Source organism: Gallinula chloropus (assembly GCF_964237585.1).
Source record: "Gallinula chloropus genome assembly, chromosome: 4".
In the NCBI taxonomy this organism is placed as follows: Eukaryota; Metazoa; Chordata; class Aves; order Gruiformes; family Rallidae; genus Gallinula; species Gallinula chloropus.
In genome coordinates, this window is record NC_140088.1 from 69,501,518 (window position 1) to 69,572,747 (window position 71,230).

General features: G+C 44.4%; 4 protein-coding genes across 5 annotated transcripts; 1 reads left to right on the forward strand and 3 right to left on the reverse strand.

Moving 5' to 3' along the window:
* Window positions 1-5,941: 5,941 nt before the first annotated feature.
* On the forward strand, window positions 5,942-26,686 carry DAPP1 (dual adaptor of phosphotyrosine and 3-phosphoinositides 1; the record flags this gene model as incomplete). Of its 2 annotated transcripts, XM_084264041.1 has the most annotated exons (9): window positions 5,942-6,003; window positions 12,180-12,302; window positions 15,824-15,957; window positions 20,146-20,276; window positions 22,232-22,279; window positions 22,519-22,581; window positions 24,417-24,502; window positions 24,954-25,041; window positions 25,415-26,686. In XM_084264041.1, 9 exons carry the CDS (start codon window positions 5,942-5,944, stop codon window positions 25,463-25,465), a joined length of 786 nt encoding a protein of 261 aa, XP_084120167.1. In that variant the 3' UTR covers window positions 25,466-26,686. The 2 variants fall into 2 exon arrangements, with proteins under 2 accessions (XP_084120167.1, XP_084120168.1); XM_084264042.1 differs by lacking the exon at window positions 22,519-22,581.
* A 154-nt stretch (window positions 26,687-26,840) lies between these two features.
* LAMTOR3 (late endosomal/lysosomal adaptor, MAPK and MTOR activator 3) lies at window positions 26,841-33,096 on the reverse strand. Its single transcript, XM_084264046.1, has 7 exons — window positions 33,025-33,096; window positions 32,721-32,768; window positions 32,439-32,473; window positions 31,626-31,684; window positions 30,753-30,886; window positions 29,138-29,201; window positions 26,841-28,702 (listed from the first exon to the last, which is right to left on the reverse strand). Exons 2-7 carry the CDS (start codon window positions 32,727-32,729, stop codon window positions 28,629-28,631), a joined length of 375 nt encoding a protein of 124 aa, XP_084120172.1. The 5' UTR covers window positions 32,730-32,768; window positions 33,025-33,096; the 3' UTR covers window positions 26,841-28,628.
* A 5,734-nt stretch (window positions 33,097-38,830) lies between these two features.
* On the reverse strand, window positions 38,831-63,939 carry DNAJB14 (DnaJ heat shock protein family (Hsp40) member B14; the record flags this gene model as incomplete). The annotated part of the gene is made up of 8 exons (XM_084262689.1): window positions 38,831-39,397; window positions 41,239-41,411; window positions 42,585-42,694; window positions 43,524-43,618; window positions 44,008-44,193; window positions 47,363-47,508; window positions 57,668-57,842; window positions 63,807-63,939. 8 exons carry the CDS (start codon window positions 63,937-63,939, stop codon window positions 39,273-39,275), a joined length of 1,143 nt encoding a protein of 380 aa, XP_084118815.1. The 3' UTR covers window positions 38,831-39,272.
* A 1,475-nt stretch (window positions 63,940-65,414) lies between these two features.
* H2AZ1 (H2A.Z variant histone 1) lies at window positions 65,415-67,669 on the reverse strand. The gene is made up of 5 exons (XM_084262711.1): window positions 67,537-67,669; window positions 67,024-67,101; window positions 66,514-66,627; window positions 65,950-66,079; window positions 65,415-65,807 (listed from the first exon to the last, which is right to left on the reverse strand). The coding sequence occupies exons 1-5, from the start codon at window positions 67,537-67,539 to the stop codon at window positions 65,746-65,748; spliced, it is 387 nt and encodes a 128-aa protein (XP_084118837.1). The 5' UTR covers window positions 67,540-67,669; the 3' UTR covers window positions 65,415-65,745.
* Between the last annotated feature and the right edge of the window lie 3,561 nt (window positions 67,670-71,230).

The following is a 71,230-nucleotide window of genomic DNA, read 5'->3' on the forward strand; positions in this document are numbered from 1 at the left end:
CTCCAGCAGGGAAAAGGCTATACAATTGCAATCGTTGTCCTCAGAAAGCAATTTACATGCCCTTTTGGACTCAGATTCTCAGTATCCTGCTTATGGAGCAGCACTGCCATAAAACACAAAATGATGCAACATTCAAATGTTTTCAGACCTACTGAGGTAAATTTTATTTGGGTAAAATAACCCTTCTCTCTAGATCCTTTCTACTCAGCTCTCAGCATTACTCAGAGTTTGTCCCTGTAGCCATAAATAGTTGTATAAAGTGACAGGGCTATCGAGTTTGATAGCACACGGATGCATTTCGTATGTTATTTGAACCTACACTTTGAAGCAGCAACAAGCCAAACTGGCAAATTTTGAAAGGGAAAAAGGGGAAAGAAAAAGAGGAAAGGATTTAAGTAAATGAGCTGTAGAAAGACCACACAAGAACCAGTTTCATAAAATGGCAAGTAAAACTATTCCCAGCATTCTTTCTCTACCCTCCTTTCTAGTTTAAACAGTTTCATTCTGTATTTGAAGACACTTTGGCCTAAACCTAAAAGCATATGAAGTACCCCAACAATTTTGTTGTATACCATTGGACACCAGCATTTGTGTTCAGTTTCTCTCTGGATGCAGTAGCAGTCTCTAGTTGAAGCACACAGACAGGTACTATAATCCTAAGCATGGTCTGAACCGGAGCCTGTAGTCAGGTAGAAGCTGTAACTCACTACACATGTGGAGCTGAGACCCTGGGCTCTGCTGCAGGACAGAAGCAAGTGGGACAAGAGCAGGAATCCTTGGTGGGACTCCAGGTGTGAGGACATTCAGGTGTCCAACCCTGACACTGCTCCCTACCCCAGATTACCGCATCACAGACCCAGATTTGAGGGAGTGCAGAGAGCCTCCTCCTCTGTCAATAATTACTGGGTAGTCACAGTGCACAGACTTTCCAGCCAGGCATGATGCCTTTTGGACAGGGACCTGAATGCTGGCAGGTCACTTGGCTCAAGGCACCACATGGGCCACGAGAACAGCTGCCTGGCTCTGTCCACACCCCTCACCCTGGCCTTTGGCAACAAGACGCGCTCTCCTCCCCCTCCACGTGTGCTGCCACTAACAGACACCAAAGCTGATGCTTTGTCATTTAAAGGTAATTCCTAGGCATTCAGGTTTATTTCTTGAGATTATCGTGGGGTTTCTCTGCGCAGGAAAAGCATTTGCAACACATGCTGCTGTTTAGAGAGAATGGCGTTGCTCTAAGGTGGGAATTTTTAAAGAGACTTTGGTTGTATCTGAGGAGACCTGAAAAACTCATTGAAGGCTTCCAGCACATGCGTGTGTTAAACAGTGGACTGGGAAAGTTCTTAGAGAGCTTTCCTTGTAGAACTGGAACTGGGAATGTGTAACCTTCACATCGTTATCCACATTACTGAATCTGTGAAAACCGAACCACGTGCACTAGCAGAGCTGTTCTGACTAGAGACGCCTAATCTCCCACTGGCATCTCAAAATATACGTGCTCCAGCCCTTGGTCACGTGCATGGCAAGCAAGGGCTAGAAAAAATTAACAAGCATCGGGGGGAACTTCCTGCACTGATTTCCTGGTTAAGTTCACAAATCAGAAAAATATCCTCTTTTACTTACCCCTAAAGGGGTAGTTGCCCTTCTTAGAGCTGAACAAACACGAGAAGAAAGTGTTACATGGTTAGAAATGCTAACTATATTTGGTCCCCAAAATCGTATCTGTAAGAGTATGAGGAATATGAGGCTTTTTTTTTTTTTTTACACTAAGGGCAGATTCAAGAGGCTGAAAAAGCTGAATTATTAAATAAAACCTTCTGTGAACCCATATGTAATGATATTCACATGCAACATGGCTGTGCTTATCCTACTTAGCTGGGAACTCTACAAAGGGTTGGAAGGACATGGCTGTTGCCATCGTATGGCTCCCGCCATACCTAGGCAGAGAAGCAGTCCTAAACAAAGTCTGGGGGAAGAACCTTCACAGCAGCACAACTACAGCTACCTTCAGGTACAGAGGCCCTGCCCAGCCCAAAACATAGGAAAAAATGGGGGAGGAACAACCATTCCTTTGCCCAACTTGTCTTAAAGCCCCTTTTCTGTAAAAGCCTGGTACTTTCACATCCCCATTCTCACCTCTGTTCTGTGTTTCCTGTGTGAATAGATTGCGGACAGTGCAGGGCTAGCTGGCATGTTTTGAAGATGTGTTGACCATGGAAATTTAGAACACATTAAATAAACATGCCTCAGGCCCCTCAAAACCTGAGGAGAAAACACTATACTGATACCCAGTATGTCAAGTGTTTCCAATTTAAAAAAAACAAAACAAAACAAAACAATGGTTTTTTCAATAAACACTCCAAGAATCTGTGACACAACCCCATTGTTCCCCTCTGAATAACTGCAGAAGACATTCGAGTGTATCGGATGTGTGAACACAGTGGAAGGATTTCTACAGTTGTTTTTGCGGGTTTCACAGTGTCCCCTGGGATCTTACCCAAGTGCAATAGCAATTAGATCACTTTGGACCCTGCAAAATTGTCAGATGCAATTACCTTAAAAGGGACAAACTAACTGGTAGCTTTGTGTTGCACAGGGTAACTGTGCTCTGCGGGTGATGACACTGCTCCAGGGGAGATGGGAGACGTGCCTCTGCTCTGACTTCAAAGCAAAGCTGCAGGAGCTGCTGAGGACTCTCCATCCCAGTGTGCCTGCAGTCAGCTCATGCCCACTGCTGCTCAACACAGTGACAAACCCTGTCCCACAGCTCCAAACCCACAATGAGCTACAGCTCCATCCCAATCCGGCTCTCATCCCGGTACTGTTAATGATAGCTTTATGGTATTTCCGCTCCTGTGATTTCATCTGGATGAAACCACTCCCTTTAGGGTGTGTTTGGGTGGTTCACTGCTATTTACAATCCATTCAGATTATTAGAAGGTGAGGTGAAATGGTAAAAGGAAAGAAATTAAAGTTTCAATTCTTCCCTTCCAAGTTCTGTCAAGCAACTGGAGTAATTTAATTACACTTTTGCAGCAATCATGTCTCTAACAGGTTTATTAGTCACACAGCTACCTAAGCCAAATCACGTTATTTATTACATTACCAAGGTACAAAGTTACAGTTTCTGGCAGGAGGGGGATATCAAATATTTTTAAGTAATTGCACTGTAAAATCTTGAAAACCTGCAATAACCATGGTGATCCAGGGACCTGACCACTTGCAGGACACACACAATATAACCTCTCCCAGCGACCCCACAATTTCTGCCCAAACATGGGCACATCACCACCAGATGCACTGTCCTAAAAGAAAGCACCTGCTACTCAGAGACCTGGTTCCTACTTTGGACAGCATTTAGGGGAGGTTAAAGTCTGCTGCTGATGATGGCATTCTCTAATAACCTAGCATGATATAGATGATGGGATAATTACATATGAATCAATTATTATTGGCCTCCCCCTCCCCATTTTGTTTGCCATAGTTTTCCTTCTGTTTATTTATGACCTGAAGTCAAAATAATAGGGTTTGGTTTTTGGGGGTTTTGTTGGGTTTGGGGTTTTCTTTTTTCCCATGAGATAGGGCCATTATTCAAAGAAGACTTTAGAACATTTTTATTAAATCATGCCTTGGTTTCTGGCAGCTGAAAGGCATGCAGAGATGAGAAGAAAACAAAACTATCCCAGTAGGCATAGTATAACAGAAGGCGGCACCTTTCAGGGGTGCTTCGTGCCCAGCAGCACTCCGGGCTGAGCAGCAAGCTCTGGAACACTGCTGCTATCTACAGGTCTGTGCTGCACAGTGCTCAAACTGGACACAGAACCACGTCCTCCAAGCAGAGTGCTCACACTTCGGAAAGGGACAAAACCCTGACACTAAAGTACGTTGGATTTTAGGAAACGCCAACTGGCAATCTGTGGACTTTCTGCCCTGTGGCTAATGAATGTTAAAAAAACCAACCAAATCAAGCTGACTTCATTAAAAGGAAGGCGGATCCGTGCTGCACAGGAGTCACAGGAGTGCCATTTCTGCTTTTTTTTCTTTTCTGTGAGCCAAGAGGAAACGCTGCACTCTCAGGTGCAGGGTAAGAGGAAGCATCTGCTCCCAGATGGGAACCCTCTCCCACCACAAGGCACTGGGGCAGAAAACACGATGGGGGACAGGAGGGCTGGAAACCACCCTCCAGCCTGCAATGCTGAGCTTTTAAGACAATTTGTGATGTAATTAGAATTCACAGAAATTTAGTGGTGGCTCTTCACCATTTGGAATTTACTTAGTTTTTCTTTCTCTGCTTTTCCCTCTGTAACCCTAGAAATTTTGATAGCTGCTTTCCTGCATCTTTTAATAACACAGACAAGATAAGCCGGAATGGGTTCATTACTGCTGAAAACAAAGCAGCTTTCCAAACGGAAGAACAATAATAAGCAAATCTATCCAGAAACACACAAACAGTGGAGTTGTCAAAAGCACCTATTTAACCAAAGGTGGTGGGTTTCAGTATCAGGTTACCAAAGACATTATGAGATCACAATCCTTCAATAAGTGGTAGAGGAAGGGACAAATTCAGGAAGAAGATGAAAAAAATATTCCCTAATAAAAACTGAAAATTGAAAAGTCCTAATAAGGAAAACCACAGTTTGCACAATCTGTATCTGAATGACTGTTCATCTCAGCTGCTGGACAAGTACAGGAGCAGAGCCCCTTGCAGCCAGGGAAAACACAATCAACAGCTCAAACAGCAGGACAGTCTTACACAACACATGAAAACTCTGCTAAGTTTTCCCATCTGGGAGGCTAGGAATGCTCATCCAAAACTGATTCCCTGAGACCAGCAGGCTTTTAATGAGAGTGTTCCAAATGACACTCAGCTTCATGCTGTGTATGCTGTTCATATAATTTCTAATAAACAATAACTCTTCTGGCCTCTTTTGATATATTTTTTTCTGGAAATAACTTACTTCCAGTACTAGATACCCAGTGAAAACTTCAGTGTGTGACTGGAAAACAGCATTCTGCCCTCTCTTTCTTTCTGACATTAGAACCCTGTGTTTTTGGCAAAGTAGTTTATCAAGGAATTTGCCAGACCTATAATAATTACTTCCCATTAAGCACTATGGAATAGAAATAACCTCTAGTATGCAGCAGATCATTTAAGCGCTTGGAAGGACAGGCACCAGGTAACGCTCAGGAGTTTCTCATCCACAGAGCTGGGTGCTTGTCTGATACAACTCCCCTCCCTGTTTGGTAGCTGCTTTTCTGCAACCTTCTACATTACATTCCTATTGCTGTTTCTGAGAGGCAGCACAGTCTCTTTCAAGTTCACCCTGGGGTGAGGTGAGGGTCACCATCAAAATCGGTTCATCACGGTGAGACAGGCCCCAGGCAAGCAGCGTCCCGCTTCCCAGACACCACCCCGGAGAGCAGCGCTCGGAGGGGCAGGCGACAAACACCTTGGGGCCGGCCGGGTACGGTGTTTACCGCACGGCACTTACAGAAGAAATACAGATTTCACCTGAACCCAGAAACACCCACAGGGTTCCTGACGGAGTACTTTAGCAGTACTGCCGCAGGGGCAATCTGCGTCGGAGAAATAGGCACGCACATGAGACACTTCGGAATATGAACTTCTGGGGGGTACGGGGTTAAATGGAAATATTAATTATGCTGGGAATTAGGCACGATATTTGCAATCTGGGAGAGATGCTGTGCCGGGGGCTCCGGCCGCCTCTGCCGGCGGGGCCGAAGGGACCCGGGGCCGGGGGGATGGGGCGGTTAGGGGGAGGGTATCGTTTCCTCGCCGTCGGGGCGGGCCTCCCGGCGGCTGGGCACTCGGCGGCGGCGAGGCGGGACTACACCCGCCCGGGGAAGCGCCGCGCCGCCGCCCCGTCCGCGCACTTCCGAGGCGGCCCGCCGAGGCCAGCCGTCGTCCCCCGGCGGGACGATGACCCAGAGCTGGGAGCCGCGTCCCTCCGCGTCGCTGGACGAGGACCTGGAGGCGCTCGGGTAAGCGGCGGGCGCGATGGGTATCTCGTTCGTTAGCTTCTCCCCTAAACGTATCGAAACATTTAAAAGGGAGCATTGAAGTTTGTCAGAAAGGCCATAAACATCTGGGCTTAAAGGAAACTGACATCATGGTGGTTCTTTGAAGGTGTCTCTGGCAGCTCCCGGACCCAGCCTTTCTCCAGTTGTGCTTATTTATCACTGTTGGGCTACGGCCCCAACACACGCTGCGCGTGGAACTCCTGGAGCTGGTCGGGTACAACGCGAGTTTGGGGAATTCCATGCTGCAGCTCACCTTATTTGCTCAAGAGATGAGAGAGAATGTAGAATGTCTCGTTGTCGCAGTAATTACAGGCTGGTCTGGTAACACACCTTCCATCCCAACATGGGACAGCTTGGGCGACACTGCCTTTTGGAGGCTAAAGGAACGGGGCAAAAGGAAACAAGTTCTTGTGGCCTTTTTCAGTCCGAGTGTTCCTGCTCATCCCTTGCAGCAGCAGCTCTTACGTTCCTCCAGCTCCAGGCTCAACAGTACCGTGAACAGAGAGTATTTGTTGAGACCAAACAGTACTAAGCCAAAGCATGGAGCACAGCAGAAGGGGAATTAGGCCACTGGTCTAGGTCAGATGATAAGGTCAGGGAATTGAGGAACTTGAAAGGCTGGGATGGGGCGAGTGGTGCTAAGAATTTTTTTTCCTTCATCTATATTTCCAATGTAAGCAAGGGCAAAATTACAACGGACAGAAAGTGGGCAAAAGAAATGGGGGGAAATCAGAACAATGGCAGTTGAGAGGAGGGGGAGAGAAAATGGAAGTGAAAAGGAGAAGCTGAACTAGTGAAAGCCTGCAGTTAGAAGACATGAACTTTAAGGCTCGATACACTGATGCTACTTCCTCATATTTCTATTTTAAAATTATTTTTCCTATGAAATGGAACCTTTGTATTTCAACAAAGTACCTTACAGAGATGTGTGATTAAGTCTTTCAGTGTGACATGTTGAAGGATGTTTAGTAAAATACGTTTTTGTTGTACACCACCTGTAATTTATGCCTTAGTGTTCTCATGCTTTTGTAGGCTCTCTAGAGTTCTGTCAACACATGCACCACTAAAAACATTGCCAAAACCTCACTTTCACTGGCACAAGATACAGAGAACTCTATCATTTCCAGATGGTAGGTAACACTTCTAGGGTTTGATATTAGGGGAAAAAAAGTTAAAATAACTAAACAGCTTGTCAGATATGATCTGGAAGTTGCTGAAATCCAGCATGCAGAGAATAGAGAACTAGTGAGGCTATTTGGAGGAGTCAGTCATGGAGTACAGGTAGGTGAAGAGCATTGCATCCAGCAAAGGAGTTAATTCAGTGCTTGCCCACTCATGCCATCAAGCAGTACAGGGTACCTACTCCTTTAACCTAAGAATGACAATATGTCTTCAAGGCTAGTGCATAGTTTCAAAGTGTGAGAAAGTTCAACTCATCATGGTAGAAGGTATATTTTTAATATGAAAAAGAGTGCAAATCCTGCCAACATCTACCACCAGGAAAAAAAAAACTGACCCAGGGTAAATAACTGCTCTAAATAATATCAGAGTGCTACTGAGAGCATATCTGGACCATCTGTCCCCTAATGTGGATCTCCGTTCCCTTTCAGAGGTTGATGAAAGAGAAATTAGACTGTTTGTGCTTGGCTCCTGCAGTTCAGTCAGTCAAGGTGCTTTCCATGGGGACAGTCACCCACTGAGGAGCACAAGCAGTATTTCCACCTTCTGTATTAGGGGAGGGAGCTTCTGGGAAGGGAGCAGAGATCACCCAGCTGAATACTGAGAATCTTCTTCCTGCTTCTGAGAAGGAACTCTGAACTGCCTGACTCTTTACCAAAGTAAGCCAAACCTGCACACAGTTTTTAACTCGATCCAGGCTTTAGCTATCTGACAGCACAATCTGATAAGGACACAAAAAAATCATAGAATGGTTAGGGCTGGAGGGGAATCTTAAAGATCATCAAGTTCCAACCCCCTGCCATGAGCAGGGACACCTCTCACTTAGAGCAGGCTGCTCTGTGCCCCATCCAACCTGGCCTTGAACACTGCCAGGAAGGGGGCATCCACCACCTCCCTGGGCAACCTGTTCCAGTGCCTCACCACACTCATAGTGAAGAATATTATCCTAATATCCAATCTAAATCTACCCCCTTTTAATTTAAAACCATTCCCCCTTGTCCTATCACTGCATACCCTTCTAAAAAGTCCCTCCCCAATAAACATGACCTCTGCCTCCTGCATTTATCTGACAAATGGGCACACCTCTAGAGGTACCTCACCAGATACTAAAGCCATATGGCAGTCAGATCTTACAGCTGTGCTCTGTTCTGGCACTATCTTTCATTTTTTGAGGAAGAAAAGCAAGTGTTTCCACAGTGTTACACAGTTTTCAAGTAGCAATGGCTGAGAATTGTCCAAGTGACTCAACATTCATCTTTGGATGAGTGTTTGCATTCCTCGTGTATTCCAGTGCTGTTAAAAAGTGTATCCATCTGATGCCAAGCTACAGGTTTATTCACCAGTCCCTATTTGCACAGGTAGAAATGTTTTACAAAATATCCATGTGGTTTCCTTGCCAATAGCATTATCAGAAATGACAAATGCCTTACTTGAATGCTGATTGGTCTGCAGTAGACATAGAAAAGAAGTTTTGTTAACACTTTTCTTTGAAACAGCATGGGTCGTTAAGGAAAAGAGCAAATGAACATTCTGAGGATGATGTTCTTGCCAAAAAAAGGGGCTTCCTACCCCAAACATTGTAGTAGCATACTCCTGATTACCACCACTGTATAGGGAGGTCTAGTCACCCCATTAACTGTGCGGAAATCTTAATGAAATAAGAGATTTTAATGCTATGGTGTCCTGTTCTGGAGCTGCGATGGTTAGCACAGCTGCAGTGGTATGGCCAGCCAGCACAGACACAGCTTGTACTGTGACAGCCACCAGCTTACCCCACGGGGGAACCCCACTGGTGTAGCAGATGCTCAGGACAAGGCTATGTGGTCTGATGAGTTTTGGTTCTCTGGGACACTGTGTGTCTCATTTCCTTATCCTTCTCAACAGCAACATCAGTAAAACTCTTCCTACTCTGTCACCGGTGCAATCTGACCTCTCAAGATTAGGCTGATTTCTGGACATGCTTATTTTCCAAGGAGAAACAAAGGCAATCTCACTGGGACTGCATGCCCATCTTAAGACATGCTTTCATGGGCCCAGGAGGCACTTTACTCCAAAGAGCAGGAAAAGCATGGTATGTCAACAACACAAGCATGCTTACATTTATGGGATAGAGATTTAAGGCAATTTAGGACAAAGTTAAAGTAACAAGAATGGATAAATTACAGCAATTATAAACTCTGAAACTGAGATCACTAGTCAAATCAGCGATAAGAAGCCCAAAAAGGGGAATATCAAGGATTTTATAGAAGAAATGAAAAAAACTAGAAAAATCTTCTAGAAGTACCTATCTATTTGAGACAGGAGGGTATGCAAGGACAAGGGCACCCAGCAGAAGTAGCTGTGAAGCTGGGAAGAACTTCTGTCTTTCTTAGAGAAATCAGAGTCAGGATCCCCAGGCAGTTTCTACACCGCTGGGGATTTTCAGCCTGACAAGCATCAAAGTAGAGGGTATATTTCTGGATTATTTATTTTTAGTGACTACAAGGACCCATAGAAACACTGCAGTATGCAAGGTATGCATCACGGTTCAAGAGGGAAGAGTTAAGACAACTCAGCTTTTTGAAGCGCTTACTAGGGGCTTCAAACAGATGGGTGTTTGTAAAGCCCTTTGCTTTCATTAAGTTTTTTAAACTTAAGCAATTTAGCAAAAGGCTTTTTGGAAATAGCATCGCAGTGCACTTATGAGCAACCTCAAGCTGAATACCCCTCCTATGAAAATGACCACTTAGATGTTCTTAATGTATGTTTCCTTTGCACGGAAATGAGAGAAAACGTATAGTGGAATTCCAGGCAAAAGAGCGTTGTCTTCTCAGCCATAGGTCTGGCCAAGTGTGCATGCCGATATGATCCTCGTCGCAGCAGGACAGATCTGACCTTTGACTGTTACTTACTTGGGCAGTTAATCCCAAAGCAGATTTCAGCTAACAGGTGTTTCAGAGGGTGACACTTTGATCTTTACATATTCATTATTTTATTCTACTGTGTAGATGGTCCACAGAGCACGTTCTAAACCTGAAGCAGCAATACCCTGCCTGTATTTGGTTTCACATGGATCTTGCCTTCCACAGGGTTAACAGTCTAGAGTCCCTCACAAAGCAATTTATCACCCAGCTGGCCTTTCAGATAGGCAGCCATCTAAATTCAGAGTTAAAACTTTGTGGGAGATGTTAAGTTTAGTAGCAGCTCGCGATGGACAGATAAGAAGGAAGAGTATACAATTACACCTCATCTGGGTTTGAAGACTGCCATGATACAAATGCCGGAAGGTGCTGCGATCACACTTCTGCTTTCAGTCAAACTGTATTTTTCTGGCTGGAACAGTAATAGCCTTTCACACCAACGCTGAGTTTAAAGGAAGGGGAAAGAGACTGGGCACCACTCCGTATACAGACAAGGGGAGAAGCTTGCTGCCTGCAGAGCTGTGCCCTGGGCACTCCTGCTCCAGAGGTTTTGGGTATGTGTGTGCATGTCTACAGTTAATACCTGCACACAACACAGCTTACAGGATTGGCACTCCAGCCTTTTATAGCCACAGCTCTTTTTTGTGTTTGGTCTCAGGATCATTTCTAATGAAATCCTTTTCTCTTGAAAGAAATCAGGTGTTTCTATTGTGAGTCATTCTGTGTGGAAACAAAGCCCTAAACAGCATTTCACAATCATCTTGGGACAATTTTTTTCCTGTGGATTCCTTGTGGAATTTTTCATATTAAAAAAATAATTAATGAAGTTCCTTTAACTGCAGTAAAGTGAAGCAGGCGCTTAGATGCTTTCCTGCACTACTGAGACCACACATGGCCAAGCAGCAACAACGGCGAGATCTCCTAAATCTTCACTTCAAATTCTGTCTGTTAATTTTGATCCTTTCCTCTGTTCCTTCTTCCAACAACATTATGCTTCAAATTAAAATTTCCAGCTTATGTGGATGTGTTTAATTGCAGATGAACTCAGTTGCAGGAAAACCAGTTTGGGAGGTGTTTTACGTGTTGCCTGTTTGCCCCAAAAGAGGAAGCGTACCAAAGCATGTAGATATGTCAGGAAGTACAGATTCTGAAAATAGACAAAGGATCCTGCATCCCTCCCGCAAAAAAAAAAATTGCTTTCACCTTATCAGTGTAGGCCCAGGTAATTCGTTGCTGGTGCAGGCAGGATTTGCAGGGCTGCTTCGATTCTCAAACTGTTAGCTGTTTGCACACAGATTTGTGGTTAAAAAATGAAGTTTTCTGAGTACATGGATAGTTGGCAATTTTCTCTGTTAACCTGTGTGCGCCCATGAGAAGGATGGTAAATGGAAATTGTAGCAGTGTTAGTTGCACTCCTTTCTCTCTCAGCTCCATAATGCAACAGAAGCTGTCATGGTTAAGAATCATGGGTTGGAAGGGACCCCAAGGATCATAAAGTTCCAACCCCCCTGCCACAGGCAGGGACACCAACCTCCAGGTCTGGATCCACACAACGTTGCCCAGGGCCCCATCCAACCTGGCCTTGAACACTTCCAGGGACAGGGCATTCGCCACCTTACCACTCACTCTGTAAAGAACTTCCCCCTAATATCTTATCTAAACCTTCCTCCTTTAGCTTTAATCCATTCTCCCTTGTCCTGCTATTGTCTATCCTTTTAAAAAGTTGATTCCCCTCCTGTTTGTATGTTCCCTTCAGGTACTGGAAGGCTGCAATGAGGTCCCCCCGCAGCCTTCTCTTCTCCAGGCTGAACAAGCCCAGCTCCCCCAGCCTCTCTTCATAGGGGAGGTGCTCCAGCCCTCTAATCATCCTTGTGGCCTCCTCTGAACCCTCTCCAACAGTTCTACATCTTTCTTGTATTGTGGGCCCCAGACCTGGACACAGAAATGGGGCCTTACAAGGGCAGAGTAGAGGGGGACAGTCACCTCCCTGTCCCTGCTGGCCATCCCTCTTGTGATGGAGCTGAGCAAATGATGCTTTAACCCCTTGTGTCTTCCCAGGTGGTATCACGATAATCTTACCCGACATGCAGCAGAAGCGCTGCTGCTTTCCAATGGGCAGGACGGAAGCTATCTCTTGAGGAAGAGTAATGAAGGGGAAAATTTGTACTCCCTCTCTGTAAGGTAGAGTATGGACAAAAGTGAATTTATCTGACGCCATAGAGCTAGCAGTTTTTAAGTCTTCATTTACTCCCATGTCTGTTTCCAGGCCTCGTGTCCAGATGAGCTGCAGGTTGTTTCCTGGGACTCAGACCATTTTAATATATATAGTCCTAATGGTGTAATCCAGCTGGATGACTTATAGGTGAAAAAATAATTGGATTGGATTTGAAAATTGTTTGTATTTTTCCAAGCTATGAATTAATCTTACTGGCAAAAACCAATTTCATGGATCAGCTGTAGATTTTCCAGTCTGCATGATAAAAATCTGTATGGCAGCCACAAGAGTGTAAGAAACAGCTGATGGGAGTAGAAAAGTTTTATCATGAGGAGAGTAATAAATACACCAGTTAACAGGCAATAACTTTACCAATTTCTGGATCTCTGTATAGGAACTGTTATTTCTGAGGGAGGAGGCAGTGCTTGACTGGATGGTTTTACTCCTCTGTTTTGGGCTGACTCAGCCAGTCAAGACTATTTCACAGTTGACAGGCGTCAAGCCCTTGAAGTCAATTGCTGCAACGTACATTGGTTCAGGACACAGCCAGTATAGAGCACAGGTAGCCAGGCCCAGCTACTTCCCTACTCACATTTAAACAGTCTCCAAGGAGGAGAGAAGCCATGCTATTTTGGAAAGGCAACATGAAAGACCTAGGCATTAGACATAGAAGGTAGTCCCTGCATGTCAGCTGAGTGGGGCTAACCAACCCTAAACACACTCTTAGCCTTTTCCAACTTATATTAAACCTCTATGGTGAAATTTTAAGCTACGGCGTTCAGCCTCATTTCTGCCTCAGACTGCGCCTCTGAGCAAAGAGTGACCACAGCTTAGCTGAATCACAGCAGCTTTTTAAGCTGAAGTCACTCTGATGGTATAGCGATGCTGGTTACTCACAACCCCCATGGACAGGAACACAGCACACACCCTTGACGTTGTGACTTTCTGCACGTGGAGTGCCAGGCGCTGCTACAGTTTGGGAGCACAGCTGCTTGGGATCTGAGGAGAGCACAATTTGCACATACCCTGTTCCCCAGAGGTGTGAAAGGCAAACGTGAATTGCTTTACTCATCTCTGACAGGATACCCAGGAAGAGGTGCCCCTATACATAGGCTGCTGAAATCACTACTGCTACAGCCAGACATCTGTACAGCGAGCTGGGGGGTGCCCAACAGGTCTGAAAGTGGTGTTACAAAATTAGTGTAACGAGTATTCAGAGTAGCAATGACTGAATTAAGTGCAAGTCCCGGGAGAAAAGAATCGTAGCATTTACAGGTAATAAGCTTTCCTTTAAAAAAACCCCACCAAATTGTCTTGTTGGCTAATTTTTATTTTTTTACTTTAAAACATAACTGAACATTATTTGAGGTATGCTACCTCAGACAAAAACAGTATCTTGAGGCTAGTTTTAAAGGGCACTCAAGAAACCACTTAGTGCAAAGGAAAGGCTGTAAATAGTTGCTCTTCTAATAGGAAAAGTTAAAGTGTTAGTTAATGAAAGAAAACTTGCTGCTTTAATAAATTTGAGCTTTCAAAGACCTAGAGAAGTCTACCTTGGGCCAATTCCAACCTCTTGCTCAGCTCTCCATGAAGGAACAAGAATTACCACATTATCACGTGAACTGAATATCCCAGTCTGCAGTTTGATCTTTGATTATTATATGAGGTTTTTGGTGGTACAACTCCCTTGAAATACTAATTTTTATTTTAAAATATTTTGATACTTTTCAAACATTTAACACTTAGGCTTTCCTTTCCACTTTTGACTCATATTAAAATTTAATTTTAGGATAAGTAATTTTGTTCTGATACTTTTTTGTAGAAAGGGTAACTTCAACAGTTGTAGCTGTCATTCTCTTTCTCTCCTAAAATGCCTTCTAGAGTTTTTTCTGTACTTTCTGCCCCGCATAGAGCCTAAGTCATTGTTACAACTGAAGCTCTGCAGGGGGAAATGGCCAGCCCCTTTTCAGTGGTCTGTGGGGACAGGACAAGGGGCAGTGGCTGCAAGTTGGAGCACAGGACATTCCGCACCAACATGTGGAAGAACTTTTTCACAGTGAGGGTGACGGAGCCCTGGGACAGGCTGCCCAGGGAGGTGGTGGAGTCTCCTTCTCTGGAGATATTCAACACCCGCCTAGACGCCTATCTGAGTGATATGTCCCTAGGGAGCTGCTTTGGCAGGGGGGTTGGACCCGATGATCTCTCGAGGTCCTTTCCAACCCCTGTGATTCTGTTATAATTTGTTTTGGAAGGAAACAATGCTTAGACATCCCTGAACTTTTTATTGACAGCCGTGAGAAGAAAGATGATATATTGCCTGAAGTCCCCTCCCCCAGCTAAATTAGCCAACTTTAAAAAGGAACTAGGAAATAGAGTGGAAGTTGCTGTCCTTGCAACATCATGTTTCTTGTGAAATTAAATGAAAAGATGAAAGCTGTCATTGCATCCAAGTCCCAGCAGCTCCATGCTGTTGCAAGGCATCCATGCTTGGCTTGCGCATAGTGCCCAGCTGACCGTGGCACAAAACACGTGGGAGGTGAGGAGAGGCATGTTGTACAATACCAAAAGTATTCTAAGTGTTCAAAGATAAATGTTTGCTTAAAGACCTGTATGAAATACAATCTCCTGTGGAAGCTGCAATGAACAGTGGAAAAGCCACTATAAGTCCCTTTCTCCACCATATTTTCAGTGCATTTGCTCCATGCATTTTTCCCCAGACATTTTCCCTATTTTGGATGCTAGTAGCATTAACAAAAGTAACTTTTTGACAGGAGAGAGACTTGCAGTCAGTGCTTTGCTGTCTTCTGAAGTCAAAATTATGACCTGTCCAAGAAGTGAGGCCTTACATATTTCTCTAAATACCATCAGTTTTCATAAATAAGTGCTGTTACTTCCCTGACATACAAAGGCAGGAGTCAGTGGGACATGTGCCCACCATAGAGGAACCCTTCACCTGAGCCCAGACAAAGCAGACAAACTGTAAAGCTTTTGATACCTAAAGTTAGGCTATCGAACCCCTGTTTGGGTGCAGAAAAGGAGGCAGCCTATTTTTGAAAGAGAAGAATACATTTTCAATGAGTTGGGGATGTTACCTGTAATATAAGGCACACAGCAAATAGTATAGGTACACCATCATCACTAAAGCCCAATAAGTAAAGAAATATCATCCTGCCTAGAGAGAGGGCTGGAAGCCTTATTAGGGAGTCTTTTTAGTGATTGCCATGAGAGTTGATTTAACTTACTTGGCTTGGCTCATCTGGAATCTAATTGAGAAGCAGCAGTTACATTTTCCTCAATAAATCTGAGTCTCAGATATGCTGAGTATTAGCGAGGGACAGTAATGGCAGTGGCATTACTGCTGGAACAGTCATTGCCAGCCTGTGATCTGGGCCAGATTTCCTGTCATGGAAGCTGCTATTTAAGGGCCATACATGCCAGTGCCTTGGGCATTTATGCCTTAACAATTTTTCCTTTTCTCTTACTTTAGGGGAAAAGATTCTGTGAAACACTTCCATGTTGAACATATAGGAACTTCATTCAAATTTGGATTTAATGAATTTTCTAGCTTGAAGGAATTAGTCATGCATTTTGCAAATCAGCCTTTAATTGGAAGCGAAACAGGTAAGGAGAGCCCTATGCTTACATGAACTCATTTGTAGTCATGCATCACACAGATGTAAGAGGCTTCCCATGTGTTAGCAAATTGATCTACTGCTAAAGTGTTTCTTTTCAGAATTTCATACTTGCTTTAACCTCAGGTGTCCAAGATGTTTCTCTTAAGCTCTTTCAAGTACTCAGAAGACAAACTGCATGTAGGCTTACTGTGTTTTTGCTGACCAGGGTCATGAGCTCCTTCCGATTTCTCAGAGAAGAGAAGGGCTTCAAAATGTGTCTGTACTGGAAAGAACAGAACGTTCTTGGAAAGGGCAAAACCTAAGCATGGTGTTTAGAGAGGAAATAAAAGTCTATGAAGTTGAAACCCCCCAGTAAGAATAAACGGGAAAAGGGATTTGAAATTGTTTAGTTCCACTATTCTTTACCTAAGGAAGAAGCCTACAGTGATATGTTTCTCTCTTCTGTAGGGAATGTAGCCTGCATTACCTCTCCCTTTATGTCTACAGTGGATTAATCAGCTTGCTGATGCCATCTGCCATCACTGCCACCACAGTGATTTGTCTTGACTTTAAGAAAAAGAGAGAGTAAAGCACAGGCTTCTTTAGCAGCCAATGTGCTGCCTGCATTGAGTCAGAGAGATTAAACTTGTAGGAATCAAGTGAGCTGAACACCACCAGATCAGAATCCCTGGAGAAACAGAGGCATGTTTTCACTATAATGCCAGTTTTCAGTTTTACTTCAAGTCTGAGAGTTGAAAATGTGTCAGTACAAGTTAGTGCCAAGAACTTCAGTATCCTGTGTAGAAAGTGTATGCAAATAACTCAGAGTAGTACTACTTATATATGCAAGAGCCCACTTAAATGACAGTTGGCACACGCAATAACCACTACGTCACATTCTAAGTTTGCACCAGTGCTCTTAAGCATTAAATTCAAGTGTTGCTTTGCAATTATTTCCTCCCCACCCCCAAGAAAAATGCAGCGGTACACTCAGTGTGGCATGTTTGTCTTTCAATGTGTTCTCTTTTTTTAAGTGCAGTTCAAACACAGAGTTTCTACATGTATTTTTGTGCCAGTAAGCTAGTTTTCTTGTAAAATCAGACATGCATCCACAGGCCTAACACTGAAAAGACTTCAGATGACACAACAAACTTGTATTTCCCCATTCCTTCACTGCATGCATTGCAGACACTTGTAAGGAAGGCACTGGTGTTACGTGATCTCTGTGGACAGGATTAACACTGCTGAATGACGAGCTCACTTGTCACCTTAAAGCTCCCTAATCAGATTCTGCTGGCTCTGTGAAAACTCTTTGAGTTGGATGCTCTACAGAATACAAAAAGCTGTTTGAACATCACATCAAGAAACCTTCCACCTTAGCTTGCTATGGATAGCAGTAGGGAGAGTTAGCGCCCGGGCAATGTTCCTTCATATACAGGTGTCAAAGGTCTCCTGGGTGGTAACGAATTTATACCAAGAAGGGGTTAGGGGCTCATCAGAGCCCACTTTAAGCCAACTGTCAGTGTGCCAGAATGATGGGCCCAAGACAGGGTCACGTAGTGGGTTGGCAGAAGGGCCAGCAGTAAAGTCTGATCTCCTAGGCTTCCTATCAGTGAAAAGCAGCAAGTGACATTGAGCTCAGACATTCGTAGAAAGTAGCTGGACCAGTTTTTCTTATTCCTTGTCATACTGACAGTTTTCTTCAGAAACACTGCGAGATCAGGAATGAAGGAGTGGAGCAAGATAGCATTTTTCATCCCCTCCTTGCTTATGGACAGAATTTTATAAGAGACAGGCCCACAGGATAGTGGAAACAATTACATACTCTATCTTCCATTTAAGTTTGTCTTGCTGGAGCTAGTCTTGTGTCCAAAGAGGCACACCAGACTCTTTTTGATCAGTACTTGATCACACAGGCCTACACCCCTGCCAGCTAGTCCATGGAGCACAGTGGTCCTTTTGTATAGGGACAACTGCAGGCTCGTGCTTCAAGCCCAACAAACCTTCTCTTACTACAGCTTCATTTGCCACTCCACATAGTTACATGGACTTGCTTGGTATTTTTGTCAGTGTAACGTGTACATTTCCTTCTGAACTACAGATCAGGGCTACTGTGTTGTGTGAGATGGTGTATTGAACAGGCGAGCTGAATCTCTTCAGTAACAAGGTTAAAGCAATACACTGTCATAGTTCTGTATTTTTATCTTTATTCAAAGTGGCGAGGTCAAGGAGTTATTCTTACCTGTTTGCTTTATCAGATTTTTACCTGAAAGTTTTTATACGTTTTCAAAATAATTATGTAATTTCCCAGACAAAAGCTAAAGTCACTTGAAGTCAACATTTCCAACAATGGGACCAATTCTCATTCTTTCTTAGAAATAGGTATCATGCATAAACATGCAAGAAGAATCTTGCCACAGTGCAGCTTTTACTAGTTCTATTGTACAGTTACCCAACGATTCAGTACACATATCTATTGTGGAAAAAAGCATGGAGAACTTACTAGAAAACAAATACTCCTCCCAGTTCTGCAGCAGGGCTCTTTATCCCTGGTGTAGAGATGATGTTACTCTGATTCTTTGTGTCAGCTTACAAGTAGTTTCTGTAGACTGGTGATAGTCATGTTCTCAATTTCATTTTAAATGAGAAAGCACTATTTTTCTGTAAGGCTGGAGAGAATCAAACTGATTTTGACTTTTCACCTACTGCAAGTTGAATGTATTGCATTTGCATACACCCCTCATGTCTGTGAACAGATTTCAGTTGCTTACTTCAAATATAATTTTTCACTTCCCTTTGTAGCCCTTCCCATTACAAAATATACTTTAAACTTTAATTCACTTTTAAATTACTCAGTCATTTGTAGGTATCAAGTCCAAGGCCTTACCAGTTCCAGTGTCCCTCCTTTTTAAAAGCTGACAACATCAGCACAGAATGCAAGCAGAGCAGCAGTCAGTATGCTGTCACATTATTTTTAAAGAAAGAGATTAGATGAGGTCACAGTTAATATTTTGAAGAGGTTCTTCACAATTATGAGAAGTTTAACAGGTTCATTATAGGGAAGGCAGGGGTTTGCAGGGAATATGCACTAAACACACCCTTTTTCAGAGAACGAAGAAGGGCAGTCAAAGTGTTACTGGCTGGGAAGAGCTGTGGTAAAGCAGTTGAAGGCAACATGGGCTTGCTGTTAGGAAGTCTGTGTCCGAAGCTCTGGCAGACTAAGTGGCTATGCAGCAAGCAGTGGGGCTGTTGGCATAACCAGACTGACTGCTATGGCCTCATATCTAGTCTCACATCCTGCCTACCCAGCCAGCCAGTCTCCTGTGTAGGAAGGGAGCTTGATGCGTCAAGTGATTCCCCGCAAGCACTAGTAAGCTTAAAGGCTTTAAAAAGGCACTGTATATTTACAGTTTACACAGCTGTATGTAAACAGGCACGATAATGTCCGTAGTCACATCTTCATGAATCCAGTGAAAGTGTAGGTCAACATTTCAGTCATCACTGTAAAATCTGTGTTTCAATTTGTTCTGTATTCCCTAGTTACTCCCTGACTGGAAAGAAGGTTCAAGCAGAACAGGAGACACCTGCTTGAGGCTTGTCTGGAAGTCCTGTTCTGTTGGCACCTTGATTTTTCACTGCTTAACCATGCATTGCAGAAAGGGTTTGATTACCTACCACTTAGAAGTGAAGAGGGCTATGGCTCTTATTTTCAGAGATACAAGAACAAACTGACTCCCGCTGTACAGGGATGAGGGAGTAGATTTAGGCAAGGTCCATGTGCCCAGGGTACTGGGGACTCTAAGCAACACAGTAGAGCCAAGGAAGTGAGACTGGGCAAGTGAATCCACAGCAAGTGCCCCTCTGGAGTCTGCATGGGGGGATTTTTCTAGAAAATACCATTCACAATCTAAGCTATTCAAATGATGCATGTCAGAAATATTTGTCTAGTTTTATCAGTATGGGAGTCATTTATAGCATGTGACTGTTTTTTCATGTAGGTGTGACCCAAGTCCTGCCCCCTTCCAAGGATAACTCCTTACAGGGAGGGTAACAACGATCTTGGGGAGGTTATGCACCTTCATGCGTTTTTAACTTCACCATTCCCTGAAGTTAACCATTCCACAAACAGGCATCTACTGCCAGTTATTTTCTGAGACTTGTCAGAGGACTTACTCCTGCTCTTTTTTCTCCCCAGGAACCTTAATTGTATTGAAGCATCCCTACCCACGGAAGGTGGAAGAACCTTCCATTTATGAGTCCGTACGAGTTCACACGGCGATGCAGACAGGAAGGACAGAAAGCGATCTTGTTCCAAATGCTCCCTCAGTAAGTTGTGTTCTGGTGGGAGGGGTGCTACTCCTGGCCCAAGTTCAGTACCATCACTGGAGTGAACAATGGAATAACACCCCTAATTCATCCCTTTATGGGTTCATAAATACAGGAAGTCTTTGCCAACCAAAGCAAAGCAGACAGAGGCTTGCTAAGGTCAGTCCTGTGACAAATAAAGCCTTTCACAATTGTCACTGAGACTTTCAGACCTGTCGCTGGGAAAACATTGTCTGCAGCTGACCTAGGTGAGCCTGACCATCCAGACAAAAGAATATATGGGAAGTTTCCATTTTGCTGTTATTCTCCTTTTAGAATGCCAGCATAGCAGTAACATTATCAGGAGGTTTTGTGGTGGTGTTGGTTTGGGAGCAGCCCAAGCAACACTTCACACAGCTTTCTGGCAACACTCACTGAGCTGTGTGCAGCAATAGGGATGTCAGGCTGCACTGTCAGCCCTCACTTTGCCGAACACCCTTTACAGCCAGTGAGAAGTCTCTCTCTTTTCCCTGACAGGCACGGAGGGGAGCACACGAAATAACAAACCCAAGTAGGGGCTACAGGGTTTACCACAGTCTTGTCCCACTCAGTGAATATAAGGATTAGGTGACAGGCAGCAGGCAGTAGTACTGACAGACACGAGATCATTTCGACTTACTAGTTTGCAGTCTTGTTTGTTAGAATTATTTTGCCTGGTTAACAACGTACGGCCTCCTTCTTGACTGGGAGAAAGAAAGAGCATCTTTGACTTTATAAGTCAATTAAAAAGAGACTTTTTGAAAAAGATATTCCAAAATATGCAAGGCAGGCAAGGGCATGTTTGGAAAAGGAAGCCCCAAACACAGCGCAGTACAACCTAGTTCATCGGTGCATGTATATCCTGGTAGGTACATTGCTCAAAAGGGCTTCTTGGCAGACTCACACTTGGGCTTTATTATTTTGGAATCACCTTGTCTTAGAGCAGGAAGACAGTTTGCTGTATTCTGACACAGGCTTAGACCCAAAATGAGCGATTTGACAGAACAGCCTCCACCCTTCAGGCCATAGCAATTTTGCAGACAGTAAAAAGCTGTGTCGAGTTAAAAGCTATGCCTTGCTGGTGTGAGAAACAAGAGAACATCTTCATACCCCTTTGGGCCACCTGCTCGGACATCTGTGACTCACTTGGACAGTAATTAGAGACTTTAAATCCCTGGTAACTCATTTCCAAGTGAGACAGGTGGTTTCCCCAGAACAGTATTGCTCAGAACAGAGAGGGAAGTATTTAAGAACATACTATATTTTTTGAAAGAGGAAGAGTTACATTGATACAGGTTAATGAAGTTGATAAAAGAAACATGTCTGATGGGTCTCACACCCCACCCTTCCTGGCTCAGTTCCACTTTAACCTCCAAAGAAACTTGATTACACTTACAACCAATAAAAAGGCAATGTTTTTTCAAGAGCAAGTAGTAATTAACTTGATAAGAATTTTGTTTTCAGGGCTCTGCAGTCTCACAACTATGTCCCTACCCAAAGACTTGCAGTACCTGAGAAGGTATAAGGTCCCAGGTGTCACTAATGGGGGTGGGGAAACAGTTCAAAACCAATTTTTCACATTTAATGGAACATGTTTTCCCTCTCAAACACTTGGCTGGCTGGGAGAAGAGAATGCTGAAGTAGAACAGCACTTTCCCCACCACCACTTGCATTTCAGGAGTCATTTCTGTGGATAATTTCCCTGTCAGCTACTGAAGGACTGTAACTGCTCTTCTGGTTACAACATGTACTGAGGCAGCCATTTAACTTTACTAATGAGGGGAGGACAGAAGTGAGGATAGGGCAAGAGGCCATGGGAGGTTTCTTCAAGAAGAGGCTGCTTTTCCATCTTCCCAATATAGGCAAAGAGGGGGGGCGGGGGGAACAGAAGCAGAGCTCAGCCTCTAACCCCGATCCCTTTCCTTTTTACTTCACAGCTTGGTACAAAAGAAGGATATTTGATAAAACAAGGCAAAATAGTCAAGGTAAGGAAAAGTCTTACTCCTTACTTCCACTCTGCAGTCATGCACAGAAGCTAGAGACAATGCAGAGGTGGAGTAGTTCTGCCGGCATTCCCCTGGAGAGAGGGACAATTTGCTTTTTGAGCAACAGCAAAGCAGGACTGTAAACCAGAGCAAGTCAACAGCTTCAAAGGTGTTTCTTTCCTAAGAAGCATTACGCTAAATCCTCACAAGGCAATTACCATCCATTCTCAATCTTTCAGAATTGGAAGACAAGGTGGTTTACACTGCATAGGAACGAACTTAAGTATTTCAAAGACCAGACAGTAAGTAGCAAACACCGATTCTACTCTTTAAACCTCTACAGAGGCAGCTTCAGCCCCCTCAATTCTCTGGCTTCTTGCATCTGTATCACAGCTTCCCATGCTAAAGCTTCCCACACTGTCAGAGGGATCAGACCTTTCAGATAAAGTCAGAGTTTTGCTGATGACTTTCACAACATTCCGAGGTTTCACAGCAGAAGAATGCTTTCCGTGCTCTGTCACCCTTACCTACTAGACAGAGTTGTTGGTTGCAGTGCATTTCCAGTTGCTTTGTGCAGTGAAGTTTAAGCACAACGCAGCTTCTGTTGGTAGCTTTGACACACAGCCTAACAGACAGTCATGTATTAAAATGTATCTGCAAACACACAAACTTTGTATGCAAAGGTACAAGTAGTATATTTTGCATTCCTTGATTTCATCTTTTTATGTCAAGTGGTCGCACGGTGTGCGTAGAAAACCATCCAATTCAAAATGTCTTCCTTCCCAGCACTCTGCCATAGAGTATCCCGCTGCATCTGAGCAAGACAGCATGTCCTCACAGCGGCTGCTCCACTGCTATCTTAAACTTGAGCAAAAACAAGAAACACCTCTAGAGTTTCACCACCCTTGCAGTACCTCCAGTTCAGGTCCCTTCACAAACAGCCAAAGCATTTACTTCTGCGCCTCCACCAAGCCCTATTTCAAGCACCTAACAGATGCTAACACAGCCACAACTGCCCTCACCAAACATTGCCATTCATCCACAGCTCATCTATTTAAACAGACCTCCATCAGTTTTCATTTCAGTTCAAGCCAACTTGAGTTAAGTTTCCAGGATAACACGTCAAAGAGAGCACTCTAAACATTTGAGCGGCATTTGTGACTTACTGTGCAAGAAGGTATCCTTGTCAGGAATACAGCCTTCCCCTGCACAGCAGCTCTGGTGGCTCCTGGCACTCCCTTTGTCGTTGCTGTGAGGTTGCAGATACCTACAGGCAAGCAGCTTGCTGCCAGCCCTGTGCCTGCATTTGTTAGCACGCTAAACCACCAGTGGCTTTCTTCTGGTATGAGGGATAACTAACTGAGCCAGAGGAAGATGTAAGGAAAGGTGAGAAAACACCAGATGCCTCCATACACCTGATGAAAGGCCAAGGGAACAGCTAAGGGTGCTTGAGCTGAGAGCAAGCTGTTCTACTTCAGCTGCCTCTTGCAAGGTGCCTAAGAGTGCAAGGCTGAGAGAAACAAATCAAAGGACTCACATACTTTAGGGAGAAAGAAACATCTTAAGGGAGACATGTTGTAACTGTGCACACTGTACGTCTTTGTACCCAAGTACTCCAGGGCCTGTCCCAAGAGCTAGACACAGTCATACAGTCCAACTCACCACTCCTACTGCAAACACTACCCTAACTCAGCTTCTACACTTTCTTTCTGTCCAGCCTCATCCTTTTAAAGTACTTAAGACTTAATTAAATCCACAGCAGCTGGTAAGGCCTGATAAGACCTATAACCATCCCTCTGTCTCTGTGAACTGTAGCTGGAAATGAGAGCAGGTTTGTTGCTGTGTCAGTTATGTTGTAATGCATCAACCTCAGGCTGTATCTAGCTCAAGCTTTCCTGCAGCAGAGATCTCTTCTGTTGTCTTGATCTGAGATGCCTGTCTTGGGCCTTTTTATATTTAGCTCAATTCATCTCATGTTAGCACCAACGTTACGTTTGCTAGTTTGGGTTTAGCTACTGTACCCATACCTGCAAAAATCTAATGTGCCTGTAAAGGTTGAGATGCATTGAAGATGAACTGAGCTAGCTTTATCTTCTGTTTTCACATGTTCCCATTTTAAAACCGTTTTATTTTCAAGGCCACAGAACCAATTCGAGCCCTTGACTTAACTGAATGCTCAGCTGTGCAATTTGACTATTCCCAGGAAAGAGTCAATTGTTTCTGGTAAGTTGCTGTGCTTACTGGGACCCTGCTGGGAAGGTCAGAATAGCCAGAGCGGTTGGAAGCGTAACCAGCGGGTGCTTCTGAATGGTCTCTTGCCAGTTGTGACCCTGATCTTTAACTCAGTGGGTCTGTTTCTGTCAATCCACCTGTCAGTCCCACACAGCTTTGCCAAATTGCCACTGGCAAAAGGGTGTTTTCTTGGCAAGGAGGAAGGGTGTAGGCCTAGTGCAGCAGGCATTTCTTTCCCTAATTCTATTAGTATGTATAATCATCCCCTAGACCCATGGAGCTTAGGTATGGTCTGGCTGTAAGGCTGCTGACTGACAGGAGCACACTCCCTGCCCTCCTCTGCCTAAACAGCTGCTGGTGCTGACCAGCTGGGCCCAGTTGCAGGAAGAACCACAGGTAGTTCTAGCAATTTAAGTCTTTAATTTGAATTGTTTACTTACAGTTTAGTGTTCCCACTAAGGACATACTACCTGTGTGCAAAAACTGGAGTAGAAGCTGACGAGTGGATTAAAATACTGCGATGGAAACTGGTAAGATGATGCACGGTGTTACGTAACCCCCCTGAGCGCTGTGAGAAGGGAGCATTTGCTCTGGCTGCCAGGCCAAGTAGGCCAGAAGACCTTGGGTCTGTGTAATGTGTACACCCACAAACCCGCTTTAGCATTTTCAGGCTGCACTTCTAACACATACTCGGTAGGAAGAAGAAATGGTTTCCATCTTTAAGGATGTCATCGTGTCGATGGTAAACAATAGGAAGTGCCAGCACAGACTGCCTGTGTGTGGTCATGAGGGAAGCAGTAAGAAGACAGTAGGAAGGCTTGAAAGCTTTACTTCCTTACAAACACCAGCGTTCGCCCACATCCACGTGTAGGCAAACAGTGACCAAGTGTCTTTCTGTTCTAGTCACAAATACGGAAGCAGCTGGAGCAGCGTGCCGCCACCCTCAGTTCCTAGCTGCGCCTCCAAAGCCTCTGCGCCATCGGTGGGGATTGCCTCTTTGTCAAGGGGAAGGCATCGCTTACAAGAGGACAGTTTCTGATGACTCCATTGCTCACAGATGGCATGTGTGTGTGCATGCATGCCCACCCATGGATGCTCACTTCCAGCTCCCCACACAAAGGATTCCTACAGCTGAGCGCTCTTGGGTTCCTGAGTTGCATGTGGAGATGGTTGCAGAATCAGAGTGTCGGCTTGATACACGTGGTGTGTGTGTGTGTGACACACCTAATTCAGACACCTCTGAACCATAGAAGTAGTCGCTGTTTACAACTTTTGTGGTTATTCAGAGCACTCTTGATAATTTATTGCACGCTCCATCACAACTAACCCTTAGCAGCATATTCCATAACCTTGAGCCCATTACGTAAAACCAGTCCTTTCTGGAAACATGCAGTAGTTATTTTTCATCACCCGTTTAGGCTCTACACCAAAAAAAATGACAGAGGTAATTATGTTTGTGTAAATAGTGTGTTACAATCCAGAGCCTAGTTCAAGGCCCTTCTCATGGTCATAGGTGAGAAACACTCAGTTCGGGCCAAGAACATTTTTGTATGGTTCGAACTGCGACAAGGGGATGCTTGTTTCAGACAGCATCTGTAAGTGCAGCAGCAGGTGAGCAGGGCTCTTACAAACCACTTGGCAACGGACAGCGGGTTCTCAGCACATCTAGGACAGAGCTGCCATAAGGAAGGGTGATGCCAGTTAGGCACCCTACAGCTCCCATTGAAAGCGGGCCAGATTTTGTACTTTGTACAGGGTGAGCTCAAAGCAGCGTTTTGTCCAGAGCTCTGCTGTAGGATTGAGCACTGCTCACTTTTACATTGAACAAAATCAGTAACAGAAAAGCACCACAGACACTAAAAATCTGAACTTAAAACAATACATCACCTACATAACCTGATGCAAATGTCTGCCTGTATTCGGTAAGACTCATACGCATGTAGCAGCGCTCTGCCTCGCTGCACAGAGAAGTGGAAGCCCCGTACTTTGGTGCTGTAGTCAAAATATATCTTAGAGTTTGGGACCAAAGTTTGACACACTGGAGCTGTCAAGAGCAGCTCAGCCTGACCTCATGGCTGACCCAGCTGCAAGACCCCCCTCCCCCAAGCGATCCTGGTCCTCCTGGAGGGGTAGGGAGAACAGGGAGCCCACATCTTCCCACACAACAGTCAGTTCTGCTGAAACAGCACCCACAAAGCTCTCCCACTACACAAGTGCTGTGGCACAGGGCTTGGTGTTGCTCGCACCACTGATTGGTTCTCAGGAGATGCCTTTGCTGTGAGAAGGCTGAGGAGGGGAAAACATACTGTAGGAAAAAAGAAAACCTAGATGTGGACATAGGAATAGCATTTTATTTCAACTTAATTAAAAATATTTGTAAATATTTTTATACAGATTTTTCTGAATAAAATGTCATTATAAAACTATCCAAGTCCTCTATTCCTGTACTGTATGGTTAAAGCTTTGCCTTCCTTTCTCCCTTAAAGAAGTGGTTTAACAGACAGGCATCTCCCATTTAGTTAAAAAGCTTCCATGAGTTTGTGAGACAGAGGCAACATAAGAGGAAAGAATATTCTCTAGCAGCATCACTGTTCTGTGTAAGTGGCTGGAAAACGGAGCCTGAAGTGTCACACAAAAGCAACTATCCCTTTCTCACATGAACAGCCTGTGCTACAAAACATTACAGGCAAGTTCAGCACCCGGTGTCACAAACTGAAGCCAGCCTAGGAAGCGGAGCCACAGCCAGACCAGTTGAACAGCAGCTAACAGCAAGGTGGGACAGGAATGCTTTTTGCCAGAAATGCTGATGCCTTGGGGCTTTGCTTCCAGCTGCTTCTGTAATGCCCAGCAACAGAAAGCTCAAGTTGGGAGCTCAGTTTGAACAGAAGAGGGTTGAGCGACAATTTTTCATTTCTGAGAGTGCTTTTAAGCCAAGAATTCCCTCTCCTCGGTTCCAGCACCAGCACTTCCCCCCACCCTGCCTGATGCTGTTGGTGAACAAGGTATCAGTGAGGGGGCAGAGGCCTGCCAAGAGCTCTACCTTCGACTAGCAGCACTTGGCTTTAGCACTGGAAGTCTACACTGGGCTCATCATAAGGGGAACAGCACAGAGGGGCGGGGCAGCCAAGAGCAAAGGATGGATCAGGAAGTCAGTCAGCACTAAACTCTGCATCTCCAAATGGACACAGGACTCCATGCCACCCCATCCAGACACACACTGGTTAATTATTTGTAAATGTAATAGATCCAGCTGAAAACTAAGAAACCTGTTCTCTCCACAAAGAAAGCTGATGTACTGTAGAGTATTACGGTGCAACAGAAGAGTGGACCAGGCTCTGTCATTTAAAAATACTGCATTTTATTTGTATTTACTTAGGAAAACCTATGGGAAAATGAGCTGAGAGTGTCACCAGTGATGAACCCACACAAAGACTATGAGACATGAGATCTTCACAACCATATTACGCAACCCCCCCGTGAAGAAGTGAGATGCTGTTGGGGTGCTTTTATCTGGGCATCAGGAAAATCCCTAAAGCAAGAGCTTTCATAGAAATAGCTTTCTTAGTGGAAGCTGGATGCAGCTAGCATCCAGATGAGTAGCGTTCCCTTGCCAAAGTATCACCCACCTAAGAAAGCTGGGATATTTATTGATTGTACTGACACATCACTGCTAGTAAACTTCCTCTCACAATACTCTTTCAACCACATCTCTGATAACACTACACAACTGATCTGCTTTCCAACACATAGCAGTAGCTGGCCTGAGGATAAACCCCACAGCGTGCCCGGTTCCCTGTAAAGCAAGAGATCTGCGGGTTACTCGTTTGTGCCAAGAGCATCATGCCGCCCTGGCTCAGCTGGCTGAGCTAAACTCCATGGGAGCTATTCTGGTGGTCTCTCCAGTACTGCACAATACAAGAAGCATGGCCTAAAGTAACATCCATCTACAACACACTAGTAGATCATTTCAGATTCAGTACTATGTACAATTTACTCTTACTTAGTATTCTAAGGAGCCCTGGTATTTCTTCCGAGACATGTTATTTGACTGAGGATTATTGAATCTTTTTGTCCACTGGGCTGCAGAGGGATGCTGCACTCCGGCTGTACCATCAGGTTAAGAAACTTCAACCACCTGCCTCAGTTCTTCAAACAGGGGTGTGAGCTCCTTCTCTAAACTTACGATCAACCCTGGAAAGAGAGAAGACACAAAACATCCCATCAAATGACATAACTGAAAAGCTCTCCCCGACCCCGCACTCCCTCCCACTTCCAAGTCCCATGCTACATTTTCCAAAACACGGAACTCTTCATTTGAGCTGCTGAGTCCCCACAGGAACAGCAGGCAGCCCCCCAGGCAGGGGGCCAGCAGCTGTATCGCACAGCTCTCCCTGCTGCCACTGCTTGCCTCCAGCACTGCACCACTGCTGAGGCCCAAACAGCTGTGCAAGAATTAAATCTCCTTTGCTGCCAACACATCCATGAGCAAGGCCAGGTGCCCTGCTGAAGGACTTCCCCACCCCACAGAGCTGGGGTAATGTAACTGAAATAGAGTAATTTATGTTCAGTTATTTAAGACACTTGGGCCTTGAGACACTTCAATATTTAAAATACACAAAGACCTACCGGTATTGGCATTGCTGCTTGCAATGAAACTTACTACCAAAGGTAAGCGATTGAACTGCACCACCTGCAAGGAGGGAGAGAACAGTGTTCAGCCAGCAGCTCTGCCACATCATCTTCCTGAAACAAGCAGCCTCCTCAGTTTAAAGGACAAGCAGGAGAAAGATACACTGAAGTCTTGAGGCTCTATTGCTTAAGGTTCATAGTTTAAAATGACCACAGAACTGACGTGACAGTGCAAGGAGCTGCAAGTGGAAAGTCTGGTGTTTCCCTCCCTCCAGTGTGCCACACCATTATCCACCTGAAAACTAACTCTGCTGCCAGCCCCGTGGAGCACCTGCAGACCATATTCCAACAGTAACATGAGAGTAGGCAGGTTTATTACTGCTATACATTGGACAGTATTTTACAGTTTCTCCTCTGTTAACACGGAACTGGAATCTCAAGCACAAGCTACTAGCATCAAGAGAATCAAAGCAATTTACTCCATGTGCATAAACTACCCTATTCACACATTTATTTTTCCAAACAAAGCTAGATACTGTAGGCTAAACAGTTGGCCAGTTTACTGCCGCTCACAATAAACAGCTGCTGAGACCACCAGAACTTGAGGAGCAGAAACTCAGTAGCTGATGGATTTCAGGACACAAGTAACTAGGTTTATAAAAAAACCCCACACAACCTCATGAGCAGTATTTCAAAGCTTTCTAAGCTCCCTCAGAGTCATACTGGCAGCAAGACTAGCTATGAAGTAGACTGCATGTGCCTTTTTAAATCTGGGTGGCATGATTATAAACAAATGCTGCTTGTAAAAGAGCACAAAAGCCCTTTTCAACAGATTCCGAAGCTCACGTGAGCAGCACCTGCTGCAAATTCCTGATTACTACCTGTTCAGGGAAAGAAACATCAACCAGTGAATCTCACTTTTGAGAAATATAAGAGAAGCTTAACAGACAGTGCAAGAGTTCGGTTTGGCTCACTGTCCTGGTTTCGGCTGGGATAGAGTTAATTTTCATCCTAGCAGCTGGTGCTGTAGCTTGGATTTAGGGGGAGAGTAACATTGATAACAGCACGATGTTTTAGGTGTTGCTAGGCTGTGTTTACTCTAGGTCAAGGATTTTTCAGCTTCTCACCCCAACCTACCAGCAAGGAGGTGGAGGTTGCACAAGAAGCTGGGAGACCACAGCCAGGACAGCTGATTCAACCTGGCCAAAGAGGCGTTTCATACCATATGACATCATGTTCAGCATGCAGCGTAGGAGAAGCTGGCCAGAGGCATGATAGCTGCTTGAAAACTGGTTGGGCATTGGTCTGCAGGGGTGAGAAATCATGCTGTGCAATCACCTGTTCTGTATATTCTACTATTATTCTCTTCCCTAGTATCTCAATCCTTCTGATTCTCTCCCCCATCCCACTGGAGTGGGAACTGAGCAAGTAGCTGTGCAGTTGTTTTAGCTGCCTGAGGGGTTAAACTATGACAGCCATTTAACCAGTATGAGAAATAAACCAGAAATACTTCAATAGCAGCCAAGTGGAAATCTAGCAGAGTTTAAATCCCATCTCTCTGGCTCAGGAACAGCTCTGGTCACAGAGAACAGGCCACACCGAGGTTACTCACCTGGTATGTATTGTAGTAGCAGATGATACTTTTGTTTTTAGAAAGTCCTAGTTTGCTGCCCTGATCTGTGGCAAGGGCAAAGGTGGACAGAAAGCCAGGTCGCAGTGCATGTTCTGGAGCATTATCATTGGCAACTGGAACAAAACAAGGAAATCCTTATTTTGACATGGCACCTTTGACTGCATCACAGCTCCTCATCTACGGTGGGGAACACGTGACACACCTGCAACAAGTACAGGAGCACTACATCATTTAATATGCTGTACATGACCAGTGCTCATTATAGCAGTGTCCTCCCCAGCACGCCTAAGAAACAGTCTTTTCCTTTTACAGTGCACAGCCTCTCCTGACATCACTTTGGGTCTATGTCCCTCACCATCTGTACCAATTCCAGCCTTCGAACTAGTCACTGGCACTCTTCAGTACTCTTAAATTAGCTTACCCACAACATAAAAACATCTTAGACTGCAGAGACAGGATTTAAAAAGCACAGGGCCAAAAAGCAAGAAAAAAATAAGTAATGTGTGTAAAAGTCGGATGAAATTTCTTCTAAGCACAGACCAGCCAAGTCAACAAACCACCAATACACTCTCTAGTACTTCATATCATCCTGGTTGAAGATACATACACCTTACACCACCTTAACCCCCTTCACCAAGTAAAGCTCCTGTGACCTACAATTACTGAGGGCACTGCACACACACACACACAAAGGGGTAACTTTCAAGAGGTACATAACCAACTCTTGAACGTGACACGCAAATCTAATGCAATTCTTCAGTTTTGCCTATTCAGGTACCAGGTGTAACAGGAGAAGATTCTGCTTTACTTTTCCATTCCTGTCTGTTCAATCAGGATTCCAGTTGCAGTTACCTTTGATAACCGGCACGCCATCTCTGTCTGAGACTACAATAGCATGAAGACCTTCAACACTGGAAAACAAACCAAGAAGAGACAGCCTTTTACAAACACAGCCATTACAGGCAGAGATCTTTTTTCCTGAAGAGATGCTCAAGGACGAGGAGAACATGTAAAGCCCAGTGTCCCCACGAACCCAACACGCCACTGAGACAGACTCGCTCCGGTTTGTGCGGGTGGACTCCTGGAGCGGCAGGATTGGAAAGACAAAAGGAAACCACAGAAAACTGCGGGGGGGGTGGGGTGGGGAAGGGGGGAGAGGGCCGACACCACTAACCACGTCCTGGCAGCCCAGCCAGAGCTCGCTGCGTGCTTGTCCCTGCTGGAGCGGTGCCCGTTTCGCCGTGCCGCACGTTACCTCGGGCGGCAGCTGCTCGACGCTGCCAGCAACCGGCAGCTACCGGCCGGGGAGCCACACGGACGGAGCAGCCGAGTCACGAGGAATGGTTCGTCCCGCTCCTCGTGACGGCACGATGGGCTCGCCGCTTTCGGGGCGCGCGAACCAAGGGTTAAGGTGCCTTCGCCCTACGGCACCTCCCGCCCGTTTAACAGCGCGACGGCAGCACCGGGCTGGCTGCGGGCCTCTCGCGGGGAAAGGAGCCGGCGACCGGCGGCTCCCCGCACCCAGGCAGGCTTCGCGGAGCCGCCCTCCGATCCGAAAGCGACTCCGCAACCAGCCCCGCCGCCCGCACACCCCGCCCGCCCGGGCACCGCTCCGGCTACCGCGGAGCCCGCACCCAGCGCCCGCCCGCCCGCCGCGGCAGTTACCTCGGCAGCTTCTTGTACAGAAACCTCTTCAGGTCCTGGGGGCAGAGACGGGCGGCACGTTACTTTCTTCCCCAGAACTGGGCGGAAGAGCCGCCCTGCACCCCGCTCCCCCCACGGGCCCAAGCGCAGCCCCGCCGCCCGCTCCGGGGTGGCTCTTCCTTCCCGCAAGGTCCCGGCCCCCTCCCCGCCCTCGCCGGCCAGGGCGTACCCGGCCCGACGCCCCCACCAGGCCCCAGCCGAGCCGCCGCCCGCACCCCACCCGCCCCGCGGAGCCGCACTTACGTCGGCCATGGCTGGGGACCCGCCGGCGCTGCCGCCACCTCCGCGGGCCTGCGAGATGAGAGGGCGTCTGGTCATCCGCGGCGCGGCGGGAGCGACCCCCGCTTTGACGGAGGGCAGCGACGGGCAGGCCGCTGCCTCCCCGAGGCCCAGCCACCTCCCCCCACCCCGCTGCCATGACAGAGGCCGCCCGCCACCCCCCGCCGAAGGGAGACCGGTTGGGCCGAGAGCACCGTCGCACCGGGGGAGGGGGGGAGAGGGTGGGGGGCGGCGCCGCGCTGCCCCGCCCTGCCCTGCCCTATCCTACCTGTCCGCGCGGCCGGCGCTGCCGCTGCCGCTGCCGCTGCCCCCGGCACCCACCCGCACTCTCCGCCGGGGCCGCCGCTTCCCCTTTAAGCCTCTATCACATGACAGCGCAAACACCCTCCGGAACCCGGAAGCTTTTCCCCGCCCCGGCGGCACCGGATTGGCCCCGCTGGCGGCCCCCGAGCTTGTGCAGCTACGGCTGGGGGCTCTGGCCAAGAAACGGCGGCAGCGCTCAGAGCGGGGTGGTTGGGTCCAGTGGGGGGGTCACAGCGTTTCCCGCCGGCGCTCCCGCACTCGTGGTTCGGGCCCGTGGAGCCGCCGGCCCACCAGCTGGCGATTAAGATGAAGAGACAAGAGAGATCCCCTCACCCAGCGGGTGCCCCCAGTGTGAGGACGGGGATTCCGGTTTTCACGTCGGGTCCCGCAACGCTGGGCACTGGCCGGGGGGGCGGGTCTAAGCCGCCCCGGCCCAACCATGCCCAGCCTGCTCTGGCACGGAGCCGCCACACGCTGAGCTCTCACGGGACCTGAAGGCTTTGCTTAGATGCCAGTACTGGACTTTATATGGGGAAAACCAAAACCAACCCAAAAGCCCCTCACACACACGCAAAAGGCAGCAAAGATGCTGAGCTGCAAGTGGGGCACGTCTCAGCGCGTAGGGCTGGTGGGGTTTTAACAAGGCCCAACGCAACCAGAGATGAGCCACGTTTTCCGCAAACAGCAGAGGGAATAAATGCTCATCCAACAGGGCAAGTCTGTTTGAGCGTCCAGAGCCCTCAGCTCCTCCCCAGTCCAAGCCACGCCAGTGCAGCCATGGGGTGAGGAGCTGACCCATAAAACTCTCGTGTGCGCTTGTGAGACCGTTTTGAAAACACTACCTGAGACAAGCCAGGTCCACTCGTTCATTACAATATTCCCTAACAAGCAGTAAAACCATTTTAAAATGCAGCTTGCTTTTATCAGTGTGCAGGTGTGATGCCCAACAATGGATTTTACTTGTTCCCCTGTTGTGTTGAATGTGGCTGACAGCTGAGCGAGATGGCTCCTCTACTGTAATAGTTAACGTCCAGTTCCAACAACAGCCTTTCCACACAGGGAGCAAAGCAGCACCGATGGGAAAAGTATGTTCTGCATGAAGGATAACAACATAACTAAACACTGCAGTCTAATATTATTCCTAACAAACTGGAGAACCCTGATGCTTGGACATAGTTCCTGCCAGACTGAGAAGTCTCACAATTATCCAGGAGAAGTATAGGGAGGAGGGTTTATCGTGGCATATTTCTTTCCTATATATATATTTATTATGTTTGCACTCTTTGCTCCCCAAAGTACTGCCATCACATTGCAAATATGGGACAAAACATACTCTTGCCCTCTTGCTTTAATTCTTTTCCAGCATTCCCTACAAAATTATATTTAAAAAGTATATAAAGTTGACTCTGCTGTCTACTTAATGCATCTGTTACATTTCACGGACTATAATGTTCTACCTTTTCTTGGAAACTTGTGAAAGAATCAAGAGGGCTTTAAAAAAAAAGTTTAAAAATTCAAATTTAATCTTGTTTTACATCAATAGAGAACTTGTAGGAAAATGTTCATCAGATACGAACGCTGAACTGGCTTGTGACTCAGGATGCTCCATAAATAGAACACGTACTGATGCTGTATTTCAGCAGATGCAAATCATCTCCCTTTTCATTACGCTGTCACTGCCATGCCAAGATTTCTCAATTTTTGTAGGACTTTCCTGCTCGCTCTTTTAAAGGAGAAGTCAAGAATCAAAGAATCATGGAATTGTAGGGGTTGGAAGGGACCTCGAGAGATCATCGGGTCCAACCCCCCCTGCCAAAGCAGCTCCCTAGGACATATCACTCAGATAGGCGTCCAGACGGATCTTGAATATCTCCAGAGAAGGAGACTCCACCACCTCCCTGGGCAGCCTGTCCCAGGGCTCTGTCACCCTCACTGGGAAAAAGTTCTTCCGCATGTTGGTGCAGAACTTCCTGTGCCCCAACTTGCAGCCATTGCCCCTTGTCCTATCCCCACAGACCACTGAAAAGGGGCTGGCTGATTCCCCCTGCATCCCCTGCTTCAGATAATTATAAACTTGAATTAGGTCCCCACTTAGTCTTCTCTTCTCAAGGCTGAACAGTTCCAACTTACTCAGCCTTTCCTCATAGAGGAGATGCTCCAGGCCCTTAATCATCTTCATAGCCCTTCTTTGGACTCTCTCCAGGAAATCCCTGTCTTTTTTATACCAAGGAGCCCAGAACTGGACACAACACTCCAGGTGGGACCTGACCAGGGCAGAGTAGAGGGGGAGGATCACCTCCTTTGACCTGCTGGCTACACTCCTCCAGATGCACCCCAGGATCCCATTGCCTCTCTTAGCCACCGAGGCACACTGCTGGCTCATGGCCAACCTGTCATCAACCAGGACCCCCAGGTCCTTCTCCACTGAGCTCTTCTCCAGCAGGTCATCCCCCAGCCTGTACTGATACAAACAGTTATTCCTTCCCAGGTGCAAGACTCTACACTTGCTTTTGTTGAACTTACCCGGTTTCTCCCTGCCCAGCTCTCCAGCCTGTTCAGGTCTCTCTGGATGGCAGCGCAGTGTTCCTGCGTGTCAGCCACTCCTCCCAGCTTTGTATCATGGGCACTTGCTGAGGGTGGATGCTATTCCCCCATCAAGGTCGTCAGTGGACCCAACACCGAGCCCTGGGGAACACTGCTAGTCACAGGCCTCCAGTCAGATTCTGCTCCTTGAATCACAACCCTCTGGGCTTGGTCCGACAGCCATTTCTCAACCCACCTCACTGTCCACTCATCTATCCCATGCTCTCTCAGCTTTGCTATCAGGATGTCACGAGAGACAGTATCAAAGGCCTTGCTGAAGTCAAGGTAGATGACATCCACTGCTCTCCCTCCATCTACTCAGCCTGTCATGAGATCGTAGAAGGCTAAGAGATTGGTCGAGCACGATTTCCCGTTGATGAATCCATGTTGACTACTCCTCATGACCTTCTTCTTTTCCAATTGCTTGGAGATGGCATCCAGAACAAGCTGTTCCATTACCTTCATGGGGACAGCGGTGAGGCTGACTGGCCTATAGTTACTAGGTTCCTCCTTCTTGCCCTTTTTAAAGACTGGAGTGACATTGGCTATCCTCCAGTCTTCAGGCACTTCTCCTGTCCTCAAAGACCTGTTGAAGATGATAGAGAGCGGCTCAGCAATCACCTTCGCCAGCTCCCTCAGCACACGTGGATGTAACCCATCTGGGCCCATGGATTTGTGTGCATTAATCCCTTTGAGCCGCTCCTGGACCTCCCCTACCTCAACCAGAAGGAAATTCTTAATTTCCCATGCTTGTGCTATCTTTAGTTATGAATATGTCTTAGATCTAGAATTAAATGGAAAGAATAAGGAATTAACTCTATCTAGCTAGGAAAATGGAGGGATTTTTAGTCAGGCTGCTCAAACCCGGTTTGTTTGGGTTGGGCTTTTTTTTAAATTTTATTTTAATGAGAACTTCACCTTTTGAAGGAAGGTCATCTGAACAGATTCAAGTACTCCACCCTCTTTGATTAGCATCTTGCTCATAAGAAAAATTATTCTGAACTTTCCAGCAGATTATCTTCTCTGGTTTTGTTGAAGGAATGACATTTCTGAAGGGGGAAAACCCCTTCAGACTTGAGAAAAAAGTAACAGTCACGAGGAGAGAAACACCCACTTGGACTATTAAAAGAATGTTTGCAGACCATATTTAGAGCAGTTTAATCTTTATGTTACAGGAAATAAGAGTATCCTTCTGCATGCTACTGCGCATTTCAAAATGTGCAACTATTTAATCTGTTCAATGCTATGCAGCATTTTCCCACCAGTATAAGCAAGTTGTTTCCTTCTTGGAAAACAGCAAATGCAAAAGATAATTTGATGAAACAAGCCTAGATCTCACTTGAACTGCTGGAAAGTGTGCGTTACACAGCCACTGCATTAATCCAGTTTGTTGAGGTACTGATAGCAATCTAGCTCAGCACCCACCCATTCACCTGCTGCTTAGCTGCAGCAGGAATAACTGCAGACAAACCCCATCCCATTATTATGAGGAGCTTTGCTAAAACCATCTCTTCACTCTTCTGGTATTTGACGGGTGCATTATAGATCCTTTTCCCTCTTACTGAAAAGGTGCCTGCAAGCTCAGACTTGTTTGTGAACAAGAAGGGCCGAGTACTTGTTGAAGCCTTTGGAACAATTTTCTTCCATTAAGAAGACACAGGAGTACCAATATGTACTTTGATAATTTGTTTTCATTAGAATAATTACAATACATTCTGGACAGTTACAAAATCTGGGGAATCACGTTTTCTCCATAAATTTCTATTGCAAACTTCAAATATTTGGGTGCCTTTCCATTACTTCTGCACACTTTTCCTATAATCTTAGTAAGGACGTGCTGTACAGCAACCCTTTTTTTTGCGGGGGGGGAGGGTGGAAGGGGAGTGGGGTGGTTTGTTTTAGCAGCTCTTCATTCCACTTTGTACCTCAGGCTTTCATGTCCACCTTGAATGCTGATTTAGCTGCTCAATTAAAAGCTAGCAAGCTAGGCTCTCTCAAGTTATACCAGTTCAATAGAAGACATTTCCAGTGGGACAGTTTAGAAAAGGCATATATGCAAAATGATTTCTGAGTCACTCTAAGCAATAGCATTTACAGCATTTCTTAAAGTCAAAACCCGCTCTAGATCAGAAGGAATTCTAATGAAGTCAGTCAAGTATTTAAACTTTCAAGTCAGGAGGAGAACTTGGGTCCACATAAACTGAAAAGCATTGTTCAAAGATAGCAGGTTTCTCAAACAAAAAATAGTGCCCTTACTACGAGCCACCTGGCATTCTCAAATACAAGAAGCATTCTCCTGCATAGTGCTGGTAAAACGTAAAAGCATCCACTACAGAACCTAAAAACATTTCAACCCACTTTTGATAAACTTTAAGTACATTGTACTTAGCTGCTTCAAAACACCTCTTTGAATCAGCAGGTGTGGCTACATATAGTTTCCACATCCAGGCCACTGAGTTACATGATATTGTATGTAGGAGCCGGACAGTATGTTTGCTCATTTCTCAGAAGTCTGTGCAGCAACATTCTGGTCCAGAAAATGCATACCCTCTACCTATCCCCCCTGGGACAAGGGATATGGCTCTGACCACGGCAGCACACTGCAAACTAGCAAAGCATTGAAAGAGTTGGCAAAAGTGTTGAAAGGCACATAGCTTGTCCTTAGCAGTACTTCCCTGTTCCACTTGTGGTGCCCACTGAGGGATCAGTGTTGGGACTTAGCCTGAAATAAAAAAAGTAAGAAAATGGAAGCCTCCCAGGAAAAAAAAAAGTTTGGGTTGTTTTCTTTTTTCTAGCTTTTAAGATTTTACTATTCCATGTTTTCCTCTACCTTTTCAGTGAAAATTAAGGAAGCTATGGATGCATGTTAACCATACGTATGCTGTAAACTGTTGCAAGTACTAAAAGCAATGCTTATAATGGTCTGTACAGCATCTGCAAATACTTATTTTGAAAAGAGATTAGTGTAGTTCTTAGCTTTCTCAGCATTGCTTAGAAAAGCTAAACTACTACAACAGCTAACTGCTACTCTACACCAGATCAATATACCCCAACAGATAAATAGGAATATATGCCATTGTATTTAAAAATACCAAGTTCCTCTAAGCTGGTAAACCTAGAAGATTTTACATAGTTAGAGATAAAATATTAAAAATTCTTGTTTTAACTCCACACACTTGACATCTGAATAGGAGGGATGTAATTATACTATTTATTCCATCAGTGAGACAAAATGTTGTATGGAACTAAATTTCTGAGGTTTTAAATAGAAAGTCATTTAACTCGTATATACACAAAGTGTTCTTTCCACAGATATTTACATGGCAAATATGTTAGAGGAGAACCACTATGACTAAGTCTCTACAAGTATAGCATCCTTTCCGAGCTATTCTCTCTGCTGAAAGAATTCACAGAAGCTTTGAAGTAAATCTAGACAATTAAAGTTACCTATATTTCACAGTAGGTAAAGAAGCCATTAAATGATATTTCAGCATAAGGTTTCTGGAAACAGCTACACAGTAGAGTTTTACATCCACCCCTCTTTTCCAGCATTCATGGTGAAACTAAATCTCTTCTTAATTTACAAGAGAGATAACAGCATACATAAAGATGTACGTGTTTAACTGTAGTTCATCCTCCTCGATAGAGGCTGGTCAGCCGTTCTAGTTCTTTGCAGTTGTCCATGGACATGGAATCTGCCTTCTTTCGGAGACGATCATCTCGATATACTTTTGCTGCATAAATTAAGTCTGTTTCTTCAAGGGGGAAAAGAGAAAAAAGACTTTTCAGGTTAAAAATCAAATACTTTGTACATGATACATTCCTTCTCAAAACACCTCAAGTTTAATCCTCACCCTTTTTTCCTTCTGCCTATTCTAACCACCCGCAGACACTACCTGAACAGCACTGCTACAGCTTCCCTTTGCTGCCTCTTCACAAGCATTTCATCTTTTCGAGCAGCAAACACAGTAACAGCCTTCCAGCACCCTCATGTTTCATACAGCAGTACCAGGTCAAAAAACCCCAAGAAAACACCACACCCTCCCCTACTTCTGTCAGACCTCATTAAACAATGCAAATATAGGCCACACTCAGTGATCCTGCATATTATTGACAGCTCTAGCATCTTGCCTGTGCCCAAAAGTGATGCCGCTTCAGACCGCCAGTGTTCAGCGGTATTAATAAAAGAGCTCCCTGTATTACACTGGTGATCAATAGCTCGACATTGCTGAGCATTTTAATTCTGTAAAATCTTTTTCATCTCTTCAACTCAAAACGGATTAGCAAAGCATTCTTAAATGTCAATCAATGCTGGAAAGATTTTAACTGTCAAGGAGATCCAACATACAACAGGTATTTTAAATCTAAACCCACACAGTCAGCTGTTTCCATAAATAGTGAAAAATCTATTGGGGCCGCTTTCTCAAGATCAGTTTGGGTAGTTTTCACAACCTGATAAACTGAAAATAGCCAACAACATGACAGTCACCGACCTCAGGTTATTTATCTTCTTTATACTAGGGTCAGATGTTTCTCTAGTCATCAAATTTTCCCCAGTAAACGCGTACACACTGAATCATGGGCCTCCCTGCAGTGTTCATGCTTAAAAGAGTAGGCATGTCAAGAATAAATGCTGAAAAATGGGAAAGGCATTCTTTCTCCTCTTTCCCTCCCCAGGTGGAAACTGTGTATCAACTAAACTTTTTTCAAAGATGTTTAGACAGTAAATATACTACAGGAGACACAAATATAACATGCTAGTATATCTAAGTGTAATGACTGATTCAGTAAAAGCAAACTATCCTTCCAGACCTACAACCCACTGAAAAAATGAACAAATATAATATGTCCTTTTTTTTATTGTGCTGGATTATATCCTGTATTTAATATTTAATATTTTGTTAACAACCATGTATCATATTTGTAAACTATTTTATTACAAGATTCCAACATTGAGTTCTGGGTGCCTGCAAGAAAATAGCTCCTCGTATAATATTAAATTAGATTGGAAAAACAGACAGTAGACTAAAAAACCCTGTTTTTAAGGTCCAGTATAGACAAGCCACCAAGACCAGGGAGAAAAATTACTCATCACTCACTGGTAAAAGACTAACCGCTGGTTTACAACTTTCAATGTTTTTGTCGTTGGTCACCTGGAAGAGCAGTGTTTTTATGTACTCAGACCTTAGTATAATTTTTTTTCTTCTCCAGAAACACCTATGCAAGCTTTTATTTATTTATATAAAAGCACACAGGGAAACAAGCTATTGCTGTGATAAAATAATGTGGAAGAGATTAGCATTTTTAGCTTTTGACCTTATCTTTACACTTTAATTCTCTGAGAAAGTGTCACAGATAATAGAGTAGCAGGTTAAAATTGCTGATGATGTGCAGATTGTGGTTAGCTCCTGAGCAAAACACAGAAATTATGTGACACTAGCTGGGACATTTTAGAAGTGAGATGCAGCAGGGAACCTTAGAGTTGCTTTCTCATTCAGGTATTTTAATAATGTAAGCACTTCTTTCTTGCCTGAGGCAGTATTTTCCTTTATAGTAATGCATGCTTCCATGAAATTACACATATTCCCAAACTTACTTTGTTGCCTCTCCTTCCAACAGTTATTCCGGATGTTGGACACATAATCCTCTTCCACACTCTTTTCCACTTTCTGTAACGACACTCCTTTGTATTCATTTCTGAAGTCCTTGTTGACATAATAAACAACACCCAGGTTTTCTGTCTGCATTTTTATGGTCTGCCCTGTACTTCTGCAAAAAAGGGGAGAAAAAGACTGAGTATTTATTTGATTATTTTTACACCACAAATACATTTTTAAAAATAATTCTATTACAGAAGTACAGCACATCACTGAATTTGCCATTGCAAGACTAGTTATGAAACAAATGGCGGTATCATCTGCCAGAGAAAAAAATACTACACTTGCCTACACATTAAACTGCTGCTGCTTAAACACTTGATCTTGAAAAAAAATTTAAAAAAAACCCCAACACTTTACTAGACACTTGTTTCATACCTCTTAGCCAAAAATAAGCTTTGGTAACAGAAAATTACATTCAAGCTCAACAGAAGGAAAAGCAGGTCACTATTCTGTAGCAACCCAGTATAGACATCTTCATTCTAAAGTGTTTACTCCCAACCCTGATGAATCTATTTTCCTGCTGGCATTCTGTGGATTAAAAATAAAAGACTGTGCATAACACTTTGGCAGAGAAGTGTTTACAAGCACCACAACAGTTTAGCAGCAGAAGGGAAAAACCACCACACTCCAGAAATAAAGAACACTAAAAAATAAGATAAGCCTTTCTGTTGTGTGGCTGAGACTTCTCCAAGGAACTAAGGACCTTTTAAAACAGTTCTGGTGAGTAGGCTAAATCTACTATCTAGTTGCATGCTTGAATAAAGTAATTTATTTCTCTCAAGGAAAAAGACCTATATATCCTACTGTACAAAATTAGTAAGCTTCACTGTTATAATCCTTTGCAAGGAAACAGAGATAAAGCACAGAATAGACAATTTCCCCAGCCCTCATCTAGTTTAAGACATAAAGATGAGAAAGTTGCTGTCAAGCACTTCACTTGCCACAAGCACAGATGACTCCTAAAAGAATAATGAACCTTGGCAGGCCTCGGGATTTGATTAATTATGTTGCAAACACCTTTGCAACATGCTAGGTTGCCTTGTATTAGATATCCTGAGCTCCAAGTATTGTTAAACACTTTTATCCATTACCTTCTCAGAGCACGTTCTTAGTACCTCTCTTTCAAGCTTTGTTTTGCTTAATTTTTGCCTCCTCTATATCTTCCCTCCCTTTCCTTACTGTGAGAGTTCAAGGACCAACTAATAGAAGCATTTTAGAGTGACTTCCAAGTCTACAGTATCCTCCCCTCTGTTTTAAGCTCGTGTAATTAAGCATTACTTACGATCTTGGGTATAAGGCGTAAGGAGGGTTAGATACCATCAACTGGCTCAACAAGGAGACGAGGATCAACACGATAATAGGCATCAGCTGAATGAACATAGAGAAACCTCCCTAAGAAACAAAACAGATTGGGGCATTTCATATATAGCATCAAGTAAACAGGGAAATTTGACGTGGTTTCATGCTAAGTGTGACTTACTGCTTTAAGTATCGAAAGCAGTTACAAAAACTCTAACTACAAAGGCGATATTATCTTAATCTTCCAACGCATAAACAACATCCTGGTGTGCCCAGACTGCAAGAGTTCGTGGGTTAGCATGTAGCCACAAGCAATTACCAAACCTGCCTGGAGGGTTGCGGAGTCTACTTCTCTGGAGATATTCAAGACCCATTTTGGTGCCTACCTGTGTGACCTGTTCTAGGAAACCTGCTTTGGCAGGAGGGTTGGACAGGATGATCTCATCTCAGGAGGTCCCTTCCAACGCCTAGGCTTCTCTGAAATGAATGGCTGGATTCTGTTAAATTTTATGCCATGTTTTAGTCTCATCTATACAGCAATATATAATTATCCAGGACTGTATGTAATTAATCTAAATGAATATTGAGCCTAAGTACAATTTTTACTTCAGCCCAAATAATTTCTGAAATGCAGACAAGGATTAATGACCAGAATTAGTGACATATTTAGGCTAATACCACAAGTCACTAGTAAGATCACAGCAGACAAGAAGAGATTTACAAAGCCACACTATCATCTTGTCAAAATCACATGTCTATTTACCGATCAGTAAGACTAACACATGCCAAAGTTTTAAAATATGTAACTGGCAAGTATAAATCCTCCTCTGCAGTACAGAGCTCCTGTACAATCAGGTCACTGAAAGTGACTACCAGCAAGTTTCACAATCCGCAGATTAAAGTCTATAATGCTTAAACATACATCACCCCTCTCTTCCTCCCTTTCATGTCCACTCTGACGGTGCTGATTAGGATGACTGTAGCCAGCACGACCATTTGAAAATGAATGTACACCACCTAAGGAAAAAATACCCAGATTTAAATTGCATAAACCAGCATATTGAGAGGTCACTACAGAAGTAATAACGTAGAGCATTTAACATTACTGCACAATGACACATTACTATAGTTTATTTTACAGTTTCAAAGTTGTTTAAAAGGAATACTTTAAGACAGCTGGTTTGTTGTTTCAGGTACCACAGAATCACCATAGAAACCCCAAAGAACTATGCTAACATTTTGGGGATTTAGCAACACTTTGAGGAAAACTGAACTGTGACGCAGATTAAAGAGCTGGGGTCGGAGACAGGTTGGAGTAATTTTACTGTTTTATAATGTCACAAGCTCTAATGCCACTCTAGGCAGTACCACTATATTCTGATGACTATACTGATGTATACAAGTACCTGTTGGAAAGGCCCCTCCAAAAAACATGTTGAACAGATCCTCTGGAGTAATATCTGCCTCACAACCTCTATGGAAGTTGAATCTACCATTGCTAGGATGATTGCATGTTTGCTCTTCACTGCCTGTAAGGTCATACTGCTTTCGTTTCTCTGGATTACTCAGCACAGCATATGCATTTCCGATTTCTGAAGCAAGGAATAAAAGACAACAATAAATGAAAGGTAAGAGCTATTCCAGCACGAACATTGCAATTTCAAAGTCTAGAATAAGCAGCGGAGGATGTCCGTATGTTACAAATCAGCTATAGTAGAGCAGGGCCCAGAAACATCTCTTTTTCTTAGCACAGCTTCCACAGTTTCCCACCAACGCTATTCAAAGGCCTTTTATCCTTTGAACTAGGCAGAAGGCAGGAGAGCTTTGTTCCTTCTTCCAGGGGAACACCTACACCTGTGGCAACATTCTCTCTCACTGCAATTACGAAAAAAGCATCAGCCATTACAATGAAAGCTTTGATGGGGGGGTAATTGCAACCTGACTTAAAAACATCATTGAGTCTATGGTTTCACTTAAGCAGGGACTTCTTCAAATGTGTCAACTTTATTGTCTACAAGAATGTGAATGCTTTTTTTTATATATGCTTAGGATATTTTTTTTGGATTAGATTAATAATGCAGTTTTGCTTGATGTAACATGGAGAATACACCACGCATGTATGACAGGAACATGAGTGTTCCCCAGGTTGTCAAGGTGATCTCAATGTTTGGAGTGCCTGACCGGGATGCTTGTCCCCATTCACGCTGCATCATCACAAATGAACAACTTCAATTTTGGCAGCAGAAAGCGAAAACCAAGTTATATGAGCACAGAAAGAATCAGCGTGAAGAGACCATAAGCTCTGCTGACTTTACAAGCTCTGACCCTAGCTGCTGTGCACAGACCTACAGCTCTCTCAGACTGATGGAAAACTTCTGTTGGCGCTCGATGAACAATCTGTACTTGGTCATATCTTCATTAATCCGTTTCTGCTTTTCGTTCTTCCCTCTCCTCCAGACCTCTCCAACAAAAGGTGTCTTTTTGCAGGCAGCCAGCACAAAGCACAGGGATTATGTTTTTCAGTGCTGAAAAGCCATCAGTCATCAAAAGTTCGTGAAAGGTGCAACATTATAACCTCAACACAGGCAAATAAGACTATGGCTTTGCATAATTAATGTTTTCAACATTATCCAATCTAAGAAAAAGTTAGTAAGTCTTAGCTATGTGCCTTTTAAGATGCCCTTAGAAATAATCATTAGTAGCTCCCTGAAGTGGAAGAGAAAACCCAAAGAGATGAAGCCTGGTAATTTGCACTGAGAGCAGGACATACACTGCCGGCACCAAGTGTTGCTACAAGGTTCCTCTGTGCTCTGCAGGAAGCAAAAATTGGTAGTAAAAATTTAGATTTTCTCAACAATTCACAGCATGGTCAGCTATCTTTTTTGACTATTTGATGCTAATTCACAACAGATTTGATTCAAACATAATTTTAACTAAAGGTTATAAAAAATTTTAAAAACTGATCAAAGATGTAGTTGGTAAAAGAGATTCTAAGAGACTAAAAGTGATTATATTTGCACCAATGTTTTAATTATTTATGAATATGGATATATTAATTATTATAATAGAAAGCATTAGATTTATGGTTTATATTATTTTAATATAAAAATGGCTACTTATATAATTTCAGGGAGACTGGTTAATATAATGCAAGAGTAGTATTCAGTACTTCGAGATCTAAGTCAATACCTTGCCTAACATCAAACTCGATTCTGTTTTCTAATGTGACCTTTCCTTAAAATAAAGCATTATTATGAAATAATAGCTATTATGAAACTCCTTTTCTCAGCTGGATATTAGGAACTAATCGGACACCTTTAAAGGCAAAATCATATGTTTACTCAGCCATACAAAAAGATTACAATAATTTGAATGCAAGCAAAAAGCTATATTTCATTAAGTAATTTTTAGTCAATGAGATTCCCTTGTAAAATTTTCTGTTCATTTACTCATCTAGTTAAGAACCAGAAAGTGAAATTAAACCAAATAAATCAAACCTGTACAAAGTGCTAATGTTAAATAAAAGATTAAGTAAGAAACTTATTTCTATCATTTCCAAGATTATTTGAAATGCTGTTAACAAGGAAGAAATATTTTATGCATAGGACTGAAGACAATTTTTAAGTATATAATCTTTTCTGTATAAAGCCATCACATAACTATATTAAAATAATAATTAGCAATCATTTTTCCTGCTCTGCTGTATCTACTTTTCATCTGGAATTGTTAATGCATTATTATAATCACCCCTAAAGTCTGTATCAAAAGTCTTGCTCAGAACTCTTTTTCCTTCCCCTAATTTAAAAATTTTATTGAATTTTTTTTTCAAGTGTCTGCATTTCTTCACACAAGAAAATAAAAAGATACAGCACAATCAGATTGTTTACTTACGCATAATAATGTCTTAACAGATCCACATTTTTCTTCATCTGTGTCTGAGATGAAAGTGTCATTTTCTTTAAAAAGCTTTTCCCCAGCAAGAACTAAAGGAGGCCTACAAGAAAGCAAGCTGGAGAGAGACTGGCACAGGGTGCCCAGGGGAGCTGTGGCTGCCCCCTCTCTGGCAGCCTGGACTAGTGGAGGGTTTCCCTGCCCCTGGCAGAGGGTTGGAACAAGATGGGCATTGAGGGTCTTTCCAACCCAAACCATTTAATGAACTGATGATGGTACAAACAATTTTCCCTGTGCAGGGCTAGGGCTGGCTGCTTAGCTTAGATCAGATCAAGTCAGACTATAAATGCTATTTGAGATGTGGTCAAAGGCAACAATGAATAAGGCCACGTTTGAACCCAAATGTTCTTTTGTGGAAAAAGTAGTAAAACTACACACATACAAGGAATTCTAAGGAAAAAGTAACTTAACGGGGCATGTGATTCAGTAAAAACTGCGTTTTGCTATCAAGTATTACTTTGGGGTTTTTAAAGCTCAATTATAGTAAAGATTCAAAATAGTAAGATTCAATTGGCCACATTCAGCCAACAGCAGTAAAAAAGTGCAAGCTAGGTTCCCACGCCAAGTGTTTGCTCCCTGTACAGTCAATCCTCTAAAACCCAAATGCTACAGCAAATTTCCACATTATTTATCTATAGTTCTAGGTATATGTTAAGATAATAAAGGTTAAATATTTTATTGGATAAAAGTAGATATTAGCTGCAAAACACATTGATAATTTTTACTTGCAAAAAGACAAGTAACCAATTCAGATTAATTTCTTCTAAACTTTAATCATAAAAGAAATTTTAAGTAAAAATGGTATTTTACTTTTAAAAGCCTCTGTTGCTCCAGGTGCATGGTTTTTGTCTGGGTGGAATTTCAAAGCAAGTTTTCTATAAGCCTTCTTTAAGTCTTCTTCACCTGCATCCTTTGACACCCCAAGAACTTCATAATAATTTTTACATTTCTTTATACTGCAAAAGAAAACAAGGTAAAATGTTAACAAAAAGATGTAAACAGTGTATGTTAGGACATAGCTGCAAACGAGGTAATACATTGTGCTGATGTAATACAGCTCTCATTTTCAATATAAACAAAAAAAAAATCCAGTCTAGAAATAAAGAATGCCATCTTTCATAATTGTGCTCAACAATGAGTTTATTAACTATTGTACTCAAAACTACTTACTACATACATGTATTTTACTTCTACCATAGAACTACAACAACTGTGAGAAAAGGTGTCAGTCTGCCATTACTGAAGCATTTCCTCATCCCCAGTGATATGAATATTGCTGTTAGGAATGCATCAAATGAAGATTCCAAATTTACTCTGCAGAGCTAGCGGGTAGGAAGGCCTGTTTTGACTGTCAACGGCACATGCACTTTGGTGTGCATGATACAAACCAAAGCAAACAGTACCTCCCTTTCTTCAAACAAAAGTCAAGCCATAATACCATCCAAGCATTCACTTTTTAGGGAAATAAGGCATGTGAGAATACCTCTGTAGCTGGGAACGTACATAGATTTTGACAAGCTTTCCGTTAAGTGTTTATACAAATTCAAAGAAATAACAACAGCTCTGGCAATCACAGATTGAGCTCATCTCATATGTTCAATGTAGCATTTTTTTCAACTCTGAAAACTCAGAAATATTTTTCCTGTAGGCAGTCTCACCCAGACAGACAGGAAAAGCAAAATCTGGAAATGATGTAATGATTTGTTATGCTTTAAAAAACTCACAAGAGAGAAAGAGCAGTTACAGAGGACAGAGAGAACATTAATTTTATGAAGGTAGGAAGAACTGATGAAATACACCCTCATATCAGACCTGGTTACTTAGGTAAGATTTGAGAAACTTAAAAAAGTAAGGCCGAATCACAAACTTGCACTGCTGAAATGAGGCACATTGAGACATTGGGCACATACCAAAAGAAAAGGCCTGGTCTGAGCAGGAAAGAGAGGTTACATCCATAAATACTGTAAAAGCTTTGTGTGAGTCTCCTCACACAGCTGTAACTGCCCACATTCTCTGAAATCACAGAGTTCTAGGTAAATATGGGTTTAGCATTACAAAGACTATACACAGGGCAGCCAAGTGGGGAAAAGAAAGGGAGAAGCAAGCCTTTGTCATTCCCATGAAAGAATGGAAACTCTGTAATTAAGGGAATGCTAGCAATCACAAGTACAGCCACACAATTGTGTGTGGTCCTTCATAGTTCACAGATTGATCAAATCCAGTTTCATCTGAGGGATCCCTTTTCCTGCGTTCAAATGACAGGAGCTGCTTTGGATGTCTCGGTGTAATGCTCACAAGAGCACTGAACTGAACGCATGCAGGCAGCTGCCAACCCAAGCATCCTGTGAAATAAATATAGCTCATTATATTGAAATAACATTTAATAAGCTCCAGTTAGGAAGCTGATAAACCTAACTAAAAGGAACACAGCGAATCCATCATCAAGAAAGAATGAAGCTTTTTGTTTCTTAATTTGTATAGTAAGAAAAAATTTCGGTAGGTACAGATCTCTTCATCCTGAGCCTCAAGACCTGGGTTATTTATGAACTGTATCACAAACAGATAACTTTACTTAAAAGTTTAACAGCATCAAATTAAGCTTTTATTTCAAGAAACTGCTATCTCAGCATCAAATCGAAGTTTTTCTCTTCAATAATTCACTACCTGAAGTATCTCTTTGTGGACCAGACTTTTCAGAACTTTGATATAAAATTAGGTAGCGAGTCATCAATGCTTAGAAAAGTTGTTATTATCAAATTAGCACTATAACAGTAGTGGTAAATATTTGTTCAAGTGTTTTTAAGCACCGTGCATCCTCAACAACTTTTCCCATCAACAGCATATGGTCATTTCTCATAGAAGTAACAAACATAAAAAACCCAACAAACTCAAACATGAAAGTTTCCTACTTTGCAGAGCTAACATGCATTTATTTCACAACTCTGGGATGCAAAAAAGAGAAAAATGGAAAAAAACCCAACCAACCAAACTGACCAAAAAACCCCCAAACCAGCCAAGAGGTGCCCAACTTGGTCTAACCCTCAAAAACTCAAAGTCCCACATGCAACCCTCACAGGAAAAGCATAGTGGGCATCAATCAGAAGATGTTCAGGCTAGCACATGACCCACCAGTTTCCAACACCTGATCTGCTTAGAATCAGTGCATCAAACCAGAGGTACTTCCTTATGGGAAAGTGCAGAGAGACACCTGCTTTGTGGGTCATGCAGCACTCTCTCTAAAGGGATGAGTACTGTTACCCTCCATACAACAGCTGTGCTGAACCTGGGTCACAAATGAGCCCAAGAAACAAGCATTCAGCTGAGCAGTTAACACTCATAGCAAGTCTTTGCTACTGATTACTTTGTTAAACAAATTCTACAAATACACAAGCATCTCTATTCAAACATTCCTGGTTCTGTATGAAGCTACAAATTCAAGCACATCTTATATCAAACCGCCCTCATACCCTGCCCCGCCACCCTAGGCAAAACGGACAGTCTCAAACAAAGAAGCCTTTGTGAATTTGTGATAGCCACCACCACTTACTCTCCCTTGCATGTTCTTGTCTGGATGGGCATGTCCACAGCACCAGTGCCTGCAACAGACCTGAAACCGATCCTCCAGATCACTTTCACTGCCCTCCTTTCTACAGTGCTGAGATATGTAACCCCTGGTCACTGCTTACTTAGCCTGTTGTCATCCTCAGGTCACAACCAAGTCAGCACTGGCTTTTAAAAGCCTCAGCAGCAAACATGAGCTGCAAGCACTCTGGGTAGCCTGAGGAGCACTGCTGCATGTGACTTCATGGTGAATCATGTGAAACACGCATATTCATATGGCAATTCTGCAGAGTTTAGCAGGACTTTGGATTAGGCAGATCAAGATAAAATGCATTAAATGATTGTACAAGAGCACAGCAGCAAAAAAACATACCTAAGCCTAGAATTCTCAGCAGTGACCTTGTGCTATGAAGGCCCTGCTACAATCTGCCATTAGACAACAGTTTTATATGACTGCTTTGCCACCTCAAGATAAAAAACCATCTGGGCTGTAAATAGGTAGCATCTGTTAACGCAAGGGAGCGAGTTAGTGACTTCTGCCTGGAGGTGCCTTCCAATTAAACAAAATTATCACTGTTTGTGGTGTACCCCTAGAAGGCAAAACTGTAATGCACCACACACTCAACCTGTTAAGTCACTTCATAGCAGGACAAACTGTACAGGATCACCAGGGGAGCCCACCAGATCTTTAGTTCATACATGTGCTCTGCAATCACCAGGCTTCTCAAACACTGCCATACATCCCTCCTCCACCTTAAAGAGATGGGTATCATGGGATCCAAGACTTAAGTCCTCTTCCTCCAAACTACCACTGTCCTCAAAAGAAATTTCTCTCCAGCTGCTGGGAGCTGTTGGAAGCCATGGCCAGCCTCATCCTGGTCCCTCAGCAAAAGCAGGCCTTTTGGGACATATTCCTCACCCCTTGTCTCTAGTAGACCTATGTCTGACAATCCTTGCTCTGCCAGAAGCCCTTGCCTAGAGTGTGGAACTGTCCTGTAGAGATGTGTCACAGGAAGGCAGATGGATGGAAGGAACCACCCCTACCCGCTTGTCTCCTATCACAGGTCACACATCAGCAAAGAGAGGCTGGGAAAAACTAAGAGTAAAAGCAGGTTTTGGGAAAAGACCAATGGCTGATGTCATTTACAGCTTTTAACTGCATCTGCAATCCCTGTCCTGCAGCACTCTCAGTTATGGACAATTGTTCTAGAAGCTGCATTTCAAATTGTTCTGTGGTTGGTTTTGCTGCAGATAAGGCACTGTAGTCCCGAGTGATAGTTTTCTTGCATATGTAAACTCTATACAACTGGCTTTTTTTTTTAATTGCAATTTGTATATCACTTCCTTAAGGACTCTCTCTTTCATAATAGTTTGGATGTTTTTGTTGCTTATTTCAAACTTGTTAATTTGGGGAATTGCTTTTTGTGAATTGCTTGTGTTTTTAATTTCTGGTAGGATCACTCCTTTACATGAATGGTTATCAAATTATTTCTGCAGTTTAGCTAATTTCTGTCCTTACTGAATTGTTAATCCCCTGCCAGCACCTTGGCACTGTCCTTCTGATTAACAGACTTGCTGGCTGGTTTAGGAGGGCACATGGCTGGATGTTCCTGAAATAATATCTGACTTTTAGAGAATAGACTTCTCAAACAGCACAAAGGCAAGTGATGGCCTACAAACATCCATGATCTGTTGACAGAGGCATCTTGTCATGACTTGCTTGCAGTTGACAAGCCACCTGTAGTAGAACTGGTAAGTCAACTTCACACTGCAGCAACCGCCAATTCTGCCTGACTCCTCTCCATGGGCTCTCTTCATGGGCTCCTCTCCATGCTCTTCAGGTCCTGAAATGTCTGCTCTTGTCTTCAGACATTATGGGGCTATCACCACTGGTTCTCCTGTGACTACAAAATGATGTGATCCTACTGACGTGCTTCTTGTTTCACTTTTCAAATCTACAATTCAGATTAGGCCAGCATCAACAGCTTTTATCAGGGTAACAAAACCTGTCAGAGGTGCTTGCGTTTCTGTATCAAATACCTGCGGTGATCCATACTCATGAAGTTTTGAGTACAATGAGGTATTTCAAAAGACCTTCCAAAGCCTCTGCCTACATGCACAGGGACAGCCCAAAAGACAAATACTTCAACTGCTTTTGATGGAAGCCACAATTATTTCTCCCAACGATAATCTGAACTGAGCAGCACAGTGAGCAGCAAAGTGAATGCTAGCAGCAGAGAACACTGGCTTCTGATCCCAGAGTTGAGCAGAAAAACACAGACCAATTTCTACATAGGTGAAGTTTACAATGATGCCAGAGGGCCTGATGCAAATGACATCTTGGAGCTGAATTGGGAATGTGCCAGTCACAGTTTAGATGCTGTAAGCGTGGTCTGCAAAGACTGCTCTAGACTGGAAAGAGAAAGTCACAGTGGTGTCAAGGAACTTGACCTGGTACCAGCATACCCCTAGTTTCCAAAACAGTGTACCACAAATTTCAGATCTCTGTTTTACTGATAGAAAAGCACCCTGCTGTTTTGTTGAATCTAAGTACCGTACACTTGGATGTACCTGGTCAGGTTGTTTCTCCTGTATTACATGAAATATTCAAATCTGTGTTGACATCAGCATAATTTTACCCAAATATTAAGTTTTTATTTTAGTTATAAAAAGTGTAGATTAAGGGCAGGAGCTTTCTGACAAAGTACACCGTATCTTCTGTGCCACTTTTCCACGACAGGCTCTATGACTGTGATTTCCACCTTGACTTTCTCAACCATTTAACTCGATGCTTTAACAGTTCACAGTAGTTCTAGCAGCTTAAAGGCATGTCCTGATTTCTTTTGCTTCTTTTTTTCTTCTTCATTTTAGCACATGTTGATTGCTCTTATTATTCCACTTTCAGTTAATTATCTTCTTGACCCCATGTTAAAAAAGTAGCAATACATCTCTTTTTGATAAATTCACAGAGGTCTCAGTGGAAAACCAGGAAAGAGTCAGTCAGAGACCTTAGATTCCTTCTAGCTTGATCCATGAAATTGGTAGACACAACTTTTGTTTACTCTGTAAATCCAAATCAAGTTGCTGATTATTCTCAACAACTACTACATTTAACCCTACTCACACGTCTGTTGGTTTGGTTTTAGCTCAAAGATCCAAACATAAAATTTCATTCACCTGTTCCCTTGGTAGGGCAGGAGAAGCAGTACTCCACCATGGTTTCCACAGGACAGCAATCCAACCTTAGCATAGTACTAATCATGGCAGTTAACCTCATGATGACAAAAAGGTAGTATGGAATATGTGCTATGGCTCCTTTATTAAAAAAAAAAATTATATGAGACACCATATGAATTTTAAGGTAATTTAAAGGGAGTCTATATAAAGCGTATATACCTGTACCTATCTCTGAAACTATTTTAAAAATCATATAGTAGACAACAGATAACAGACACTACACAGCATAAAAAGAAAAGGGAAAGATTAATATACAGCAGGGAAGTGATGATTTTTTTCTTTTTAATACTCTGTATGAGTAGGCAGATACATTGAACAAAGTTTGTGTGAAAGCAGTTAAGAAATCTGGTAACCGTAATCCTAATCAGCACTTCTCCAGTTGTCTAGAGCAAAACTAAAGGAAAAAAGTTTACATTTTCTTTCTTACAATCATGTTTAATTTCTTTATATCAGCAAAAATGACAATAACAATGAAGGAATTGATTTAAAGCAAAACCCCATGGAATTGAAAAGTAAATTCCACCTTTTCTGGCAGGCGGGTGGTTCCCACGCGCTTATCTTACGCTGACATTGCTCGGGCAGTGTTCAGTTGCCTGGAGACTTCCAGGTGCTTGCTCAGCAAAGCCCTAAGTCTACTGTGGGACCTAACATAATCCTGCTAGTCTCCTGTCAAGATCTCCGATCCAGCCCTCACTCAGTGACAAGATAAGCACCATTAAGAAAAAGATGCTTGTGCTACAGATGATATTTTCAATACACTTCATTTCAAAAGTAACAAACTGCTTCCAGGTATCTCAAGCTTCAAACTGTCACACTGAAATAGTGCTCTCTGTTCCCACAAAGAACAGAGCATCACCCAGCACTTATGCAATTAGTGGAAAGGTATTGCATCTTATGCTTCTCCCTGTCGAGCAACTTGTTTGCAAGCTCATGTAATGCTCTAAAAAAGTGTTATGGTAGCTTGCTAGCAATCAGTGTCCCCTGTGTATGAGGGAAAAATAAAAACAGCACAGAGGTGCTTGTTTGTACTCATACCTACCCGCATTACTGGAGGAACCCTGATGAAAATTAATGCAGCTAAATTAGTTACACTGCTCCAACTGTGTCTTCACTATGCCTCTTAAATCTACTGTCAGAAACAAACTCAAGGTAGCTAGACAAATCCAGGATCAATGATCAGTGAACCTGCAAGCCAGAGAGCTCAGAGTCAAACTCCCTGTACAAGCTTATAAAAAACCGGTTGGAAATGGCAGGTCTAATCAGGAATGCTTTCTTTACAGAATCGGAAACTCCTAGAGGGAACAAGACTTGAGGATAATGACCATCTTTCAAATCGTAAGTATACAAAACAACCTGGTTTAACAGAGTCAAATTCATTGCAAGCTTCAGAATTTATTGAAAGTTGAAGATTCTGCAACTTTTCTAGACATGTTTTTCATTCTAGAAAAACAAAAGCAGGCATGAAGCACTACTTAAAACTTTCCATGCAGCACTTAACAAATTCAAAGGTCCAAAATCCATTCCACTGTGGTATGGCAGAAGCAAATGGTGGTGACAAGCTCTCCTCTCTGAAGAAAACCCTCCCCATAGGGGCACATTTCATTTAATTGGAAAAGTCTGGGGCCTGACTGAAGCAATAACATATGCAGCCTGTCATGTGTCCAACTAGAAAGCTCATTCTCACTGTGGTTTAAACATGAACTTTCTCTCAGCTACCATCTCTGACTGTGTTATACTTTTCCATTATGTTTTAGCCCACTGTTTGTATTTAATCCTCTTCTCCTTGGCAAGGCACACGCACTTTTTAATTCTTAACCACAAGATTTTAAGTGGCATGTTGATGTCACCAACTGGCAACATAAAGTTCAAAACTTCAACAAGAACTGTGGACTTGCTCTGTTGATTACTGCACATCTAAACCAAAATTCCATCTCTCTGCAAAGGTTTCTAAACTGCTGTACCAAAGGATGCATCACCCAAACTAAGATCAAAATACTATTTTAACAGTTGATTTTCTAAGTGGTACGTAAAATACAAATAAACATGGGCTGTTCTGTAAGCTAGTAAAACTACTTAATAGCAGAAATCTGGGTAGATTTTAAAACCCAAATTTTATATCTACAAAGCAGACTGTTGGAATAGGCATTAAGAAGCAATGTTACATCACGATTATCCTCAATGTACACTTCCTGAGAATATCCCCTAACTCTGGTTCTGATCTCAACAAACTAGATTAATTGTGTCTGCTACCTCGTGCATCATCCCTTCAAGGAAGCAATACCCAGTATCACGAAAACATGCCATGAAGAACAGTTAGCTCTACAACATGATTTTACTCAAGAGAAAAATAGGCAACATTACTTTCCAGTAAAACAAACTAACAAAAAAAGAACTTGAAAGGAGCTTGATGGGAAAGCAGACTGCAGCTCAGATTGGCACGTCCTGGGTGAGCGAATGCTGGCAGTAATACAACCTTCCTTGTAGCAGCTTTCTGAGAATATGTTACATCTCTTAATTTGATCTAAGCCTCCTTTAACCAAGGGCTTCTTTCTGGATATTTTGTCTCACACGCATGTGCACACACACTCATTTTGCATTCCTTAACAGCTGTTATTTCAAGGTGGCAAAAAATACACACACTTATGCAGGTTTTACTTCAGATGTGTCATGAAAGGTAGTAACATTAATTAAGCAGAGTTGATGGTAAACAAAAAGGTCTACTAAATAGCAAGACCAAGAGGATAGTCATGCCACAGGTGCTGCTGTCTACCTGCCTGAATCAACAAAGAAAAGCTACATTTTCCTCTCTGTTAGAACAGCTGAACACATTATTGAACTTCAGGAGAATATCCCAAGTAAGTATCAAAAGCAATATACAAAAAAAGTTAACATGCAAATTTCTGTTTTGCACAACAGTTCATCCAATCTATACAAACTAGGAGACAAAACTAAGAGACAAGGACCTCTTGATTTCCCTTCTTTGAGCTTTCTTGAAAATATTCGGGCTAGGCTTATCTGAAAATACAGGTGGGTTTTCAGGTATACAAGTTTAGAGTGGCTGTATCCATATTTCTGCTAAAAAAAAATATGGACACAAAGAGTATTTTTCTCACTCCATCCTGGTTTTGGCTGGGATAAAGTTAATTTTCTGCCTAGTAGCAGGCAAAGTGCCATGTTTGGATTTAGTATGAGACTGATCTTGATAACACACTGATGGATTTAGTTGTTGCTAGGTAGTTGTAGTGTCTACACTATGTCAAGGACCTTTCCGCTTCCCACACCCTGCCAGGTGCACAAAGAGCTGGGAGAGCACAGCCAGGACGCTGACCCAGCCTGGCCAAGGGGATATTCCTGACCATAGGGCATAAGTCACTCTCCATATATGACTGGGGAAGTGACCTGGGAGTTGGGATCCCTGCTTGGAAACAGACTGGGCATTGCAGCGATAGTTTTTGCTGTGGGTGGTGAGCAGTTACATTTGTGTATCACTTGTTTTATATATATATACAATAATTACTCTCTTCCTTTGTTATCCTATTAAACTGTCTTTATCTCAACCCACAAGTATTTCTTTCCACCTTCCTCTCCATCCTGCAGGGCAGGGGTGAGTGAGCAGCTGCAAGGTGCTTACTTACCAGCTGGGGTTAAACCACAACACACTCCTGCAGCCAAGAAGTATGTAATGATAACACGACTTAAGAGTTACTGGCCTCAAAAGCACATTTTTATCGATCTTTGGTTTTTTTTGCACATCCTCCTTTCCTGATGCTCCCCCATTTAATACTACCATGCTGCATGAAGTCCAGAGTTTATAATACAACTCAGACTCTGTGCTTCAATGCTTCTCAGGCACCTGTACTTGCAGAATGAAATAGTTTTAACACTGGCTTAAGAACAGCCTGTATGGCAAGATTAGCTTAAAGACAACCTTTACAAGTGATGATGTTATTTAAACTTAGATATCATGAGTATTAAAATATTTAAGGATAGAAACACTGTCCTGCAAGTTGCTCTATAGAATTTTCATCACTTCTTCCATTTAGCATGAAATCTACTTAATAACCACTTTGAGAATTTTCTTTTTAAACCGTCAAGGTTTCTGCATAAAGGTAGGCATAATATTTCTCAAACAAAAGTGACAATGTCTCATACTGTTTAAACATGGCAAAACTCTTCTCCTTTTAGTTGAAGTTCAGTACAAGTAACCCCTCTCAGCTAACCTTGTATTTTTTGTTGCTTCTTTAGATGCTAGAGCTGAAAGCATAAGTACATAATACACAGAATGAAAAGCAGTGATGTATTGAAGCAAGGCCATACCTGCACACTCCTTCCATCTGGTCTTTGGTGTAGCCTTTTCCACTTTCACCTGCAGCAGATGCATTGCTCTCCTTCGTGCTATTTGGCTTACTTTGCTCATTGCTACTGGCTGGTTTTCGGCAGTAAGCGCCTCCCCCAGCAGTACTTCCATTCTTCATAATAGCTTCCAACAAAACTATAAAACAACAGTATATCATAGTATCATTATAGGCATTAGTGATTAAGTGGGGGCTCTCAAGTATCTTAAATAGGAGCACCACATTGTAAAAAACTAGTTGCTACATCCTCCTTCCTTATTGATCAACACTTTGTACCAGAAATATTTCTGAAGCCAGTCTATCAACAATTTTTCATGGCAAAACTATGGAAAAGGGTTTCAAAATTAGTGTCTGGACTCCCCTCCACCTCTGACAAGGTAATTAAACACTGGAGAGAATCTGTCCAGGTCCTTCATTTCTAGACATTATTTAGAGGCACTGAACCCATTCTTTGGAGTGAAAACATGAGAACACCCCAATAAGCAATAAGAGGAACTAACCTAACACTCTAAAGAGACCAAGTCTGTCCCTAGCACGTTTCAGTTGCCACAGTACACAGCTATTTGTAATCCGAGCCATTAGCAGCCACAAACAGATGCTCTACAGCCCTTCCAGGCAATACCAGATGAAATTCAAACTACTGTTAAATGCCACAGGTAAGTCACCACGAGTCAACTACACCCAACTCCAGAGAGCTGGAGCTCAAAAAAACCAGCATGCTTTTTGCTAGATCTTGAAGTCCTCTTTCCTTCCATGTTCCAAAAGATCTCAAATTAAGCAGTTTTAATAAATCATCAGACACTAAGTTTTCTTTTTCGTTCTCGATACAAGCCCGTAAATCCGAAACATTACCACTCTAACTTAAGGGACTGCACGTGAGGCATGATGTGGATCAAAGATTATTAAAGTCTATCTTTCCCGAAGAGAGATTCCTTCAGAATAAGAGGGCAAACTACATAGGCCAAATTTGTTCCATAAACTGAGTTACTATCTGCCTAAAAAACATCCTAATAAAAATTCCCAAAGAATCTGTCTCACTGACTGTGAAAGCACGTTACAGTTTCCTCTGAGAAGCTAGTGAGAAAAAGCTGAAGGATTTTCTCCTAAATCTAATTAAATTTTTTCTCCTCAGACTAGCTTACAATCTCTTAGAGCAGCAGCAAACTGGGATCCTACACATCATGGTTTGTATCTCAGACGAACACGTGAAAGAAAAGAAAGCTGAGCTTTCTTTAAAAGGATAAGAACCACTCCCTTAAGACGGGCTTCTTGAAGCTCTCCAGTATTTGCTTTTACTTATTTATTCACTTATTGCACACTGGCCACAGCAGCCACTGCAGACAAATAGCTACCCTGGGCCTGAACAAGAAAGTCAGCTGACTTCAGTGCCAGTCCTGTGCTTGTGCCAGCCTCAGCAAGATTCATCAGTTCACCAGATCAGGGCCTTTACTGCAGGAACAGAGAAAAGACTAACCTGCAGATGCTGAGCTGTACACCAAGGGGATGTTTTTGCTACAAATGAAACGAAGTTCTTGAAAACAGGAGAGCTGTAGCTGCATTATGAAGCACATATCCATATATTTGCAACAGTTGATCCTAATACCATCCATTGCTGCACTTAAAAAGTTCTGAGGAAAATGAAGTAATAACAATTCCAACAAGGTGACTGTCTGCAGGCTAAGAATTAATCAAGAACAGAAACATGAAAAGACCGTGCCCACAGAATGAAGCATTTTCAGTTCAAATGTGCTCCAGACAAGCGATAACTGAAAATGAAGTTACTCTTTTTCTGTTGGGTGACTTTAGATCTTTAATAATGGCGTCACGTGGCATCCTATCAAACATGTGACCCTGACTTACCCTCTAAAAATAATGTTTACTTAACAGTTTAACAATTCCTGCCTTCAGACTGGTACTGCTCTAGAAATTCCCCATCCCTGCGCTAATGCTAGTGCAAAATCAGTAGGAGCAGTAACAGTAGAAATGCAGGTAACGGGCAACAGTTTGCTCCTTCAAACACCCAGTGTCTCTTTCATATCAAGCTTAGCTGCTAGGTATTTTCATAGATTGGTTTGGCTACACTACACTTTCAACACTAGAAATTCCTAATCACCTTCTCAGGCCTCCCATCCCCATAATGCAGCTGCACTACTGAGAGAACAGCGCAGGGCACTTGCAAAAAAAATCCAAAACAATGCACAAATTAAGAACTTCAAATCACTAAGTGCTAACTTCTTAAGGTAACAGGACAGAGCATAGGCAAACAGGCTAGTATTCTACATTGAAAAAGAAAACTGCACAGAGGGTCTGGGGGCATTGTTTTATTTAAATCAAAGATACGGTTCAGATATTCAGAAACAACTCCGACTCTTCCAGGAACAGCTGGAGGTAAAACAGGCTGTTAGAACTGAAGACTTCCACCGTGCATCCAGGTATTTAAAAACAGGACATACAAGGAACCACAGACTTATTTTGCTAGCAGGTAAGACAATTTATCTTAACTTCAAATGTGTCCGAAGGCTCTCTTGTGTGTACTGTTACCTGCTGCTGAATGAAAAGAATTCCTGTACTGCATTTGATTCCATTATGCATCAAATATGACCCCCACTTTCACTACCAGAAGAACTGTTAAATTCAGAGCTCATACTAATGCAACACCCTAAGAAACTAAGCTCACATACTCCCAGAAAGTTTCCCTCCTTTTACAGGCAGCATCAGAAATTGTGCAAGAAAAAGCTTGAGAAGCACTGAAAAATAAAGCTGCACCTAACATAATTTCCTGCCTCCAACTCCAAAAAGAACAGCATATAAGTTTGAAAAGGTGATCGTGCCCTTTGTTATCTTTAAATCCACTCTTACAAATCTTTTCCAGCCAAGCAATTAGGTTCCATTCAACTGAAAGATGAATCATTAGTGAAAAATCATAATCAAACAATATTTTGAACAGCTGAACTGTAAAGCAGTTTTCTAGCAGAGTGATGTCAACATGAACACTGCTACTATGAAGTCATTCATTACCTAAGCATCATCAAATAAGCACTGATCTTACATTTCACACTAGTAAAGCCTTAAAATAACACCGCTGCAGCCAGCGTATTTTGTTTAGCAAAACTAAACTTTACCAATGACTGAACTAGCTGAATGCACTTTAAATGCAAATGTCACCAAACCTAAACTATGCATTGCATTGTTTTAGAGACAACAGCTAAAACCTGCTCTCTGTCCTCTTCCAATCCGCTGTAACACTGGGAGAAAGGGAGCTCCCGTCAGTGAAAGATTCAGCATTACTGTTCTCATTGCTTTTATCACTGATGGAACATCATTTGTGAAATGGTGGGCAATTGTTCCCAAAATGATACTAAGGACACAACCTTTGAAGCATCTGTGACTTCAGTGACAAATCTGTACGAACTGCCTTCTAGTACGTACCCAGAAGAGAAGGATCAGTGAGCACAGCGACAACTGGGGCTGCACCATATTGCTCTGTCACCATTTGAACCCAACACACTGTGACTGTAAAATAGGAGTTCGTGTTAGAACCAGGAGAGCTCATGAAACCTTTAACTGTTTCCTTCTCTTGGGTACGTGTTACGACACATTTTTAATTGTATAATGAATTACTGTGGGTTTTTTTTTTTTATTTCCAAGTGGACCCTCCCCCTCCCCTTACTAAAAGATGACAGTGAGATAATGAAGCAGTATTTTTGTTCATTCTTCATCAGCGTAAAATTCCAGTTCCAATTTATTGCACACCTTCCAGTTCCTATCCTGAAAACAGGGCATTCTGCATCCTTGCAGCTTACTGCACTTTCAGCAGGGCTATTTAAGTGCCTCAAGCTTTAAAAAACAAAAAGAATTCAATGAGTTGGTGTTGTTTTGGAAAGAAATGGGATGAGTTGAAAAGAATTACCAACTTCCACACCTACAAAACTGAAGCACAGAAATATTATAAGTTTACAGAGTCCCCTAATTTCTAAGTACCTAGTTCAAATCAGGCCTAGGGCCTGATTTTTTTCAGTGGTATTAGGGCATCTGCAATTCTCATTAGCTTCAGATGGAGCTTTAACTGCCCACCAGTTCCACAAATCAGACCCTTGTTTCAAGCTGAATACCTGAAAAATGAAGCACAAACAATTAGCTGTCACTAATGGAAACTGAGTCAGGCGACTTATTTAACATCACAGAGAAATTCTGTGAGGCACTTACTTTCAGTACACAGTTCCCCAGATTACAGTTCACTACCATAACCACAAGACCACCTTCTTTACACCAGATCCGTACCTCATTTGTGACATACTTTGCTAATTTCCACAGCGAATAGAACAAGTGTCCTGCAGACAATAGCCTAATTAGCCATCTATTTCTTGCACTGAATACTTTACAATACGTAGCTAAGCAGTCCTACTTTAAAAAAAACCAAACCTACCAAACTACTCAAAACATAAATCAGATGGAGATACCTTTTGGGTGCTTTTTTTCTTCCCTTGAGAGCTACCATAACTCTTTATTTTGGAGGTATAAGAGAGTAATAAGCTACTTGAAGCAGACAAAACTATTCCTTCTCTGTGGTGGAGGAAACTGAACTGAAACCCTGAGACTCCCTACCTACTGGCCAACACAGCTTCCGAGGAGCTGAAAGTATTTCCATGCATGTCATCGCCTTACGCCACAGAAATTTAGGGGAATATAGCAAAATTCTGCTTTTTATTTCAGAGAGTTATCTAACATGGCAAGAATAGAAACAGTGGCACATTCTTGATCCAAACCAATGGTTACCTTCTTCCAGGTGATTTACCAGTAACATCCATCCTGTCATGCAGGTAAAAAACCACCACCACACCCCAAAACCACATACACTATAAAAAAGAATAGCACGGATGAGACCTTTGTTTATTGTTTGCATATAAGAAGTCATCAGGTGATAAGACAGGACAGAGAACATTAATTGAATTTGCTCACCTGACTTAAAGGCTTCACTACAGAACACAATACAGCACAGAACTCTTCCAGTCAAGATTTTACCCCAAAGTCATGTTGCAAAAATGGTAAACACCAAGGCCTTTAAGTCAGTACAGAGCACTGAATTCTTTCCTATACTTTCCATGGCATAGACAATGCAAACGAGAAACAGAGGAGCGCAACAAGTCACTGCACTTCTGCATTCAAAGGTGTTTCAAGCAGACTTCTGACACTCCGACAGAAGAGACAGGTAACAGGTCTGCATACACTGAAAACTTCCTGTTGTTCCTTTTAACACCTTTCTAAATGCCTGTTGCTAGAAAGATGCTGATTATTTTTCAAGTGTTTGCACAGAGGTGTCTAAAGAGCCAATTAAGACAAAGGGGGAGACACCGATCTCAATTTTCCCCAGAAAAGTTAAACCTGTGTGTAATTCCTATGTAGATACTGTATGGCCAAAAGAGAAAAGAAATGGAGAAAAGCTCCAACCACAAGTAAGTTCGAGGACCAAGATACTGCCAGCGTTGAGCAGCAGCTCTTACTGAGGCTGTTAGTGAGGACTAATTCACAGTGACAGAAGAGAAGCCAACCCAGCCTGTCTCGGCCTGGGGCCTGAGGTGTCCTGCTGTTAATCGGGTCTAAGCCGAGAGCGTGTGGCTGTGCTTCAGCTGATGGCCAAAGAGAGGGGGGAAACGCAGGCGAGGAGTCGGGCTGGCCCAGGGCAAACCCCTCTGGGGAGGAGAGAGGTAACCCCGTTGTTCTCACGCCACAGGCACTGACGGTGGAAATCTACCTACCCAAAACGCTCCTCCTGGCCGCTTCAGCCACGGCTTCGGCCTTTTTTATTTTCTCCCGGCCGAACCCCGCACTCCTCCAGGGACCCCAGCCCGGGCTACTTCAGGGGCAGGCGGAGGATGCCCCGCCGGGTCCCCCTCGCCTCAGCCTGCGGGGGCTCGCCGCGATGGGTACCTGCCGCCACGGGGGATGGGGGGGGGAAAGCCCCTCCCCCTCGCCCTCCCTCCCGCAGCCCCCCGCGGACCCCATCGTCCCGACGGAGCAGAGCAGGGGACAAGCGGGAGGAGGGGCGGCCGCGTCAGCAAGGCCGACGGGGCACCGGTCGCGGGGAGGGGGCCGGGCTTCACCTCGGGCCGTCTCGGTAGGGTACAGCTTCTGGGCCTTCCCGAGGAAGCGGAGAGCGCGGTCACGGTTACCGGCCTCCAGCGCCTCCCGCGCGATGCCGATGCACTTCTCGGCCTCGTCCCGGTTCCCCTCCATGAGCTTCTCCTTCCGCCGCCTCCGCCCCCCGCAGCGCAGAGAGAAGGGGCCTGAAGCCAGAGCGGAGCCGGGTAGGGCAGAGGAGCAGAGAGAGGAGCGAAGCCGACGGGAAGGCAGGCAGGAGCTCCCCTCACTCCGCAAGGCTCATCCCGCCGAGCCGCTCCAAGCCGGCGGTACCCGCAGCCCCAGCGCGGCGCTCGGCCCCGGCAACCAGCCCGGCCCACCGCCTGTTTCCGGGGCGCCGATGCGCATGCGCCGCCGCCCGGGCTTCGGGGGCGCCCCGCCCGCCCGCCCCGCGGCTCCGGCAGTTGCCCCGGCAAGGGGCCGCGCCGCAGCCAGCGGCGGGCCTGGCCCGGCCGGGAAGGCTGCCGCTCGCCCGCGGGGCCCCACCGCCGCCAGAGGGAGCCAGCTGCGATAGAGTGCCGGGCAGGCAGCTGTACAGTAGCACTGCTCTGCGGCCCGGGGAGCATCGCACCGGCCCAGCTAGCCACGGCCCGTAGGGAAGCGAGAGGAGCCCAAGCACTGCCGTTTACAGTGCATTAGCCATGCTTTAAGGTACCTGGTAACTATCCCTGTAATTAGCCATATCAATTACATCCTGCCAAGAACTGCGTGGCTAAGAACAGCACACTCAGCACCACCGCTCCAAAAGGCAAGCAGTTAATACAGGGTAACCAGCCTTCACAATCTAGGTCAGTGCCTTCCCCCTACTCTGCAGTAGCAGAGATTATTACCTAAGAGAGGTTACAGAAACAGATTAGCCTGTTCAATGCGGAACCTCAGTTGAAGCATTTCACCACTGGAGTAGCTCTGGAAAGCCTGGAGACTGCTACCCTCAGCCCCCAGAACCAGCAGTGACAGCACCTTTGCCTCATCAACAACAAGGTTTCCCTTACACACAAGCAGCCGACCTTCTCCAATTAAACTCCCCCTTTTAATTCACTACTTCTGAGTACACCATTGTACAGCAGAAGTTAAAACTGAAACTCCAATTGTATAAATTGACCCCTTATTGCTCCAGGGCCTCAGCCCAGCACAGGTAGGGTAAACACTTAAGGGTATCTCCCCCTCATCTTTTACACAAAAAGTGAGAGGGGTCAGGCTCTGCCATAGCAAAAGCTTTGGCTTTTCAGCATTCTTGCTTTTGCCACCTTCCTCCTCCATGACAGATCACTGCCCTCTGAAGGCTGACATCAAGCAAAACTGTCTTTAATTTGCACCACCCTTACATCTGCCCTGCTAAAGGCAGCTGCTGCACTGCACCACCGGCTCACTTCACAAAGACATGGCTCACTTCACAAAGACATACCTTTGCAGGATAAAACCCTCATGCCATTTCACATGAAGGTATTTACCAAGTGCAGCATTCTAGGGCTGCATTTACCCACAGCCCCAGCAGAGCTTTTTGGAAAGACACTGAAAGCTGCACAGTCAAGACCAAGTAATTTTCAGGTAGCAGACAAGAGACAGTGAGTCTTGATATAACATTTATTGAATATTTCCACTCTAGTGGATGAAAAGTCTGTACAAAACCAAACATTTCCTTTACTTAAACCAATCTAAAACCAGTCAGCTCAATCAAAACCCACTACAAATACAATAGCTTCTTTGAAGCCATGGTAACACTTAAATATGGTTAAGACTTCAATGCAGAAATTTGGTTTGTTAGAAAGCTCAAGGGAGCTTTAGCTTCTCAAAGTTACAAAAAGGCAAAATTGTGTTTCACAGATACAGTCCACTGGAATCACCAACACTGGACAATTAAGTACTTAAGAGTCCTGAGATAACAAGGAATCCTGGTATCCTTTAGACAGTTTTCTGTTGTCCTTTCTTTCCAATGAGAGACTTGTGGATATGCGGTATTACACCTAAGAGAGAGCAATAATTAAGACTGTTATTTCTCTTCAATTGTCCTAAGATGTGCACTTCAAATAAACAACAGTATTTAACAGACTAAAGGTTGCTTGAGTTCTGACCACCTAACTCTCAGTTATCAAACAATTTACATACCACCACCAGCAATTGTTGCCTTAATGAGAGAGTCCAATTCTTCATCTCCTCTAATTGCAAGCTGCAAGTGGCGGGGAGTGATACGTTTCACCTTCAAGTCTTTGGAAGCATTTCCTGCCAGCTCAAGAACCTGAGAAAACCATTTTTAAACAGGTTTACACAAAACAAGTGAGACCAAGCATACTGCTTTTGCTATTGTATTCCCTACACAAGATGTGCTATTAGCAAACAATGCCTCTTTTGAAAGGGTTCCTCCTTTGCAGCTCTGTGTTTTTCCTGCCCCAAAACCATAGTGTTTTACAGCAGATACAACACACTAACATCGCATTTTTATAAAATACTTTCCTGTCTTCCCTATAGTCACAGCTATCTGATCTGCATGAAGTGCAGAGCAAAAGGTCCCACGCATATTTAATCATCTCCTGATGATGCACATACTTAAAACTGGTTCAAACCAAATGAAGAGTTCACAGCCCAGTACAAACTGTCAAAATACTGTAGGCTCCAGTCATCATGCTATTCTGGAGCTGACCAACTTGCTTGCACCCATTCCAAGAGCTTTACCTCAGCAGTCAAATACTCCAGGATGGCAGCACTATACACAGCGGCTGTGGCTCCTACACGCCCATGGCTAGTAGTCCTAGACTTCAGATGCCTGTGGATGCGACCAACAGGGAACTGGAAAGTAACAGAAACGCACGTAAGCTCTGACAGAGCCATAAAAACGAAGCAACTACTCTAAAGCACATGCTGGGTAACAGATTGCAGTGACAGAAACACAACTGATACTAGACTACGTTTCAATACTTGAGAATCCAGCTAAGGATACTGCATGCCAACTTCATAGTCTCGGCAACATGCAGTAGCAATGGCCACAAGGGAATTCTCCTCCCTCCTGCAGGTACGCAAAGCGTCTAAAAATAGTGAAACCAGACATTAACACCCTCAAGGATTAAACAGATCCTTACAGCACTCTGGACAGCAGACAGGCTTTGCAGGCTTCACAAGGTACAACCAACAACTGACAGAAAGCCAACCTGACTTTTATTTGCCCATGCCCCTATCCCCGTTAACCTGCAGTCCAGCCCGCTGAGAACGGGACACAGCTTTGGTCTTGGTCTTTCCAGAGTCCTTCCCAGCTTTACCACCAGCCTAGTAGAGAGAAGAGACGTGTAAGAGCTGCCCCGCCCGACACGACCCCCCACAGGGCCGCACCTGCGAGGGAAGGCGGCCAAGCGCCCGCGCCGGCCCACCAGCGCATGCGCTCCCCCTCGCCGCCCCCCTCCTCTCCCGCAAGGCGGCACGCGCGATGCCAAGGCGCGTGCGCGCTATCCGTTACACCTAACGGCACAGGCCGCTGCCCGGGCGCATGCGCGGCCGCCACTCCCTCTCCCCGGCGGTGCCAGAAGCGCGCGACCCCCCCCCCCCGCCCCGCTCTGCCCCCTCACTCCCTGCCGCCAGGTAAGGCGCCCGGCGGCACGCGCTGCCGCCTCACCCCAACGTCCCCATCACCTCGCTCCCTATCACTCCCCGGCGGCGAGGGCAGCCTCCCGCCCCCGCCCCAGTGACCCACCCCAGGCTCCTCACCATGGCGAGCCGGACCGCAGTGCCACGCAGAGGCAGACAGGAAGAGAGCGTCCCACACCCACGGAGCGCAGGCGACACCACCGACCTGTTCCAACCCGCCGCGATTCAAACTGCGCCCGCTCCCGCCTTCCCCTGGCCCTTTATAAGCACCGAGCGCGCCTGCATCCGGGAACCTCGGCTTCGCCCCCAGCCAATGGCTGCGGGCGGGGGCGGGCCACTCTCCCCCAGCGACAACCAATGGCGGGGCGGAGCCAGCCTCACGGTTGCCGGGTGCGAGAGAGGCAGAGAGCCCCCTCCAACCCCCGCCCCTATTTAAAGGGATAGGCCGATATTGAAAGCGGTGGGGGAGGTGTTCTGTGATGGTGCAGGAGAGCGGTGGCCTCAGTCCCGGGCAACGCCCCCGCCCCACGTCCCCTCTGCTGCGAGGGGCTCTCCCTACCCTGGCTGTGGTGGCCGCGACCTGCCCCCGTTTTTCTGGCCGGCGCTAGGGCTGGCGTCCCCCATCGAGCTGCCCGGCTCGATGCATCCCCCAGGCCCCCTTCCGCCCTCCGCCGTTATTTTGGGGAACGGAGACGCAGCCCCCGTTTGTCCCGGCTCGGAGATGCGCTCCAGCGGCGCCAGTGCCGGTTGGGGAGCCGACAGGGCTCCTCCCGCGGAGGAGCTGGACTCCCGCCAGGCTGGTCCGGCCGCCGCAAACAGGGCGGGCTCTCGGGCGTGCCGCTGCAGCCTGGCGGGGGGGTTGCCTCACGAGTCCCCGAGAGCGGGTATCGCCCTCTGACTGGAGTGAAACACAAATAAAATTGTAACTCCCATGCCTATCCGGAGCGCTCTGGGAGGCGAAACGAGCGCCGGGGGCATCCCCTCGGTCGGCTCTTAAGGCCGCGGGCGGCCCTACCCGCAGGCCGCGACGTCGGCCCGCTATCACCCAACGCCCGGCCCTAGAGCCGCCGGCCGCCGCTCACCCCCCCTAAGCCGAGGCGTGAGGGCCGGGTCCCGCCGGTCTTCCCCCGCCCGGGGCGTTCTAGACGGGGACAGACTTGGCTGTAGCTTCACGCACGGCGGCGGCGGCAGCTGTGCAGGCAGGGGATGGGGTTGGGACTCGGTGGGATGGTTGGCGGGAAGGGTGGTTGCCTCAAGTCACCAAGCTCATCTGTTTGGGGTTCTCTATTGCCAGGCCCCATTCCCGTACCGAGATGAGCTCTGCTGTGCCTTTACTCGTGTTGCTTTAGATCTGCTGTGTGTCCGGGTGGGTGAAAGCCTTCCCCAGTAAAGCTAATTGCCTTAGCGTGCAAAGCACTTCAGAAGCAGCCTGAAGGAGATTACACCTGGCATAAGGCATTACTACATGGTGTGAGCAAAGACACGAGGCTGCCCAGTGCCATTTGAGTGAGGATGAAGTTGCATCTACTCTTCTTGATGTTAGGTGCGGGAAACCACCAGCACAGCCAACAGCTCCACACATACATTGGTTTTTATTTTTACCTCTGCCTTATGCAAGTGACGTGTGATTACCAAGGGCAACCCTGCCTCTGACCTGTTTGTCTCACTGGCTATTTCACAAGCTGTAGTTAAAAACTGTTTATCATGAATTTGCTTCCAAGTGTAACGTATAATTAATACAGTGCAGATGTCCTCAGCTTGTGTGCTTCAAATCCCAGCCTGTATGTGCCTGAAATGAAGCTTTAGCCCCTTCCTCCCCCCTTCCCCGCCCCGCCCCCCGCAGGTGTCATATTCAGTACAGTATCATTATTTCTACTTCAGAAAAAATCAGACTAGCCATTTAACCTCAGCACGGCTGGGAATGTTCTTAGTTAATCCACCTCGTTCAACTCTAAAAACCCCCAACCAATTCATAGTGCTTTTCCAGAACACCATAAATCTGTTACTGGAGAGATACCTCATTCGTCTGTGAGTAAGCAATGAGCTCTGGGAGAAAATCTGTCCCTTTGAGGGCTCCCTCTTCAGAGGAAAGGCTAGCTCAATCTGTTAGGCACTTTACCACTCTGATCAGAAAACCACCACTTTAGCAGGTGTTAATGTATGTATTTCCTCTACCTTGATATCAGTGGGTCCCAAGCATGATGAGGACCCTTGCAGGCGGGCATTTAATCAGAGACAGAGCTGAGGGCATAAAGTTGTCCTGGCCATAAACTTTTCCAATTTCTTGAAGTGTACAAGTGAAATACTCAGAGCTCTAAGATAGGAGGGTACATGATGATACCCAGTGCTCCACTTCAAGGTCAGTCCAGATGTTTGCTGAAATAGTGATTTAAAACTTGGTGGCTCCCCTCCTCCTCCAGCTGTCCTCAAATACTTGGTCCCCTGGTTACAAAGGACCCTTTGCTCAAGCCTCTTGACAGCTTAAGGCCCCATGGTCAATGCCTTCAACACCTGTGTTTCAGTTCAGGCAGTCTTGTGCCAGCTGCTCCCACTTCAGGGGAGGGAGACCTACTTCCAGGCCTGTACGCAGAGAGGCAGGATGGAATTGAGAGCAGACACTCCTCTGTGCAGGAATCTGGCGGCTTGTTTTTTATGTAACTGTCTGGTGCCTCTGTCTATTTGAAGCATTAGTTGTTTATGTTCTTCACCACGCAAGAAGATAAGAGGGTTTTGTTGTTTGGTGTTTTTAAAGCTTAAAAATCAACCTCAAGATTTTACAGAAGCCTGAAGAAATCAACTTTTCATTCAACTTGCTAGTTTAAAGATTATTTCTGTCCAAAGTGTCTACAGCAATGATCCATTTGCCCTTTTCCTTACAGGGAAGAGAAGTCATGTTGCAGGCCCTAAGACCCTCTGGGAACAGTATTTCAGATGGAAGAGGAGAAAAATTGATTATCCTCCCTGGTTTCTGTCCACAGAAGTGATAGAAATCAGAACAAAAAGACCTTCTACCAGATGGAGATAATCCCTGCCACATACATTCCCTGCTTCCCACGTGAGCTTCCTGGATGGCTGGCTTTGGCTGCATGCTTTCAGCCTCTCAGGGCTCAGTATGGCTGGGATTAAGCGGGCAAGGTAGCCTAACACCAAAGGTTAAACTAATGCATGGGTGTATATTTACCAGACAGATCCGGTTAGGGACATGTCAACCAGGTAGAGTACATGAAACTAGTGTCAGATTGCCCTATGATAGCTAACAAGGCCTTCTAATAAGCACAACTTGAACTTGTGTGTTCCCCCCCCCCCTCCAATATTTAAAGGGAGAAATTAAAACTAATTTAGGTACAACAGGAAAAAAATCCAAAAGCAACTTCAGACCCAGTTGTAAGCACAAATAACTCACTGTCAATCCTGTACATTGAAAGGGAGCACTTGGCACCTCCATCTTCCTGATGAAAACAGTATCCCAAGCGTACCATGCCAAGTGTCTTGTCCAGCTTTTATAACATAACTGCCTCATGTGGGAGAAGGGAGATATGCTTCAAGGGGGAGCAGAGTAATTAGCTTTTATTGGTCCAATTAACATTAATAGGTGCCTTGAAGAAGGTGCAAAATCCCTCTAAAAGGAAAGGTTATGGGGAACCTGGTGAGGAAAGATGCTGTCATGCAGTGAGTCTGGAAAGGGAATTGCTGATAGTTGAGCTTGTGTAATGGTCTCAGATATCCCTGTTGAGATATCTTTTTTTTAATTATCTTTGAAGGTCAGCAGTGAAGGTCTTTGCATCATTCACCCAGCCCTTGTGCCACTGTTTTA

Bases quoted from the DNA above. Each gene is read 5' to 3' on its own strand.
- LAMTOR3 (XM_084264046.1), bottom strand. The intron at 31,685-32,438 runs GTAACTGCCGCG...TTTGTTTTCCAG, and splicing joins CTGTACAAGAAGCTGCCGAG to TGTTGAAGGTCTTCATGCTA. The intron at 28,703-29,137 runs GTAGGTCTTTGT...CTCTCTTTCCAG, and splicing joins AAGCAGCAATGCCAATACCG to GGTTGATCGTAAGTTTAGAG.
- H2AZ1 (XM_084262711.1), bottom strand. The intron at 66,628-67,023 runs GTTAACGGGGAT...GTTACTTTCCAG, and splicing joins CTCAGCGGGCTGGACTGCAG to TTCCCTGTTGGTCGCATCCA. The intron at 65,808-65,949 runs GTATGTAAATTG...GCTCTCTCTTAG, and splicing joins GGCAACAATTGCTGGTGGTG to GTGTAATACCGCATATCCAC.